Source organism: Notolepis coatsorum (genome assembly GCF_963971535.1).
Source record: "Notolepis coatsorum genome assembly, chromosome: 10".
In the NCBI taxonomy this organism is placed as follows: Eukaryota; Metazoa; Chordata; class Actinopteri; order Aulopiformes; family Paralepididae; genus Notolepis; species Notolepis coatsorum.
In genome coordinates, this window is record NC_140174.1 from 58,645,591 (window position 1) to 58,717,679 (window position 72,089).

The 72,089-nt window shown below is 43.6% G+C and overlaps 2 protein-coding genes across 3 annotated transcripts in view; one reads left to right on the forward strand and one right to left on the reverse strand.

Moving 5' to 3' along the window:
* The window catches only part of LOC311235388 (transmembrane protein 150A-like), a 123,415-nt gene extending 122,068 nt beyond the window's left edge, over nt 1–1,347 (forward strand). Inside the window, exon 8 of the mRNA XM_084322842.1 lies at nt 273–1,347. Within this exon, the coding sequence (XP_084178968.1) occupies nt 273–526 (254 nt within the window). The 3' untranslated portion in view covers nt 527–1,347. The remainder of the gene's footprint in view (nt 1–272) is intronic.
* A 17,012-nt stretch (nt 1,348–18,359) lies between these two features.
* Nucleotides 18,360–38,000, reverse strand: LOC311235236 (S-adenosylmethionine synthase-like; the record flags this gene model as incomplete). Of its 2 annotated transcripts, XM_084322646.1 has the most annotated exons (9): nt 37,632–38,000; nt 35,558–35,635; nt 32,780–32,902; nt 32,469–32,581; nt 29,306–29,449; nt 28,749–28,967; nt 27,871–28,053; nt 19,457–19,590; nt 18,360–19,191 (listed from the first exon to the last, which is right to left on the reverse strand). In XM_084322646.1, the coding sequence occupies exons 1-9, from the start codon at nt 37,720–37,722 to the stop codon at nt 19,089–19,091; spliced, it is 1,188 nt and encodes a 395-aa protein (XP_084178772.1). In that variant the 5' UTR covers nt 37,723–38,000. The 2 variants fall into 2 exon arrangements, with proteins under 2 accessions (XP_084178772.1, XP_084178773.1); XM_084322647.1 differs by lacking the exon at nt 18,360–19,191 and having other exon boundaries at nt 19,453–19,590.
* Nucleotides 38,001–72,089: the final 34,089 nt, after the last annotated feature.

A 72,089-nucleotide genomic window follows, 5' to 3' on the forward strand; every position in this document is an offset into this window, starting at 1 on the left:
CTCACCATTGACTACCAGCCGTACATATTCTTTCAGAAAGGTCTCATGGTGGTTAGTGGAAGGGGAGGGACCTCGTCTGTCTGTCTGTCTGTCTGTCTGTCTGTCTGTCTGTCTGTCTGTCTGTCTGTCTGTCTGTCTGTCTGTCTGTCTGTCTGTCTGTCTGTCTGTCTGTCTGTCTGTCTGTCTGTCTGTCTGTCTGTCTGTCTGCTTACTTATCTTGCTCCACATTCCCGTCGTGCAGCTCCCGTTCTCCTTAACCTCTCGACCTCCAGGCGGCGTCTTCTTCGCCCAGGAGAGCTTTGTCCTGCAGCATGCCTCAGCCATATTCGAGTGGATCTTCTGCATGATCATCATGACCTTCTACGGGACATTTGCCTTCGAGTTCGGAGGGATGTCCGGAGACACCCTGATGGTCCTGGCCAGGGGAGGAGGAGGAGGCATCAAAAGCTTCCCTAGCACCGACCACAAGGCGGAGGCAGCAGGAGGACCCAACCACCACAGGCCAGAGAGTCTGTCTATGCTGTAACCCAACTATGGCACGCTGTCGTGCCCCGGACCAATCGCATATAGGCTTTAGGGTGATTGACAAGACTATAGGACCAATCACGGACAAGCTGGAGAGTTGAAGGGCACCTCAGCCACGCCGCCAAAGCTGGCCTGTCCAGCAATGACCAAAGACTTCTATTGACTCTATATTTATACTGTTCTGTACAGTAGACATGCCAGCAAAGATTCACATTGCACAGTATTGCACACTTTATGTTACAAGTGCCTTTTAGTAGGGATGCATCAATACCAATGCTGTTACTGGAAAACCAGTAGACACCAGGCTAATAGATGGTATTGTGCCAGGAGGAGAATTCTCCCAATACTAAAGTCCAACAGCAAGAAAATCAAATCAAAGCAAAGCAAAGCAACTTGGCTTTCTGCATATTTTAGCACACATCGTGTTAGATCTCTCTAATGGTGAAACATGGAATCTATCTCAATGATTGTGTGCGGTGACCCCAAACTAACGGTGCGAGTCTATATTGTTGTGTAAAAGTACTGGGTCACATCTGTAACTGTATTGGCTGATAGTCGAGTAGCCAGAATCGCTATCAGCATTAAAAACAATTGACCTGTCTCAAACCCGCCCTCTTTTCTTCCTCTCTTTTTTTCTTCTTCTGAGGAAAAGAACAGTTGTGATTGGAGGATTAAGAAAAGAGGGCAGGGTTTGAGATAGGCCCATTGGTATCTGCCTTTTTTTTTTAACCCAATCACACACAACTTTAATGCTCCCATCATAGTCCAAGTCACGTCCCAGCCTGATCTGCATGCTGTTGTTGCACCGCCTCCAAGACCAATTGTTCCCATGTTTTTTTTTCTTTTTTCAGTCAGAAGTTACAGGGACTCATTTAGCAACATTTTTGAAAAAAAAATTGTGTTACAATCCACTGATTTTGTTCCATTTCATGGCATTCAAAAAAGAATAATCTACAGAGCCGCGCTCCAGTGCAAAGGAAATGCTGGATTCATGCAGGGTAGGGGGACTTGACTACAATGGTTACCACTGTGTACACTACACACACACTCAAACCTTTCTTTCCGTCAGTTATATTTTGTTACTGGCTGCGCATCTTGCTTCGCCATTTTGGACTAGCTCGTAGTACTTATTGTACACATTGAAAGTATTACTCATGCACCTTACATCTATCCAGCCACGCCCCCTTCCGGCTACATATATAACCCTGTGGTGTGGCTGTGTTCCCCCTCCCTCGTTCTTTCATTCGAAAGTTTTTGCTCAGAAGCATCCTGCAGTTTGAGAGTTAGAGATAGTTATTAGTGTGAATTTAGTTTAGAGATGGCAACACCACCACAAAAAAAGTCCTTTTCAGGACTCCACCAGCACTTCCAACGCTTGGCTTCCACCGCTCATTGCGGGGGTTCCCTGGACCGGCTGTCATGGCAGTCAGGTGAGCCCTCACGGCATGCAGTGGGGAGTTTGAGTCGCCCGGAGGCCGTGGCGGGTCCCTCTCGTGTGAGGAGGATCCCCGGCTCTGGTGTCCCTGCGGAGTCCGGCCTGGGTAGGCCACCAACCAGCCCAGACGTGGTTTCTCTGATGGCGGATGATCTGCGGCTCAAACTATCTGCTCACGCTTGCTCCCGTCCAACGGAGAGAGAGAGTAGCGGATGGTTGAGAGAGGAGGAAGTGGAGTACGCGGGACCGGAGGCCTTCGGTGTCGCGGAAGCACTGGACCTGGAGGAAGTCTTCATGGGGCCACCATTGGTGGAGATGGAGGACCCCTTCTCCGATTCCTCACCCGGCGTGTCGGGCCTAACAACCCTGACCCTGCGAGATGTGACCCTGGAGGAAGAAAGACATCAGAATAAGCTACGTTTTCTCTTCCCCGCTGCCGGAGCCCCTACCAATGCCTATCCCAGATGCGTGTAGCCTTTTTACAACGCATCCGCGTTTCCGGCGCTCTGATTGGCCAGGTCATGTGACATGTGCGCCCAATAGCGTGTTTGCCCATTTCCACGTCGAACAGCCTACTACCTGGCGTTCTATCGCCATGCTCTAAGAACTCTAACCTTAACCAACTTCGAAAGAGTGCCTAAGCTTAACCGGCGAAAGAACTTGCCGTCACGCTCTAAGACAAACTCTAACCTTAACCAACTTCGAAGAGTGCCTAAGCTTAACCAGTGTAGAAACTTGCCGTCCCATGATTGGCGCTCATGTCACATGACCTGGCCAATCAGAGCGCAAAACGGGAACCCGGAAACGCGGATGCGTTGTAAAAAGGCTTCAAGCATCCCAGATGGCATGGTCGGGCACTTTTTCAGGGAGGACCCGCGTGGCAAGCCTGACATGCTGTACCCGGGCTTCCCACCCATGGATGCCTACGTCGTCAGGGGCCAGGTGGTGTCCCGCATCAAGGGCCTGACGCTTCTCCCACCTGCCTTTTACGCAGGTGGAGGGTCGGGTCCAGGGTTTGAGGACTGGCATGCCACGGCTGGATAAGCCGCTGGCAGCAGTCCTCTGCCGACAAGGCGTTCATCGCCGCCACACAGAACCTGGCCGCCGCGACCAATATCGCCCAGCTGTCGTCATTTCAGTCGAAGCTGGTGACGAGTGGGGAGACGCTGGGTCCGGATCACTGTGAGCTCCTCGCCCAGGCCTTGGGGGCTAGCCTGCACCTCACGCAGCTGCAGAGCATAGCCTTGGGGAAGCTCATGGCATTAACCACCCTGATCCACAGACACCTGGGGTTATAGCAGTCTTCTCTGGAAGGCCCCTCTCCGAGGACGGCTTGTTCGGCTCGTCCATCGAGGAGGTGTCGGTGGCCTGCAGGGAGATGGAGGAGCAGCGGTTGCTCCTGGGTCGCCACTTTTCCAGGCCGGAGACCAGGGAGCGACCCAATGTGAGGCGTCGCAAGGCCGTGTCCCGCAGCGCTCCCCACAGCGTGTCCCACGAGGCGAGCCTAGTGCCTCTGCCTACCCTGCGCTTGGATGGGAAGGTAGGGACCTGCCAGCAGCTGCTGCACGACCCCCGACCCGTGCCACCAGGGCGCCTGCCCCTCAGGGCAAACGAGGGTGCACCGCACGAGGCGGCAGGAGGTGAAGGCTGCAGGACCGGGCTAAACACCTGTGATCCCCCCCCCCCCCCCCTGTCTGCATATGATTTGTTTAATTTTTGGTAAATTTTTGGTTAAAACAAACAAAACAAACAAAAATGCAGTCATTTCACTCAAATGTGTTTAGTGTGTGCCCGAAACAAAATGACAAGTGGGCCACGTTACCCTTTCTGATAAAGAAATGTAAGTGGATGGCAATTGTTTGTCTTGTGAAATGGAGTCGTGGTGGCTCTCGTTTGACACATTTTTAAACAACGTAGCTCAGAGCCCCCAAATGATGGTTGGTTTTCGTGTTGGGTTTCAAGCGATAAAAGGGCATATGCATTGCGTATGTTTTTCACTTATAACAACACGGAGCTAACACAGCTCCTCAAGGTTCCAGATTCACCTCGTATGTTTGTTTTCATGAGGTTGTCTGAGGGGTAAAATATAAACCCTTATTATGGGGTATATCAATTATGTCAAGACAAAGACCTGACAAGGGTGTTTGTAACAAGCGAGAGCCTTGCCAGGTGTGCTCGTCACTAAGAGGGAATCCCTGTATGCGTCGACGTGATGACTTATGTACGTGGGGTGCCGCCCTGTCAGGATAATCTGACGTCTTCTCTAGCGTCGAAGCAGATATTAACATATCTTGCTTGTCGCAAGGGGGGGGTTCCCCATATCCGCCAACTCAAAAGAGTGGGGTTATGTGTGGGTCCCGCCCAGCCCCAGGTTAGCCTATCGGGGTAGTTACGTGCGCACTCCCCTTAGTTTTTACGAGGTCCGGAACAAAGGGCAGTGGGGGTGCCCGTAATAAAGATGATCGATCGAATCAAGTCTTTTTGTTGGCAAAGCAGGTCAGTTACAGTCTTGATGAATGGGATGTAATGTGAGGGTCTATCCCCTGTTTTCTGATACCCAAGAAAACGGGGGGGGGGGGGTCAGGCCCATACTGAACATATCTTCCAATCAGCCGATTGCAAAAGAAAAACCGTTCAGAATACCATCCTCACAGGCGCCAACATAAAAATGGACCCTGCAGATGGCGTGAACCCATATCAGTGATATGAGGCCTCGGCCACTGGACTGGGGTGTCGGGCCAATACAGTAGGGAGTAGTTGGCCTGCTCTGCCTCCCTACACTTAACGCATTGGGAATTGGAAGTCGGTGCATCTGGTCCCGGGTGTTACGACACTGTCTTGGGGACCGGCACGTCCTGGTCTGGTCGAACAGCATAACAGCGTTTATGTGGTCAGACAGGAGGGAGTACGTCTCCACCAGGCGGCAGTCGAGCTCTGCTCTTGCTAATGTAACGGGTGTTCTGTGTGTTGGTCTGGCTAACACCCGTTTTGTCTGCGTTGTGTTCTGGGGACTTCAAACGCCACAGGAAAGGAGGAGACGGTTCTACTGTTGGCAGTAACGGCCATTTATTGCTGGTTCAGCTCTCAAAACCTGCACACAATGAATGGCAAAAGTACCACAAAAGAACGGCATTACATTAGTTTCCAGTCCTGACAGTCAAATCTCTTAGGTTGAGCGCTCTGGCGCGAAGTGACTAGTGACGTCACTACGTGGACCGCGTGGCCTAGCCACATTTCACACAGTTACTAGCATACTAAACCTGTTAGCATGAGCGTGAATGGCATTGAATATAAATGTATAAAGTGTGTAAAGTCTAAAGTGAATACATAAACATGAAAGAAACTATTTAGAATACACATACCTGCACACAATGAATGGCAAAAGTACCACAAAAGAACGGCATTACATTCGTTTCCAGTCCTGACAGTCAAATCTGTCGACAAAGAACCATGAATGACTAACTGTATTTGACGGCGAATTTCACAGACCAAAACATCCAATTGTGCATATAATTTACCCAAAACATTTGTAACAACAATACTGAGTCAACATTACTCAATTACTAACATTGTATCTGAATATTTACAACATATGAATCCACAAAGTGCTACATGTTAATCAATATCATTACCTCTTAGGTTGAGCGCTCTGGAGCGAAGTGACTAAAACCGGAAAAATACTCTAGACAATGAACTGGCCTAGTGAACCGGAAGCGAAGCTCTTGACCGTGAACTTTCTTAAAGTGACGGTTCATATAAAAGCATCATTATAAGTAAATCATAATAAACATTTGTAAACATAGGATTTGGTGACATTTCAATCCTTCAAAATAATAATATTAATAATGTTCATTTGACACTTGTTACACTAAGGAATCTGCCAGCCTGAGGGCCCTATACATTTCCGGGAGAAAATAACAGGGCAGATCGGACGTCACAGGGGGGTTCCCCGCCCAGAACTGTCAACCCCTCTAAATGCCCCCCGTGTGGCTCATGGTCAAAGGAGCAGTGCGTCTCCTCCAGGCAACAGTCGAGCCCTGCCCTCGCTAAGGAACCTGCCAGCCTGGATTAAAGGAGCAATCCTCCTTGAGGAGTGGATGTCTCCTCGGTATGCCAGACGCCCCCCTCCCCCGCCTGGTACACCAGTTATAAAGTGGTTCGGCTACGTCAGGGACTCAGGACTCATCCTAAACCTCCACCTATTGTTTTTCCCTATTTCCGTGCACTGATGATATGTCTTGAAACGCACGGGGGACCTCGGGGCTACCAGTCAACGGTTCGTTAGAATGTAAAGCACGGTGGCCCTGACGAAGGGGAGGTTGTGTCGTGGTCCTCGCCAGGTCCCTTGGTTGGGTTCTATCTCATGGACCTGACAGAGAGCCCTGTCTCTCGTGCAGTCCTCTGCATCCCATTGATAGGTAACGGGTGGGATGCATGGTGAGGTAGAGATTTTTCCATGGTCTACTCACCCTGTACGTTTTTTGGGAGCTGCGCCCTATTTACGCATGGTCGGAGTTCTATCCCTCCGCTCCTTGTTAGGACGAATGTGAGGGCCAGGACCCTCCCCATTTTCTGATGGTCGTAAAGGGGACCTCAGGGGGTACATTTATCGGGGCTATGCGCCTTGCTCCGCCCATTAGTCCAAAAGGGCGAAGCAAGATGCGCAGCCAGTAACGAAATATAACAAAGGTTATCCTATAACCCTAGTTATATGATTACTGGCACGTGTCTTGCTTTGCGGCCCTGAGGACCCCTGACTGTTGTTTGAATGAAACTCAGACTCGGAAGGGGGAGCACAGCCATATAGGGGGAGCACAGTGTCATATACGTAGCCGGAAGGGGGCGTGCCTGGATAGATGTAAGGTGCATGAGTAATACTTTCAATGTGTACAATAGGTACTACGAGCTAGTCCAAAAGGGCGAAGCAAGACGCTTGCCAGTAATCATATATCTAGGGTTATAGGATAACCTTCATTATGTAATCACTTTTGTAGACGTAGACATACTCTCACTTGCCTTTCATCGAACCGAGCGTCTAGAAAGTCAGACGCGCCGTTCTTTACGCAGCCAGAGGGACGACCAGACACACCGATCTCTCTATTGTTTCTTTCTTTCTTCTCAGGAAATTCTGTTACATCACCAGCTTTTGTTTTGTTTTTACCACAGCAGCTTTTACTCGGTGCCTAAAAACACAAGGGTAGGATCGTTCCTACTCAGACAATATGAGGGATTGTTTTGGTTTGTTTTTTATTTTTTTATTGTTTTTTATTTTTTTACCAAGAGATTTAATTGTCGTATTGTGTAAAAGGATATGTTTCAATACCCCCAACAATTCCATGGTTGGACATGTTTGTCCCTGTTGTTTGTCTTATACAATTCTCCAATGAAGAGTTGTTGTGTTGATGATGTTTTTACAACCAATAGGGGGCGCTGAAAGTATCTTAGTTTGTTGCAGTGCCACCAGGTTTAGGGTCACTTCACTGTTGGTTCAATCCATTCAAAATGAAAACAGTTCATCAGGGTTCCCGCTGTGTCTTAAAAATACTTAATAATCAGGATTTTATGCCTTAAATAGTCTTAAAAAGGTCTTAGACTATGATAGGTATTAAAAGTGTATTGGATTAGGAAGTTACTTCTAAGTTGCAATAACTTCTCTGTATAATGTTTAAATGTGTTTGGGGGAAATGTCGGCTACAAACTAAGTAAGCAGTACGGTGATAACGTACTAGTTCCCACCCCAAACATTTTTATGGAATTACTTCTTTCATAGTCATTTTCCTTCATACCTTTTTGCGAGTATGGCCGTGAAATATGTATTAAATCCTATTTAAAGTAGTCTTAAAAAGGTATTGTTTCTTGTTGAAACCGGCAGGAACCCTGGTTCATCCACCTTTTAGAAATGACATATTGATGATTATTAGCGTTAATGTGATCACCTGTTAATAGTTTACCCACCTGTTATATTACCAGTGCATCACTGGAAAACCACATTAAATAATTTGAATACGACAAACTTTTTGAGCTTGGAACGTTTTCCATATGTGATGTTTAAAGGATTGGTTGAATAGACCCTCTGTCATGGAATGTTTGGAATTTGTTCCATCATGTTGGAAGAGACCAGAGTGTATATATATCAACAACTAAAAATACTTTTATAATAAACAAGTCGCAGTGGAACAGTAATATGCTTTTCCAATGTTTTACCTACTCTACCACTGCAAAGTGGTTATTAATGGTTACACATTTAGTCATTTAGCTGACACTTTTATTCAAAGCGACTTACTTGTTTTGTACAACAAGACAGCAGGTAGGGTATAACTCAGCTGAGTAACAAACAATGTTCATCAAAGTGTTGAGTGCTACCAGTGTAGGTTAGTATATTAGTGTAGAAGGGTGGATTATCCCTGCTTATGGGAGTAGTTATACACAGCCACCTGGTAGCGGGATGCAGTAGATTTCAATCTATCTGAACCCCCGTCTTTGGGCCCGGAACGTTGTTCTGGAGGGCGGGCAGCAGGAGCGGATGGGGCCCAGGATTTACTAACCTGGGGGATGGTACTCTGGTCTTCCTCGCCTTCCAGGGCGGTCAGCAGTAGCTCCCCACACACTCTCACTTCCCCCAGTACCTCCGTTAGCCCTCCCACACCTGGTGACTGTTAGTTCAATAAAGATATTGGGCTCCCCTCAGAGCAGTACCCTTCCTTGACCACCTGTAGAGACCTTTAATCATATGCTGCGAATAGGGTGGAAGGGTTAAATAAATATACTACAGTCATATATATTTACCCGGTCAACAAGGTTAGAATATGGGCTCAGAAATAGACACACACACCGTGCTCCCATCTACGTCTCCTTTATATAAGCCTGGTCAATTAGCAAGTTACAGTTTATACTTGGCATATATTGCATATATTCACATTAGGCACCAGGTGCTCTCACTTGCATTATAGGGGAACGCTATTCCAAACATAGGCACCTAGTGCTCAATACATTATTTCAAAACCCGCTTGGATTAGGGGAAGACCCAGGCACATGTCAAGGAGTTCAATGGGAATTCAAGAACGTCACACAGTTATCACAATACACAAAAATAGGTTACAGGTGGGCCCACGTTACCAAATAAAAACCTACAGTAAAGCCGGCTTATAATGGTTGGGGTACCCCTAGACACTGGTCGTTAGCGTTCGCTCAAATGGATACTGTTTTGGCACACGAAGTACCGCTGTACTTAACCAAGATGGCGGATCCACTCTCACCACCCCTCGTCCGGGTGACAAGATGGCCGTCGGGCGATCCCGCGAGCACAGCCAGCGGGCTGGGGTAGGCAGCAGGGGCAGTGGCTGAACTGGAGGAGCGTGCTGTGTTGTGGCGACCTCTGCTGGAGGAAGAGGTGTCCTCTGCTGCGTGGATGAGACGTCCACTGCGGGGCTGCTGACTGGGCTGGCGCGCTCTAAACTGTTGGCTACCTTAAACACAGCTAAACTGTGGGTCTTAGTGAACCCTCCTGCTATCGTCTGTACTGCTAACGCAACGTGGCTGTATGCACCACCGGTCTTCAGTGACGCTCGCCTGGTGGTATACTTGAGTCACTATAGCCGTTAGCAGCATGCTAATACACCGCTCACACTTCTAGGATAACACGTTATCTATGGACGTTGGTTCTTCTTTCCGTATCGCTTACTCACACTTCTCTATCGCTTGTACTTCTAGGATAACCCGTGTTATAGCAGAGTACTCTTTATCTCCCGTTGCTCTTCAACAGGGCTCTTCAACGGGACTCTTCAAACGGGGCTCGTCGAGAGTTCACTGTCGAAGAGGACTTCCTTCTGTTCCGCCCTCCAGGTAATCATCTCTCACTCGCTGCTCCTTTCTCCTCCGCTCCACCTGCCACCACTGCCCCCTGCTGGCGACCGCAACTGGTCCCACTATAGGACACTCAAGGCAGGGAGAAAGATGCTTCAATGTCATGTTAATGGTACATATCGAAGCCGGCGAAAGAAGAGCACCTCGCATCATTAGTCCGGGCGAGTTATCAAAAAGGAACACTGTTTATCACATTCTTTATGCACACAGGGGAAGTAACAAGTTAGTCAGCACTTCTGAATACTTAGCAGAATATTCAGGATGCTACATTAGGACAGTAGTAAGTGCATGACAGTAAGGTTAATTAGGGTTAGAATTATTATTTAATTTTTTTCATTTCAGATAATTATTGAATAAGTGCATCTTTAGTTGACGGCGAAAGATTGGACGGGTTTCGGCTGTCCTAACTGTGGTGGGAAGTTCGTTCCACCATTGTGGGGCAAGGACCGAGAATAGACTTCTCTTTGATGACCCTCCCGGAGCTCGGATAGGAGTAGGTCTGAGGAGGCCAGAAGATGCAGAGCGTAGGGGTCTTGAGGGTGTGTAGTTAGAGACCATTGACCGGAGGTAGGCGGGAGCCGTTCCCTTTGCCGCACGATATGCCAGGTCGAGGGCCTTGAAGCGGATTCGTGCGGCAATGGGGAGCCAGTGCAGGTCCCTGAGAAGTGGGGTGACATGGGCTGACTTCAGTAGGTTTGAGATCAGGCACGTTCTGAATGAGTTGAAGAGGCTTGGTGGCAGTGGTCGGAAGGCCAGCAAGCAGTGCGTTGCAGTAGCTAAATGTGGCGAAGACCAGGGAACTGGTGGTGGAGCTGGGGAGGAGGAGGAGTGCACCTGTGACCCCCGTTTCCATCAGGGGAGTCGATGTGGACATGGTTGAGGAGTACAAATACCTCAGTGTGCACATCGACAACAAACTGAATGGGTCAAAACATGCAGAGGCACTGTACAAGAAGGGCCAGAGCCGACTACTTCCTCAGAAGGCTGAGATCCTTCAATGTCTGTACAAGGATGTTGAGGATGTTCTATGAGTCGGTGGTGGCGGGCGCCTTCTTGTACGCTGTGACCTGCTGGGGTAGCGGACTGAAAACAGGGGACACAAACAGGCTGGATAAGCTGGTCAGGAAGGCCAGTAGCGTGGTTGGGGTGGAGCTGGACTACCTGGCGAGAGTGGCGGAGAGGAGGAGCCTTACTAAGCTCCAGGCCATCAGGGAAAACCCCTCCCACCCACTAAGATAAGATAAGATATTCCTTTATTAATCCCCTTGGGGAAATTCCAGTGACACACACATACAGCTCATCGTCTCATTAATAACAACATATCACAATCATAAAATTTTTACAGTAACAACGGCACAACATAAATTCACACAGACATGTACATTTGTTGACACATGTCATCTACAGAATGCCTGAGACGCCATATGCGATAGTCGGCTGCAACAACAACAAAGTGTCTGAAACAAAGTGTCGTCGCGCCAGGCACTATACACAGACTTGGCTGACAGGAAGAGCATGTTCAGTGCTAGGCTCACACTACCTAAATGCAGCACTGAACGGCACAGGAAGTCCTTCATTCCAACAGCCATCAGACTATACAATGCATCACTGTGCCTCACTGCATCACAGAGTGATAGTCACCATCTTCCTGGACTCTTACTTTTGAAACAGCACTGTGCAATATTACACCTACTGTAGACCTCAGTATATTATTACTGTATTTATTTACTGTATATTTTATTCCATTTTATTCTATTTTATTCTACTCTTATCTTAGGCAATTTGATTTGTTTTGTTATTCTTATTCGTGACCTGTTCTGTCTAAATGTTTAATGTTGAGCAATTTGCAGTGTCAAATTTCTTGGCGGTCGGGGACGCGGTCACAGTTGCATTCTCGACTGTGATGGAAGGGTCGTCAGGGGGGAGGATTTGGCCGGCAATTCTGTTGTGCTTAGGTTCAGTTTGAGGTGGTTGGTCGTCATCCAGGCGGAGATGTCAGACAGACAGGCCGAGATCCGCTCAGAGACGTGGATATCTGAGGGAGGGAAGGAGAGGAAGAGTTGAGTATCATCGGCATAGCAATGATACGAGAAGGCATGAGACGTGATCTTAGGCGTGTTCGAGATTGGCGAGGCGGATGCAGATCTGCGCAGGATTTACTACGGCCTCGCCAAGCGCGTTGCATGCCGGTTAGAATGTTGTCCGACTTGCTCTGAAAATCTGACGAGAAGAGGCGCGGAAATCTCGCGGGAGCGAGCCACGCACAGCCTTCAGAGCGAGGCTCCACAGTACCTCTCACCTGACTGCTCCACACAAATACATGATGGGAAACGACTTGCTATCTCTGCGCAAAGCGCCTATTGGCTCAGAAAAGTTGTCACCTGGTTGTCACCACCAGCCACGCCCACAAGAGGAAGTTATGAGACGTTTGATTGATTGGTTGATTGAAAACTTTATTAACCGATTGCAGAATGGGTACAATAATACAGTACGGGTCCCGTCTATCAGATATATTTATTATTATTATTGGATACAGGAGTTTGGGTACCAAGAGCTTCCTCAAATAAAGTTATCATCATATCATCATGATGAACTTCAACCTGTCAGACACCAAATTATTTTTATCAGAGTAATGAATGCTGTCGGAGTATATCAAAATAACATATCAACCCCCCTGAACAAATGGTGATTGCTTCTTCAAGTCGATTCTACAGACAGACTGTTTCTATCATCGGAATTAAATAATTATAATGATAATAAATACGACAATTACGTTTTGCATTTATAGTCATGACTCAATGAGCAATCTGAGCATTACTGCTCTATGTACAGTACTCCTCTAAGCAATCTGGCTCTCAGTTAACCCAATCGCTAGATAGAATAACGAATTCCATACAAATCTATAGTTCATTAACGATGCAGCAGCTGAGCTGATACTGTATCCCACACACATACACACGTGTCGTCTGTTTTGCCTCAATATATACTGTATATATAATTCTGTTTTGCATATATATATATTGATGCAAAACAGAATTATTCAGCAGTGTGTGTGTGTTGTGTGTGCGTGCGCGCTGCGGTGGCCAGGAGCGCGCAACAAGATGGTATACATTATGGTATATATGAATAGTATATTCCACTATAGCAGTATATGGTGTGCTGTACATTTGAATTTAATCTAATTTTGCACACGGCCATCGCATTATAATGAGCTGGACAGGTGTGTAATGTGTTCTGACTCCTCCCCCGGCTGCACTCGTCTACTCTCGTCTATTTTCGAGGCGAGCCGAAATCAATCTCGAACACGCCTAATGTTACCCAGAGATTTAGTGATTTAGTGTAGAGGGAGAAGAGAAGGGGTCCAAGGACTGAGCCCTGGGGGACACCCGTCCGCAGGGGGCGGGTGGTAGACAGGGTCCCTCTCCATGACACTTGGTAGGAGCGGTCATTGAGGTATGACGTCAGCCATGTCAGCGCAGAGTCAGCCACTCCCATTCCTGCGAGGGACGCGAGGAGGATCTGATGGTTGAATGTGTCGAAGGCTGCATATAGGTCTAGGAGAATCAGGACAGAGGAGAGGCCTTTTGCTAAGTGAAGTGCCTCTGTGACCACAATGAGGGCTGTTTCTGTGGAGTGACCAGTCCTGAATCCTGACTGATTAGGGTCTACTCTAGGAGGTCATTCTGTAAGAGATAATCAGTGAGTTGTTTGGATACAGCACGTTAGACAGGACGATAGTTGCCTATGACGGTCGGGTTCATGGTTTTTTTTTTATGAGCGGTGTGACTCTTGTTTTAGGGAGGTGGGGACCACCCCCGAGTTGAGGGAGGAGTTGATGGTTGCAGTTAGGAATGGGAGGATGTCTTGTGCTATGGTCTGGAGGAGTGGGGAGGGTAACTGATCCAGCTCATCAGTGTATTTAGACCACTATCAGTAGGGCACGTGCCCTACTGATGATCATCTGTGCCCCACTGATTACAAATGTTTTTTATTTCCCCTTTTTTAACATGATCAAATGATCATTTAACATGATCAAATAATTATTATAATATTTTTTACTTCACTTTGAAATATTATAGTGAAATATTTTGCAATGTTGTCGCATTTATCTTGTTGAAATCCTCCAACAGGCTCTTTTTTGTAAGTTGACTGGTTTGCACACCAATAATACAGTGCAATAATAGAATAGTAGAATAGATAGTAAAATTATGCAATAGAATGGCCAGAGTAAAATAGTGCTACAGTACAATCAACAGCGGGGTGTATTAGAAGGCTATGGTGAAGAGGTACGTTTTTAGCTTATTTCTGAAAATATTAAGAGATCTAGCTTCCCTAATGTCCATAGGTAGTGTGTTCCATAACTTTGGTGCATAGTTAGCAAAGGCTGCATCCCCGATTTTCTTTAGACTGTGGCTTGGAACCTTCAATAGTAGATGATCGCAATGTTTATACTTTGTTTGTATATAAGGAGGAGGACCTTGAAATCAATTCTAAATGTTACCGGAAGCCAGTGTAGGTTATTTACTTGTAACTTTGGGTTTGATCCAAGGAGTAAGTTGCCCCATATTGCTCTGTAACATTTCTCTTTTTGTTATAGGACAGACTAGTAGGATTTCAGTTTTGCCCTCATTTAATTTTAGGAAGTTGTTCGTCATCCATTTGTTTATTGCTAAGAGACAGGCGGAAATGGAGTTTATAGCTGTGTGATCATTTGGTTCAGCGGATATGTACAATTGTGTGTAATCTGCGTAACTATGGAAACATACATTGTGCTTTCTAATGATGTCTCCTCAATGTTCAATGTTCAATGCAATGTTCAATGCAAGTTAAGCACTTTAAACTTTAAGTATGACTAAATGCTTTCTTGACTATATATATAGTAACTGTTCCAAAATGCATAGATTTCTATGTATTTTAGGGGTTTGGGGGGCTAGCTCTTTTTAATATTATGTCAGATTGTTTTATTTATTTCATAGATTTCTATGCATTTCAGGAGTTTGGGGGGCTGGCTCCCCAAAATAATTAAATAACATAACCCTAACCTAACCCTATAACCGAAATAAAGTTAAAAAAAAATAGTTACAAAATCCACCCATTTTCGCCCACAAACCCGTCAAAATCGGCCAAATTTTTTTCATAGTTTTTGGTGCCCTTCTGTGCCCTACTGGAGTGCTGGGTCTAGATACGCCCCTGATCCAGCTGGCATGTAGTCGGACGGTTCAACGTTACCAGTTTCAGGGTCTCTGCGTCTGTAATGGGAGAGAAAGATGACGTGAGTGAAGGATGAGGTTCTCTTTTTTTTAATCCACTTTTTTCTCCTCTTTCTATTTTTCTCCCATCCCAATTCCACTGTGCCAATTCTTCCCTCCCATGTCTTGAACGTTGCTTGCATATTCCCCCCACTGGCCGGTTGTAGGGAGGATAGAAGCCTTGCATCACGTGTCCCCTCCGATACACGAGGAGGCAGCCTGTCACATCTTTTCACCTGCCAGCGCGGACTCTCATTGGCGAGGTGTAACATGTGGGAGGCTCACACTACCCCCGCCATTTCCTGTCTCTGCTGTGCAGGCGTCCCCAACCGACCTGTAGGAGTCGCTGTCCACAACGTCCAGATTACCACCCATCGACTTCCACCCGCTAACTCTGCCAATTGAGTTAGTATGACGGCTGGCCCAAGCCGGAGGCAACGCCGACAGCCGTAGTCGAACCCGGTGCCTCTTGCGTTGGTGAAGAGCGCAATGTCCGCTGCGCCACCCAGCCGCCCTGAAGGATGAGGTTCTCGATTCAGTATTTGGAATGGGTGGGGGTTGGGAGAATAAGCTGCGGATGTTCTCCACTTTTTCCTCAAAGAAGATCACAAAGTCTTCGGCAGAGAGAGATGAGGGGGGAGTTAGGAGGGAGGACATGGTAGCATGCAGTTTGCGAAGGTTCTTGGCAGAGGCCTCGTTCCTATGGTGAAAGAAAGAAGCTTTGGCAGTAGTAATGGTTTTGGAGAATATTAACAAGGTTGTGATATGTGGCGATGTCAGCAGTGAGGCGTGACTTTCTATACTTCCTCTCAGCCGCTCTCAGGACCTGTCTTTGTTCTCTCACTGCATCCGTCAGCCATGGACTGGGTGGTGAACGGCGGGCAGGTTTCTCAACGAGGGGACAGAGCTTGTCGAAGGAGGTTGCGAGGGCTGAGAGGAGGGTGGAGGTTGCCATTTCTGGGGCAGTTATAGGTAGCCATGTTGGAAGAGAGACAACTACACAAACATTCCGTGAACAGGCCTGTAGTGAGAAGATGGAAGACTTCTCACTGCTTGAGATGGGACCATGCTGGGAGAACTGCCGGGGACCTTCTGGATGAAAGGACCAACATTAGAACTCTATTCATGTAATTTCACCCCCTGGGGGTGATGGTTGTTAATAAACCTATTTTTTACTGTAAAGAGCGCGTTACATGGGTCGCCACTTGGGTCCCCGTAAAGAGACATTTTGCAGATTTCTTTACCTTAATTCTATCCTTCTGTTGTGAGGAGGACATGTGATAATTGGACACAAAACATACTAACGTCAGAGCAGACATCTCACTGTTAGTACCTACTACAGTTGAAAATAGTTTTAGTAAATTGCGTCTGCAGTTCACTAGAGGTCCTCTGGGAGACGTCATCTGGCATAGTTTCTCAGGAGAGTGGATGCGGCTTAGCTCTCGAGACACGGAACACATTGGTAGCTTTATGTCCGATTATCACATGTCCTCATCCGACCTTAACCTTACTGGAGACTTCATGACCCCACCATAACCTCAACTAGAGAGATAGAAATGTAATCCAGAATGTCACTGGCAACTCTCCCAGGCCAAACTTGAACACCATTGCTGTATTCATTTATCGTGTACAGGACATGTAAGCAGCATTATGTTCCCAAGAGAGAGAGTTAATTCAACAAAGTGTGCTATCTGATATATAAACAAACATATATTTCATTGTATGTGTCATACACCCAAACTGGACCATGGAAAACACAAATGATGACATAATGGAAAAACACAAATGACAAAATATATATTATAAATACAGTATATTTGGTCATTTTTGTTTTCCGTGATCCAGCTTTGTTGAGCGAGTGAGTCCGTATATCATAGGATTTGATAAGATAAAGACACGTATCTATATTTTTTTCAACTATTTTATTGTTCAAAAAGCATATTTACATTTTGCAGCTCTATTGACAAATAGCATGTAAAATGATATGAGCTGTTTTTTTTAATGACTTGTAGTAAGATGTCTGAATGGTGTGAGTAGTTCACACGACTGCAGTCATATTTTGTTCTCTACTGGCACCTGGAAAGACAGTTGAAACGAGTTTCTGGCCTCATTACCCTCCTACTAATGTTCAACATCTCTTTTTTTTCTTTGGAAATCAATCGTATATCAGCTACACACTAAATGCAACAAACTTAAATGTATACATGCACACATGATAGAAAGCAACATACTGTAGATTCACGTGGCCTCCGTTCCCTGAATTATATATATAAAAGTTTGTATAGACACTTAATTTGATTGGATAAGCCGATAACAACACGTCAACTACAGCTATATGTTGTTTTCATATCAATTATTACTAAGACATCATAGCGGCTCTGTGAGGACTGCGTATAAATGTGTAGGCATTCTATGCTTAGATTTGGTCATTTGCTTTGTATTGTAAGGCAGTTTTAGCAGTGGCCATCGACCTACAACCCTCTTAACCAGCTAAATCTCTTTAACCCTTGTGTGGTGTTCACATTTTTGTTACTCACCCGATATCCCCGGGTCTGGTGGACCCACAACATTATTGGGATTTGAAAACAATAAAGCCACAACAATTCATGTTAACACTACTCAACAGATGTTAACTTGATCTCAATTAAGCAATATAGACAGCATATATGGTCAATAGCCATTTACCTCTGCTAGATCACAATAAAATGTGCTAAAAAGAAAAGATAATCCATTATAATCAAGACATGAATGGAATAAATCATGTTTATATTATATTAATGAAACAAGGTGGACAGTGAAGGTACACAGTGAACCTTTTTGTAAAGTTTTTTTTACCATGTTTACTTGTTTCTACCTACAATTTGCACACTTTCGGGTCCAGTGGACCCAAACACCACATATGTAATATAAATGTGTAGGGGGTGTTATCTTATGTTATTCACATAAAATTAACCAAGGCCAATGAGTCTCAAAAAAAATATGCATTGTATCATTTCTCTTTTAGTAAACATTGAAAACGGGTCCCACAGACCTGAACACCACGCAAGGGTTAAACGTTACTAAAGCTTTTTAAAACCACTTCGTAAAGCTGCGCGAAGGAGTAAAACAGGTGTGTGTCTCGAGCTGCATGTACGAGTGTGTGCGTGTGTTTGTATGTGTATAATGTATCAGTGTGTTAACCCTTTCACTACCACACTACCAAAGGGTTAATCCTTTCACTGCGACAATACAGAAGGTTAACCCTTTCACTGCCACACGACAAAGGGTTAACCCTTTCACAACCACACTACAGAAGGTTAACCCTTTCACTACCACACTACAGACGGTTAACCGTCTGTAGTGTGGTAGTGAAAGGTTAACCTTCTGTAGTGTGGTAGTGAAAGGGTTAAATATACCAAATGGCTCTCGCTCACTCGTAGCTCTGCTTTGACCACTGAGCGGGCGACTGGGGTGATAAATCACAGCCACACCCCCTTTCCCATCCGCAACCCAACACGTCAGTCTCATCTGCAGTAGTGGTCTAGATGTACCAGGGGGCGGCGCCCTTCCCTCCTCTCCTAGTGGGTCACAACGACACATGGACAGGCTATCCGTGGAGCTACGCTAGAGTGGGTCGCTCACCGCACACACACACACACACGCATGCACGCATATACACGCATAATAAGGATATACACTATAGACTATAGACAGCTATACATTTACAGTAGTTGTAGTCTGATACTCACAAATACACACACTCTCACATGTACACTGTGCATGTGTGTATTACTATACTTGTGAAGACATGTATTGAGTACATTCATATCCCAAACTGTTACGTCTGATGATCCTATTCCTAACCTTAACCACTCTGCATAAAAGCAGTGATGCGAGGACTGGTCAAAATGTCCTCACAAGCAAGGTAGGCTGTCAAGAGTCTGTCCTCAGAAGTATAGCTATACAGGTACACACATGCACACACATGCATACACACACACATACATACAGTACACTGAACAGTACATGAACACACACTAGTAGTTGAGGTTCTTTGGAACCTCCCAGGTGAATTCCTTCCTGCCAAAGTGTCCATAGCAGGCTGTCCTCTGATAGATGGGTCTCTTCAGGTCCAGGTCTCTGGAAAGCAATCCGACAAAGAACAGTTTAATTAAGATCCACTGCAGCTTTATTTGATAGAGACGGAAACATGTGTAGATTTTCTAACCTAGATCCAGCCCCCTGAATTAATTCATTCCAATTTTCTTTTTTACAGAAATTGACGTTTACTTGAGAGAACATTCTCATGTATTTGTCAGTAGGGTCACGCCAAAAGAATTCAAATTGTAAAGGAAAATCCCCCTCCTGAACATATCGCCCTGTTATCTGAACGTATAGTGCTCACCTGACAACGACGCCGGGCCTGAGGTCAAAGTTCTTGTTGACGACCTGTAGCAGCTCCTTCTCGGTCTTCTGGGAGGAGCCGTAGGTGAACAGGGAGATGGAGAGAGGCTGGGCCACTCCGATGGCATAAGCCACCTGATGCACAAACACAGGGATACAACTTAAGAACAGAGACACCGCTTTGTAGGCCTTTTCACAATGTAAAGGGTTAACTGTGCTGTTAGCCATGGTATGAACTGGGCCATGGTATTCTTGTAATTCGTAAGCTTAGCATTGTATTGTATTTTATCTTAATACTTTTTATCATGTCTATTTTATTATCTATTCTATTTTATTCTATTATTATTTGTATTTTTTGCACAATCACGGCGGGCATGGCCACCTTCATTTCACTATATGTCTTGTGTATGTATGTGACGAATAAACCTCTTGAATCTTGAATCTAATGCCAAATTAGTAGGGTCATCTGTCGCACTTCCGTGACCGTGGAGAGCGAAGGTCCGTTTCTCAATGGATCTGTCATCTAGGAGGGTTAATAAACAAATTTAGCCGGGGTGTATTTTTTAAAAAGGCGGGGGACATTTGTGAGAGACCAAAATCCAAAATGGCTGCCGTGGAAATGAACTTTTTAATGGTTTGACCTACAATGATGCACAATACATGGTTTCAGAGCTTATTTTGATCAAGGAATACATATTTGGTGTTTATATGATGATTTTACCTATTGTTGACCTTCAAATGCAAGATGGCTGCCAATTTTGAGCTCCAAAATGGATTTTTTTCTAAATCGTCACAGAGCCTTTATATTAGGCTCTAATGAAAGCTCTGCTCATGATGAGTTGAATAATATACAGTATAAGTACACAGAAGTAATCTCTGAGGTCAATAAAGTCAATGTTTGTGTGTAAACAACAGTTACTGATTTGCGGTTTTCCATTAAATAGGGTAGGCTACTGAGAATATGGTGTCCAGTTCATACCATCACATTTTCATAATGAACCAAAAATTATTTTGTACTATAGCCTAACATAAAATAGTATTCTGTATGCAAAGCTAGCAAGGTTAGCTGCTTGAGCTGAATTTAACCCTTGTGCGCTACTTATTTATTTATCTTACTTTGGTGTTAACAAAAACTCTGGGTCCGAATGTACCACCTCACTGGACAGCGCACTACCACTGCTATCAACCTGGGCGTCCATGGCATGACAAGGAGTAAAGATCTGGTAGACACTCTGCACAAGAGTGGTGTCTGCATCAGCTATGCAGATACACTGCTCCTCTATGACCACTGGGCTCTGATGGATGTGGAGCAGAAGTGTGCAGAACTGACAAAGGTTTGCCAGTACAGATGCCCCCCTGGTAGCAAGAGTGAGCCACCTGCTCGTCCCAGGGTAGATCCACCAGTGGAGGGGTCAGCTCCGCAGCGTGCTGTCATCCACCACTCAACAAGAGCAAGCCTTACTACCACACAACATACAATGAACCTCCAAGCAAGTCAGTGGTGAATGACATCATGGTGAAACATGTGGAGGCCATGCGGCTGAAGAATATTCCATTCTCCTTTCTTGTTGGTGACCTGCCCACCTACAAGACGATCACTCAGCTCAAGGCGGAGAATCCAGAAATGTTCAAGGACATCATCCCAATCCTCTGAGCTTTCCACCAGCTGATGTCCTACATGCCATCTACAAGAGATTCAAGGGCTCTGGAATGGCAGACACTCTGGTTACAGCAGGTGTAGTAGTGGAGGGGTCGGTAGACCAAGCACTACGAGGAAAGCACTACAGACGGGGCGTGCAGTGCATCCTGCTCTTGAGAGAGGTTCTTATCCCAAATCAACTGTCAAAGATTCTTGAGCACAAAGAACTATCGGAAGACATCAATGAGAACCTCAACATTCTGCGGAATGCACTGACTGAAACAAAAGAGGCTCTACAGACAGCTTACTGTGATCTTGAGAATGATGGCGACATGAAGGAGCTGATCAACAGAGTTTATGAGATGCCTGGCACAGACATGGTGGACTTTTGGGTCTCGTTCTTGGAGATGTCTGACCCACTTGTACAATGTCTTGATGCATGTCATGCAAGAAATGGCTCTGAGTACCTATCGTCAACCTACAACATGCTGCCAGGACTGATGGCATACGACAACCATGACTATGGGAGGTGGTTGCCAGACTACTGGGCAATGCTCTCTTGACTGTCAGATGAACAAATGGAGTTCTTCAACGATCACTTTACCCAGTCGATGACAGGGCTACCCTACTCCTGCCAGCCCCAACTGTTCTCAACAACAAAGAATGCAAACAACGTTGCAAGGGTGAAGTGTGAAGCGGGGCCTCCAGTGCCAGCGTCGTCACAGGAAGCATGTCGAATGCCAGCCAGCGAGGATGCAGAAGGATGAGCAAGCAGTTCAGGACCTGCAGGCATGCATGAGGGATTTTGAAGCTGATCCATTTGACATCTCCTCACCTACACTGAGGTCACTACAGTCTGGCCTCGTCGCCTCACCAGAGTTACTGCATGACCTTAAGACTGCAATTCCAGATGGCCAAGCTCAGGTTGAGACTTTTCTGCAAGAGCGGGTGTTCACCAAGATCAAGCCTCCACAGGAATAAGAGATGGAATTTTGCAAGTGAAAAGAGCTGCGCACCTTCTGGTGCTCATATGCAGGTGGCCCATATGGAGAGATCAGGACTAGCGGCCCTGGTCGACCTAGCAGAGGGATCTGGTATGATACAACTTGAATCATCCCTTGAGAGAAGAGTGACAGAGGAGTGCCTTTCACTCTTCAATGTGGATGGGTCAATGCGCAAGACTGTGAAGAGCAAGTTGTTAGAGCTTTTCACCCTAGAACCAGTTCCTGAGGAACCGCAGAACTACGTGAGCCTTGTAGACATGGGTCTGATATGGCGCCTTCCACCCCCACACCTGAGGACCGAGAGGCTAGGAAGCGGGATGGTTCTACCTGCATAAAATCTGCGCAATCATCTTCTCACGCCATGCCAATGCTTACCTCATCATTCTCATCAACGACAAGTATGACCTTCCCTTCAGCATCAAGGATGATGAGCATGATGATGAGCAAAACATCCACACGTCCCAAATGTTTTCCTGAAACCCGAAGTGCTGCTGAATTCAGTGGTCAACTCAGGAAACAAGGTCAGATTGCAAAAACTTGTGAAAGAACAGCTGAAAACACAAGTTGGTCATGTGCAGGGTGATATCATATACTGTGAGGGAGAAGTGTCAACTAACCTCAGCACTGGCATCGCTAATGGAGAGTATGTCTTCAAACATCCAGAGGCAGATACAATGCTGCTCTCCGCCTATGCAAAGGTGAGGACCACCAACTACACTGGACCTGTTGTTCTAGACTGCGGAGACACAGACGTGTTTGTCCAGATGTTACGTGTGGCCAGGCCAGAGCTTCCAAGTGGCACAAATTGAAGAAGAAGTGTACGATTAGTCTCCCACCTGATGAGGACTCCTTGGATCTTCATGTGGAAAGGACAAACTATACATTACATATTGCCAGCTCCATTACAACCTTCAAGAACATCCTTCCCCCATTGGTCACGGCTGGGAACTAGTGAATGGGAAGTGCCGGCCAGTGCGTCATACCCTTCCCCCCTTGCCCCAGCAGCTCACATCTCATGCCTGCTCAGATGAGAGTAGTAGCAATGATGATGAATGGAGTCAGTGTGGAGAATCAACCGATTCTGATGAAGAATAGTGATTCTGTCTCCCGTTCTCATCATCCATCAACAACAAGTTGTTACATTATATCATCTGCTTAGCTTATTTTATATCCGATTCTACTCTGTATTTTGTGTTTTCTACCAGCCTTTTCTCTCCACCCTTATTTCCTTTCTTTTTTAATATTGTGATGTGAACATTAGTGTGTTTTATTCTAACAATTATATTTTCAGTTTGACATTACATGGTTCAGTTGCTGTGTCAGCCAGAGGGAGATGCTGTTGCCTCCAAATGTGCCCTTAATTAGGCTACTAGTTGATCAATTATTATTTTGGAGTGTTATTTTTTTGAAGCACCATAGTTATACAAAAGTTACAAAACATATATTAAAAAAAAGAAGAAAAAAAAACACCTCCCTTTTGACTGTTCACCTTGTCGTGGTAAGGGAGCTTGAGTACCTCAGTGAACCCTGAGAGCTATACCTAGCAGGTTTTACCAAACCGGACAGGTCTAGGGTGAGAGGTCAGACAAAGCAGTCAGACAACCTTGTGCAAACAGCATCTGGGGCCAATAACCCACCCTGCTGAAGCAAACAGGGGTGATCATGTCTCCAACTTTCACAGATGGATGGAGTATGGTGGAAGATAGCCACCTATCCCCTTTGTCCATAACTCAACTCATCATGAGCAGAGCTTTCATTAGAGCTCCCTAAGAAAACCACAGAGAGGCTTCAGCTAATCCAAAACTCTGCAGCCCGACTGCTAACTAGAACCAAAAGGAGAGATTACATTAGTCCAGTCTTAGCTGCTTTACACTGGCTTCCTGTAACATTTAGAATTGACTTTAAGGTCCTTCTCCTTACATACAAAAGCTCTAAATGGACAGGGACCTAGCTACATCGCCTACACTCTAATAAATTACACACCAGCAAGAACACTGCGATCATCAGCTGCTGGACTACTAGAGGCTCCCAGAAACAGTCAAAAGAGGATCGGTAATGCAGCCTTTATCAACTATGCCCCAAAACTGTGGAACAAACTACCCCAAAACTCGCTAGACATCTTTAAAAGACAGCTTAAAACCTCTTAAAATCTCTTTGCTCAGGCATGTCACTGTGGGGTAATGCAGGCAAATATCTGAAGATAGATATCTGCTACCACCTAGTGGCAAGGGGAAATATTATTATAGAAACATCAGGGATATCCTGACACAAATTGTACTTACCTGCACTATTCTTACCCTGCCTACTTTTATACACTGCCTATCAAATTCATGTGTCGGTTATCACACTTTTTACTTCTACTGATGACTATTTTTAAACTGAATAATTTTAAACTATTTTTATTATTTGTATTACTGAATCAAACTGTAAACAGAGCTATATTCTTACCCTACCTACTTTCATACACGTCCAATGAAATTCATATGTATGTTAGAGTGATGCTCTGTTGTGAGGAGAAGATGACTTTTGACCTAAATCTAGCAAAGTTGTTTACCATTCCAGTTAGGTACATCGTGCCAAGGTTGATTCTCCTAACTGGGCCATTTTCATCTGCTTGAACAATCTTATCACACTTTTCACTGTAACCTTGCTATTTACATTTTTTATTTTTATGCTCGCTTATGCCTCAAGTTTCAAGTTTCAAGTTTCTTTAATAGTTGTCATACAGAAGTACAGAATACTTTCATACAAAATGCTTCTTACTGTTACGCTCCAGAGACTGTGCTAGACAAGATAGTATCAAATAACATAGTATAGCATGTAATTTAGACGAAGAAAATGAGGTCACAGTGTTCGGTATAGACATATGTACAATGTTCTGAGTTACCATATAATATACAATACTATGCAGTGTACTAATGTACAGTACTATCTAGTGCAAAGCAGAAATGGGATGAGGTACAATTTAGGTACAATTTACAGTAAGGTGTACGAGTTGTAGTGCAATCCTTCATCAATAAATATAAAGTGTGGGGAGTGGGTGCTACAGTGTGTTTGTTTAAAGTGGGTGTGTGCTATAAAGTGTGTGGAGTGGGTGCTACAGTGTGTTTGTTTAAAGTGAGTGTGGGCGTGTGGATGTGTGTGCTATGTGCGTTTGGTGGTTGTTGTTGTGTAGTGTTCATTCATTGTTCGTTTAGCAGCCTGATGGCCTGGGGATAGAAGCTTCTTCTGAGTCTTTCTGTGCTCGCCTTGAGACTCCGGTATCGCTTGCCTGACCGCAGCAGTTCAAAGAGGCAGTTGTTCGGGTGACTGGAGTCTTTAATGATTCTCTTAGCCTTGCCCTTGCAACGCTTGTTGTAAATGTTCTGGAGGGTGGGGAGCCCCCCTCCAATTGTGCGTTCGGCTGAACGTGTCACTCTTTGTAGTCTGCCTGTATTTTTTACTGTTGTATGTCCGTTCTATTTTATAATTGTTTGACTATTTTTAAACTTAATCATTTTAAACTATTTTATTATTTGTATTTCTGAATAGAGAGCCTATTAGGATGTTAGATCCTAATGTGAAACACTGTGATTTACCATACCTTGCTATGCTCGCTCATGCCTGTATTTTTTACTGTTGTGAAGCACTTTGAACTGCAACCTCTGTATGAAAAGTGCTATACAAATAAAGTTATTATTATTATTATTAATATGAAGGCTCTGTGACGATTTTGAAAAAAAATCATTTTGGAGCTCAAAATTGGCAGCCATCTTGCATTTAAAGGTCAACAATAGGTCAAATCATTATATAAACACCAAATATGTATTCCTTGATCAAAATAAGCTCTGAAACCATGTATTGTGCATCATTATAGGTCAAACCATTAAAAAGTTAATTTCCACGGCAGCCATTTTGGATTTTGGTCTCTCACGAATTTCCCCCGCCTTTTAAAAAAATACACCCCGGCTAAATTTGTTTATTAACCCTCCTAGATGACAAATCCATTGAGAAACAGACCTTCGCTCTCCACGGTCACGGAAGTGCCACAGATGACCCTACTAAATAGGGATGACTCCTGATTTTGGCCCATCTCCAGAGCAGGATTAGCCCTGGTGTTCACCCCTTTCCCAAAATATAATTTGCGCAAAGGGCCGGATGTTGTTCGTTCAGCCCACGCACACCACTGAGAGATAGTACCTATCATTTAGCATAGGTAGCCTCATATAGTATGGCGAACGCAAATGAGAAACACACACACACATACACACGCACCCTCTCTCTCTCAGTGCGTGAGGAGGAATTGGTGTAGATTGAGCAGGGGCTGTCTCTCAGAGATCAAATTAATGAAAGTTTACGGCATATAGAATGGACATTCATACACAGTAACGTGCCCCAGAACAAGGTGTGATAAACATGGAACGATATATTTTATGCGTTAGCATAAAGAAGGTAGGCCAGCTGTAGTTTATATAGCTTGCATACAACTTTGTCTCGAAGTTCCACAAATGAATCAAAATCCGAAGTATTTCCAACCGGGGCTTGAGATTGCTCAGAGTGCTGAGGTCTGCCATCACGCCATGCGGTTGTTGTTGTTGTTGTTGTTGTTGTTGTTGTTGTTGTTGTTGTTGTTACTACTGGCAGGTTCTTTAGCTCATTGAAAGTGACGTTGGGAGTCTCGTATCCGTCATACCCACGCCCACCAGGGGCTGTTTTTTTTCACAATCTCATTCATTTTCACAAGTCGATTATTAATTTTAATATAGAATATTCGTTGACAGCCCTACTTAACAGTAACTGCACAGTGCACACTACATCACCCCCAAGTGGAACATGGGAAAGCCACGTTCTGCACGGTTTCCCCCACTGTACTGAAAATGTACCATACCGAACCATGACTTCAAAACCGAGGTACGTACGTTTTTGGGTACCGTTACAGCCCTAATATATATGGCCTCAGTTTTTGGCACCCCCCTCTGGGTGGCACTCTCTAGGCAACCGCCTATAGGAAGCTCCGCCCCTCCATAGACTTGTATTAATCCTCTTCATTAATCCTAATAGATTCTTTTTTTTTATCCACTTTTTCTCCTCTTTTTCTATTTTTCTCCCATCCCAATTCCACTGTGCCAATTCTTCCCTCCCCTGTCTTGAACGTTGCTCGCATATGCCCCCCACTGGCCGGTTGTAGGGAGGATAGAAGCCTTGCATCACGTGTCCCCTCCGATACACGAGGAGGCAGCCTGTTACATCTTTTCACCTGCCAGCGCGGACTCTCATTGGCGAGGTGTAACGTGTGGGAGGCTCACACTACCCCCGCCATTTCCTGTCTCTGCTGTGCAGGCGTCCCCAACCGACCTGTAGGAGTCGCTGTCCACAACGTCCAGATTACCACCCATCGACTTCCACCCGCTAACTCTGCCAATTGAGTTAGTATGACGGCTGGCCCAAGCCAGAGGCAACGCCGACAGCCGGAGTCGAACCCGGTGTCTCTTGCGTGGGTGACGAGCGCAATGTCTGCTGCGCCACCCAGCCGCCTTCTAATCCTAATAGATTCATGTCAAAAAGCAAATCATGAATAGAGAAGGAAAACAGCTTCTAGTATAATTGATAGATTCCTGGTGGATTTGGTGTAGAGCAGGGTCAGGACCCACAATGGCTCGCAGGCTTGTCTGTGGCGGGTCACCCACCTCATTCGAGTACCAGTATGTTTTAACGCGACTGGGCCCCAGCGTGCCAGTTCGTATCCTCAATGCTGGATCAGGTTTGTGGTATGGTGATGTAGAGACAACTCACCTGGACCAGGACCCTCCTGCAGAGATTGGCTTTGACCAGGGACTTGGCCACCCAGCGGGCAGCGTAGGCAGCCGAGCGGTCCACCTTGGTGTAGTCTTTCCCGGAGAAAGCCCCACCACCGTGGGCACCCCAACCTCCGTATGTGTCTACAATGATCTTCCTGCCTGTTACACCAGCATCACCCTGTCGGAAGAACAACATAAAGAAAAGATTCAGACTTTCATACAGGAATTGTTGTTGTTTGTTAAATGTCAGATGAAGAGGTTTGCAGGAAGACACGCACCAAAACCGCGCTAGACCCACAGCTCTACCTGTGCTACCAGCACATGCGTCGGACAAAGCGTCCCTGTCAGATCGTCCCTTGAGTGAGTGAGTAGGTGGATCGTGAGTGTGAGTCATCCCAATTTGCGTGGGAAAAAGGCTTTGAGTATTAAGCAATAGCTGGCTTCTTAGAGCAGATATTTTAATTAGATTAAATACGTCTATGGCAAATGTGTCAGCACGTTTGTTGGAATTCTCATTTAGCACAAAGAACTGACTCACTCAACTCCAAAAAGTTTGATTCATACTGGGAGCTAACTCAGCAGACATTTTTTCAAATATGTTATGTTTAAGTGGTGGATTTGACCTTTTTTTATTTAATTCTCATTTTCCATTTCCATAGAAAAAAACTATAAATGTTTTGAACTCTACCTGGGGTCCACCGATCACAAAGAACAAGGATAAATATTTTGAACTCTACCGATCACAAAGAACTAGGATAAATATTTTGAACTCTACCTGGGGTCCACCGATCACAAAGAACAAGGATAAATATTTTGAACTCTACCTGGGGTCCACCGATCACAAAGAACTAGGATAAATATTTTGAACTCTACCTGGGGTCCACCGATCACAAAGCGCCCACTGGGCTGCAGGTGGTAGATGGTGTTCTTGTCCAGGTACTTGGAAGGAACCACCTCCTTGATCACCTTCTCCAACAGGATCTCCTTCTGCTCTTCTAGGCTCACTAGGTCATCGTGCTGCACGGAGACCACGACCGTGTGCACCCTCCTGGGGATCACCGCGCCGTTCTCCTGGGTGTAGTTGACCGTCACCTGGATGGAGAAGGGGGTAGAGAGAGAGAGAGAGAGAAAGAGAAAAAAGGAAAGATAGACAGATAAAGAGAAGAAGACATATATACCTTTACCTTATATAGACAGAAGAATCTGAATCAGAACTTGTGAAATACATACATCACTCTACTCGCAAAGTACATTCACACAAACAATGACAAAGCCACAACATGGATAAAAGCTGTGTGTGTGCATGAGTGTATGCGTGTGTTTGTGTGTGTGTCTGACACGTTTAGTTATTATATACTAACTCAATTACATTCAGCGTATTGTATCACATAGTTGAGTCAGAGCCAGAACAGGTGTATTCTTGATCATACCTGGGTCTTGGAGTCAGGACGGAGCCAGGGGACAACTCCGTTCCGCCTCAGTTCAGCCATCTTGGCGTTGAGTTTGTGGGCGAGGACGATGGTGAGTGGCATGCACTCTTCTGTTTCATCAGTGGCATAGCCGAACATCAGACCCTGTTAAGTTAAGTTAAATTATACTTTATTCATATCTTCCGTTTCATCAGTGGCATAGCCGAACATCAGACCCTGTTAAGTTAAGTTAAGTTATACTTTATTAATATCTTCTGTTTCATCAGTGGCATAGCCGAACATTAGACCCTGTTAAGTTAAATTAAGTTATACTTTATTAATATCTTCTGTTTCATCAGTGGCATAGCCGAACATCAGACCCTGTTAAGTTAAGTTAAGTTATAATTGATTCATCTCCTCTGTTTCATCAGTGGCATAGTCAAACACCAGACCATGTTAAGTTAAGTTAAATTAAATTAAATTAAGGCGTAATGTATTAATCTCCTCTGTTTCATCAGTGGCCAAACATCAGACCCTGTTAAATTATGTTATACTTTATTAATCCCTGTAGAAAACTATTCCTCTGCATTTGACCCATCCAAACCACGTAGGAGCAGTGGGCAGCCACAGATAGAAGCCTGGGCACCAACTCTAGTTGTAATGCCAGTGCCTTGGTCAAGGGCAATGGCAGGAGTGCATGTCTTTTGGTTTGGGAGGAAACCAGAGTCCCTGGGGGAGAACATGCTGCACAGAAAGGACCTAAAACCATCCTGCTGTGAGGCAACAGTGCTAACCACAAAATACAATGATGATACAGGAGCACAGCCAACAGCCTCTATACATAGATCTATTTGTGTCATACCTGATCTCTGAGATTACCTGGTCTATAAAATACCTGGTCTCTGAGATTACTTGGTCTCTAAAGTACCCGGTCTCTGAGATTACCTGGTCTATAAAGTACCTAGTCTCTGAGATTAGGTCTATAAAATACCCAGTCTCTGAGATTACCTGGTCTCTAAAGTACCTGGTCTCTGAGATTACCTGGTCTCTAAAGTACCTGGTCTCTGAGATTACCCGGTCTCTGAGATTACCTGGTCTATAAAATACCTAGTCTCTGAGATTACTTGGTCTCTAAGGGGCCTTTCTCACTCACTCATTCTGTCCGTACCGGTCCGTACCGTCCTCATTCCGGGTCAGAGTGCGAACTCCCCCCCCCCCCCCTCTCCCCCCTCTAGTTTGTGTACACACTGCGGTCTTGGTTGGCTTCGGGTTCTGTTTACGGTTTGCCTTTTGAGCGTTTACGCTTGCCGTAGGCGATGATGTCACGTTCTAAAATGTAAACAGGAAGTGTCTTAACACTACTGCGGAGACTGGATGCTGATATAAAATGAACAAATTACCAATAAATATGAAGTTATATTTGAACCTCTGTTGTCAAGCCTTGTCAATATAACCCACCCCATTTTATCACGAATGGATGGTGTTGTAGAGTCCGCTTTTGAGCGTTTTGCAGGGTTAACGATAGCGCTAAGCTAACGGCTAACGCTAGTTAGCTTAGCCTTTTACTAGTAACATTGCTGCATCGATTATATTGAATGTCATTGATCTACTGGTCGACCACGGCGACTGGTTGGGCACCACTGGTCTAATAGAAATAAATGCATTCGAACAGGAAAGTATAGTATACAGCAATGGCTAACGCTAAGCTAACGGCTAACGCTAGTTAGCTTAGCCTGTCCAGCAGCTAACATCCCATCGCTCGTGGCAATTATATTACATGTCATTGATCTACTGGTCGACCACGGCCAACTGGTTGGGCACCACTGGTCTAATAGAAATAAATGCATTCAAACAAGAAACTAATGTATAGAAATAGCATGGCAAACAAAAATTGCCAGGCCTAATGCGAGCCAGAAGTGCTGTGCTTTGTAATGTGGCTTCATGTTTTCATCCACTGAGCTGTGAGGTTCCACATGCTTGTTTTTGGTTGAGGTCTGAACTCTCAAATTGCCCATAAATATCGTTTTTGTGGGTATTGTCCAGTGTGGTTTTATCTGCCCAAAATTCAAGCAAGCATGACAGTAACGACGTTGTGTGTGTCACGCGCCCCGCTCCCACGGCCCGATTCCGAGACCACCTAATCCAACTGGCCCCGACCAGCGGGGGGTAAAACGAATCAGCGCCGTTTCGCATCCCAAAAGGGGTGAGTGAGAACACTCCCCCCCCCCCCGTGCCCCGGGGCGGTGATTCGATCCCAATACCTGAGTGAGAAAGGCCCCTAAAGTACCTGGTCTCTGAGATTACCTGGTCTATAAAGTACCTGGTCTCTGAGATTACCTGGTCTCTAAAATACCTAGTCTCTGAGATTACCTGGTCTCTAAAGTACCCGGTCTCTGAGATTACCCGGTCTCTGAGATTACCAGGTCTCTGAGATTACCAGGTCTCTGAGATTACCTGGTCTATAAAGTACCTGGTCTCTGAGATTACCTGGGCTCTAAAATACCTGGTCTCTGAGATTACCTGGTCTCTGAGATTACCTGGTCTCTGAGCTTACCTGGTCTATAAAGTACCCGGTCTCTGAGATTACCCGGTCTCTGAGATTACCTGGTCTATAAAATACCTAGTCTCTGAGATTACCTGGTCTCTAAAGTACCCGGTCTCTGAGATTATCTGGTCTCTAAAGTACCTGGTCTCTGAGATTACCTGGTCTCTAAAGTACCTAGTCTCTGAGATTACCTGGTCTCTAAAGTACCTGGTCTCTGAGATTACCTGGTCTCTGAGATTACCTGGTCTCTGAGATTACCTGGTCTCTGAGATTACCTGGTCTCTAAAGTACCTGGTCTCTGAGATTACCTGGTCTATAAAGTACCTGGTCTATAAATACCTGGTCTCTGAGATTACCCGGTCTATAAAGTACCCGGTCTCTGAGATTACCCGGTCTCTGAGATTACCTGGTCTCTAAAGTACCTGGTCTCTGAGATTACCTGGTCTCTAAAGTACCTGGTCTCTGAGATTACCTGGTCTATAAAATACCTGGTCTCTGAGATTACCTGGTCTATAAAATACCTGGTCTCTGAGATTACCTGGTCTCTAAAGTACCCGGTCTCTGAGATTACCCGGTCTCTGAGATTACCCGGTCTCTGAGATTACCCGGTCTCTGAGATTATCCGGTCTCTGAGATTACCTGGTCTCCAGCTCCTATGTCATTCTCCAGGCGGTCAATGTGAACTCCCTGAGCGATGTCAGGGGACTGCTGCTCCAGAGCCACCAACACATTACAGGTCTTGTAATCAAAACCTGGACAGACAGTGAAACATCAACATGTTCATTTCATCATCATCATCTTCATTATTCATCATCACGAATTAAAGTATTTTAATTGCCAAAGAATTTCACAAAATGCCCCAGGAAATGGGTTGCCGAATTCTTCCGAATTCTTACATTGTCAGGGAATACCAGCTAGTTTAATTTGCTAAATTTTGGACTCCAACCCACCTTTATCCGAGTTGTCGTAGCCGATGTCTCTGATGGTGTCCCTCACTACCTTCTGATAGTCCACGTTGGCGCGCGACGTGATCTCACCACACAGCAGGACCATACCGGTTTTACACACTGTCTCTGTTTAAACACGGCATCAAGATGTTAATATACAAAACACATTTCACATGACCAAATATCACAGTTTCTCTCTTTACATTATAGGGTTGACATATAGTACTATTTCATGTCCAGGGCCCAGGAGTTCAAAACTTTTAATCCCTATCTTTGATCAGGAAATCAAATCCAAGCTTTAATCTGGATCAAATCTTCAAAACGGGTAGTTCAAACCGACAACACAGGATTGGGATCAGTTTGAAAAAAGTCCATCATCTGTCATCACCTTCAGCAAACTGAAACCTCACTTAGAATTCAGCTCCTCAAAGCACGCCTGGATGATCAGCTGCCTTTGAATTAATGTTTTTTGTATTCTTTTTAATTACAATTCCATTATGATTTTATGTTCTTTATGTATTTATCAATACAATTAGACATTATAGATGTCTCTGCAATGTGGTCTCTTGTCTTCCTTGTATTCTTTTTCATATCCACTAGATGGAGATCGGTAGGATTAAAGCACTGATATTCAGGATCTAGTAATCTTGAAAAGTCTGAATCTGGGGAGAAAAATACAGAAAAAATAGGAGGAGAAAAAAAAGTAGATACAAAAAATTTCTGAATCTGGATCAGGGTGATCCTATCCTGGATTGCTTTGAAATACCGGGACAAAATCTGGCCGAGTTGTCTGATCCTGGATCACAAAAAATGGGATTTAAAAATGGGATCGGATCAGATAGGGATTAAAACTTTTGAACTCCTGGGCCCAGGTGATTGACATTACAACTATCGTACTTTATAGTATCATGGTTTGAGGGGGGGAAACTTTGTAGGCACTACCACCACTATAATTAGCCTTGTTTGTGCTCTGCTGACCTCCATTGGGGATATTCACAGGAAATGGACCTACAGTAGGAACAGTTTCAGTTGAATGGGGATTTGCCATAGATGTACTGTATTAAAAAATAAACGTGTTTGTTTGAAATTACCACCATTTGAATCCCAAAATATAAAATACATCAAAAATAAATAAATATGTCTACGGCATAACCGCATTCAATTGAGACTGTTGCTGGGTCCAGTTCCTGGGCCCTCATTTATCAATGTTGCGTACGCACAGATATGTGCTTAACCCGTGCGTACGATAATTTCTAAGCAAAGTGTGGGACTTATCAATTTGAACTTGTGCTTGACTTTGTGCTTATATCTACGCACAGCTCGGAGCATGCGTAGCTGGCGCCCGGTGGTAGAATATGTTTACAACGTGGAAATAAGCACTGACTGCGCTCCGCGTATAACTCAACTCGTTATTATTTTGCGCATAGATTGCAGAAATATGGGAACGTTTTGATTATATTTAAAAGGCTTTGCCATTGTTAAACGTAATAAGTGGAACCCCGAAGCTGTAAGCAGAATACAAGTCATATGAACACCCACGAATCGTGGGCCACGATATAGTGTTCTTCCCCCTTCCTACTGTACTATAAGAAAGAAGAAAAAACGCATTGCAACGAGAACAGAGGTTATTTGTTGAGTGTATGTGTATTACAAAACCCTTGCAATAAATGTGTCTTAAATGAATGCAAATACATGCTCTGGATACAGAGCATATATCGTGTGGGTGATATCATGACTTGTATTCTGCTTACAGAATTTCACTTATTTAGTTTTACAATGTCAAAGCCTAAATCAAAACGTTCCTGTATTTCTGCAATCTATGCGCAAAATAATAACGAGTTGAGTTCTAACAAAGAACGTATTACATGCTGGGTGGGCTGATAGAGTAAACTATGATATGAATATGAATATGATATGATATAAGGTATACTGGTCCGTCCGCGAGGATAGCGAGGAGTGGGATAGCCATTAAATGCCATTTGAGAATTAATGCAAAGCGACGGCCTATATACATATTATTTAATGTTTTCATAAGCATAAAGATACAACAGCTAGATTAATGATCAAGTTAGTTTATTGTGCAGGGTTCGCAGGGCTGTGTCATGTGCTATTATATAATGCGCAAGTTACTGTTGCATAATGTAGGCTATGGGCTGGCTGCTATTATATGTAATTCATATAGCCTGCCTACCTAATACCGACAACAAAATAGATTGTATCATATGCCTCTACACACATCATATTATACCCGGTAGCCAATCCATATTCCAGCATGGTTATAATAATGACACACCAACGCGCCAAACAGACAGTGGTTAACGAACGGTCTTTATTAGTATTTTAAGCTGTCCAGGCAGAATTGCAGCAATGGTCTTTTAGGGAGTCGTTGATATCTGACATCACCATGTACAGCATTTTATTTATTATCCCATAACACGGGTTGTCCGGTTGTGTCTTCTTGGTTCGGCAGCGCCTCTGTGAACAATCTCTCAGAGTTCGCTCGGGTCAGTCCATTATTTCACATCCCATGGGGGTGTACCATTACCATATATGGATAATCGGGGCGGTTCTGGTATGCAAATACGTAAAACCGTGCACGAGCTGCAGCGTAGGATCAAAGTGATATTTATCAAGACAGGTGTGCGTACAACCTGTGTACGCACGTGTGATAAATCCTGTTTTTTTTGTGCGTACACACATTCTAAATTATGTGCTTAAGAACAAAGATAGAACACTTTCTAAGAATTGTTGATACATGAGGGCCCTGGTCTGTAAACTCACCACAGGCCACCTTAGCATCTGGGTCTTGCTTCAGGTGAGCGTCCAGGACAGCATCACTGATCTGATCACAGATCTTATCTGTAAAACAACAGGTCGGCTATTACACAATGTACAGTCATTGGTGGAGCGACAAACAAAATGGTGGACCAACAAACAAAAATGTACAGTAGCATACTGTAGTAATTTAAAGGTGTGTCATTTGATAATTAACCAAGTGTGTTTCCTTGCCTGACCTTTTGCCGTGTGTGGCCTGGACGGAGTTGCTGAAGATCAGATATCAGCTCTTTCCGTCAGGGTACTACTTAGGAGTTCATATTAGGAGCTAAAGCCCTAAGAATAGCCTTTGGTTTGGAGGATGCGTGCCAATGTAGCAAGCCACACTTTATAGTGCGCCAGGTTCACGGAAGCAATCAAAACACAAGTGCACTACAGCCAGCGACCACACTGTAGTGCATTTAAGGTGCCTTCATTTCATTCAAGTATTATGTAAATGAACACACTCTCCGTTCCATTTAAGCAAGAATAGATTGCACTACGGAATTTGAATTTCTCAATTTCCCCAAGGGGATTAATAAAGGAACACTTTATTAACACATCATTAATGACTAATTAAACACGTTGCTTTGCTTTCCCTTTGTTTTATATTAATTCTCACATAAATCAGTCTAAACATGATTACCCTATTGTGAATTTCATCTCAACGTGTGATGCGACGGAGATATGGAGTCAAGCAAAGAACCCATCCTGTCGTGTCTTCATTGCGGCCCTGTGAGCCCTGTGTGTTTGACTGTGTCTGCATGACTGAATATGTTGGGGGAAGTGCACTAAAGCAGCAACACGTGGCCTCAGATCAGCTTGCAACGCAAGACATAGTTGCAACTAATATAGTTGGGGCTACTTGAGGCTTTGAAAATGACATAAAACCAATATAGCCTGAGAACTACAAGACTGCATACACACAAAAAGACACCAGGATTCTATATACATATATGCTTATTAGTCATCATCATCATATTTGTGAAAATGTTGTTTTACTTTGTAGTGTAAAGAAAACACATCTCAAATCAACCTGTGATGTTACTTTGTAGTGTAAAAAAAACAAACATCTGAAATCATCCTGTGATGTCACAATGTTTTCTATGAAACGTGAAACTTGAAAGAGTCGTTAAATGCGCAGCAGTTACTGGGTCACCCCGAGCAGGTGTGAGCGTCTATGGTTTCATCCCACGAACTGCGCAGACGCGGATGATACGTTTTCCTCTCTGCGCATGTTAGGGCTATTATAAAATGGTCAGTGTGTTATCACGTCTATACTGTAGTAGGGCCGGGCCTACACCTTCTATTCTACATCCTCTATGATAATGACCTGAACAATCATACAACAAGTCAGTCGTTAACATTTAGGTCAGTGTGGCGCTGTGTGTTCTTTCCCCCTGTGTGTGGCTGTTCCCATTCCACACAATGGCACAACTGGAATATAGAAAACTGTAAGAAAGCACAACCACTACGACGTATTAGTGTACGTTTGCCATATTGTGGCCCGTTTGTTCACTTGTAGAGCAGGGCAGCACAAGTCTCTGTGTTGTTTTACTGTGTTTTGCATCATGCCACACAGTATGGGTGAAGAAGCTTCTGAGGGGCCACAACACAACTGGGTCTGTATGCAGAGATTAGATCAGTACTGTCAGATAGATCAGTAGAACTACTGATCTCAGAACAGTGGTCAGGTCAGATGATCACACAACTTTACACGTTTTAGCTGGGCTCAAATCGGCACTCCTATCCAATCTTAAGATTCATTCAACATATATGGCTACCGGTACTGTAGGGCAGTGGTTCCCAAACGTTTTCATGTCAAGGATCCTAAACACTAATTAAACCATGAACCCCCATTTGATAGGATTTTTGCTCTTGAATTCTATGTCTGTACTGTAGATGAGGAGATAAATACAGGAGGGAGTGAAACGTATGACCAGAATTGTCATACATTCTGTCATTGTGTTCCTTATGGATGAAATCACAGTGAAATTATTATTTAGAACTACTGCTGTCGGGACCCAGGCCCCCTACTCACCAGGATGTCCCTCTCCCACAGACTCGGAGGTGAACATAAAGGCCCCATCTTCATGCAGGGGGTCGAACATCCCATCCACAGGCCCGTTCATCTTGTCTCACTGTACCGTACGCAGCAGAGAAGCTAGATGGGAGACAACACACCGTGCCGTGCGCAACAGAGAAGCTAGATGGAGACAACACAGACGGCCAGCAGGGAACCGGTAGACTGCTGTGTTGGCTTATGATGCTTGACCCGGATGAACCCTGCGTTCTTTGCCGAAGGAGATGAGGACAAGAGATGTTATAATGTGAAGGACACTTTTGGTTGTTCCTTTGCAATCCGAAATGCAGTCCAATCTCCTAGTCCCGAGGCAGTGGACCCCACAATTCTGCACTATATAAGGCAAAGACAACATACACACTCTTGCACAGACACACACTCACACTGCAGGGGGAGGGGGCCATGTGAACCGGCGGGTCAGACCATTCAGGAAGGGAGAAAAGGGGGGAGGGAGGGATTAAACCTTCCTGGAGAAACTTTTTTTTAACTCCTCGTGCGCTGAACTGTCCCACTCCAGTTACCACTGTGGCAAGGCTCCGGGGACCAATCAAAACAAAATCCCTGATGGGTAGCCCCTCAACAAGACAGCGAAAAAGAGAACCATTCATTACATCAAAGGGCTTCTTTGGGATTCTCCCAGCCACTCGGGGGCCCCTGAGTGACCTGGCGGGATGTCTATGGTTGTGTATACAGAGTTCTGCAGCGCTCCGTGCCCTCTTCAACCAATTAGTGCAGTAACTGACACTATACTCTATACAATGCATTGCATTGGCACATATACAATCCCTTGCATTCGCACGGGCAATGAGTCGATAACGAAGATATCTCTCACCACTCAATCTGTAGGTCGGCGCGTCAGACTGTCACACGAAACCAGGGATATTTTCTTTCTAAGCACACCGTGTCATTCAATGTCACAAGTAAAATTAACTCTGATGTAACATCGCCGCCCATGTGTAGCTCAATGAGTAGAGTGTTCGTTCCGAAGGCGCAGACGCCGCTGGTGTTACAGTGGCCCCGCTGGGGTCAGCCATACTGGAAGAAAATGTGTCCATAACAATATTGCGGCGACAGTGGCTCAAGAGGTAGAGCGGTCGTCTGGTAGTCGGAAGGTTCCCGGTTCGATTCCCGCTCCTCCCGGGCAGCATGTCGATGTGTCCTTGAGCAAGACACTTAACCCCTAATTGCTCCCGATGTGCAGGTTGGCACCTTGCATGGTTGCCTCTGCCGTCGGTGTGTGAGTGAATGGGTAAAATGTGAGGAACAAGATTGTAAAGCGCTTTGGATAAAAGCGCTATATAAAAGCAGCCATTTACCATTTAACAAGAAAGGTGCAATAGAAATGCAACCGTTCAAAATAAACCATTGTCTCTCTGATCACAGAGTAAAGGTCAGCTGAGTTCAGTCTCTCAGGTCAGACATGAGGTGGAAAACTCACTCTAGATGTAGCCACTGAAGCACAAATAATAGGTATAAGAATGCTGCTTACACAGGAGTCACAAAGATGCATACAAGGAGTCATAAAATAACGTCATACGGGTAGCTACAACTTTACAGGTAAACATGTATGTAAACATGTGTGAGAAGCCATAGTGTGACACTGTGTACATACTGTATGTGTCTTGTGTTTCACGGCCAGGTGTTGTGTTGGTCAGATGATATTTGGGCTGCAGAGTGGGGGCCGTCCGTATGAAGCAGAGACAAGATCCTATTTCCCCTCCAGCAGTTCTGGGGAATGTGACAGCTGCTGGGTGTGCCCTCCATCCTGCTAGATCCTAGTGCATTCTGACTCCAGTCAGGAGTGGTTCTTACTAGTGGCCTAGACCTGCTTGCTGCAATATGATTTAATTTCCATTGTGCTCACTTCTTATATGTTCATTTTGAAGGAATGTATTGAAAATGGTGTGTGTGTTGTGCTCAGATCTGAAAGATGTCCATGAATAAGCATCAAGAAACACTGCTGATGATCATCTGAAACGAATTATTGGAAGATACACTGTGACTGAGTATCAAAATGTGAAATAAGTCCTTATAGCCATTATTGTGTGGTATTGTATAAAATAGTCAGCAAAAAATGCTGTGACAAGTTGTTAGCGTGCCGTAATCGAATCATCCAAAGTATAATCTTAATTTAAAATACACTGATACACTGTTACCATGGAAACGGAAAACATATCTGGATGCTCAACGAGAGGAAAGGGTTTGTTCTTAATTCCCAGCTGGTTTTCGTGTTGATAGATAATAATAAATAAATAAAACAAATAGTAGTAACAGTAAGACCAGGATATTCCCCCAGCAATGTACAATGTAACGTTAAATAGAAATGGTGCAGAATGAAAAACTGCCGGTAGCGTTAGCCCCTTTCGTGACTGTGATGCACGCCAACAAGGTTTGGCCGAGTGAATCCACAGTCCCACCCTATTTTATCTCTGAAGAACTGGTCCGACGCGAAACGTTCGTTATACAAGTATCGCAGACTCACAGTTGCACGAGGGTCTTGGACAGAGAAACGCAATGGTTTGTGTTGAGTGTTGATCTCATTTGCATACTCACGCTGTGTGATGTCATACGCATGTTTACGTATGTTACATTCACGTTTCATATCAATGTAAGAGCGGAAAATCAATCTTTCTCTTTCCGGCAAGTGAACCGATGCGAGCAGTCATGTGTGTTCTTTATTACCAAAGACAATTAATAGCTAGCAGTTATGGCTGCACCACCGCCAACAGGTTATGGGCCCAGGCATGAAGCAGGAGGAAGCAGATGGTCTTCAATCTAGATTGTGCTTTGATGGAGACGAAAGAAATGACGAATTATGGGAAACAACGTTTTTGGGTCACCTACGTCTGATGGGACTGAAGGCGATCCTAAACAACCCTGACTCCAATCGAGAGTGGGATGAGGAGAGAGACAACGCGGATCTCGATAAAAATTAACAGGTGTACGCTGAACTGATCCAGTTTTTGGATGACAAAAGCCTATCTATAATCATGCGAGAGGCAACAGACAACGGGAGAAAGGCTTTCCAAATGCTGAGGGACTATTACGCGGGAAAGGGAAAACCCAGAGTGATCAGCCTATACACAGAGTGATGATACCACAGAGTGATGATAACAGAGTAATGATAACATGATGATACCACAGAGTGATGATACCACAGAGTGATGATAACAGAGTAATGATAACATGATGAGTCTGCCTACAGGAGGGAGGTGGAAGACCTTATAGCATGGTGTGACAGCAACAACCTGGCGCTCAACATAAAGAAAACAAGAGAGATCATAGTGGATTTTAGAAGATCAAGGCCTGACCACTCCCCTCTGCTCATCAACAATGAGGTAGTGGAGAGGGTCACTGAGTTCAAGTTCCTGGGTCTCAGTGTGAGTGAGACCCTGTCCTGGAGCACCAACACCGCCTCAGTGATCGGAAAAGCTCAGCAACGCCTATACTATCTAAGGAAGCTGAAGCAGGCTGGCCTGCCACGAAATCTCCTTGTCAACTTTTATCATTGTGCGGTTGAGAGTGTGCTGACCTACGGTGTGTCTGTGTGGTTCTCCAGCTGCACAAAGGCAGAGCAAGAGGCTCTACAGAGGGTGGTGAAGGCGGCAGGCAGGATCGTCAGGACTCCTCTACCAAACATCACCTCCGTCTTCACCTCCCGCTGCCTCCACCGCTCCAAGTGTATCATTAAGGACCAGTCTCACCCAGCACATCACCTCTTTCAGCTCCTTCCCTCAGGGAGGAGATACCGGTCCATACATGCCAAGAGTTCAAGATTTAAGAACAGCTTTTTCCCCCAAGCAGTCAGACTCAGACTGTTAAACGCTCATTGACTGTCCCCTCACGTGCACCATGCACTTACCTGGACTTGATAATCACTGTTACCACTCATCATGCACTTTATTATTTAAAATATTCTGTTATGTACAGTGTTATATGTGTTATGTGTTCATATAATATGTATATATTGTACTACGGTCTGTGGGAGCTCCCCTGAAATTTTGTTGTATACTGTGCAATGACAATTAAAAAATCTATTATATTCTCTATAACACAGTGATGATACCACAGAGTGATGATAACATGATGATACCACAGAGTGATGATACCACAGAGTGATGATAACACAGAGTGATGATAAAATGATGATACCACAGAGTGATGATACCACAGAGTGATGATAACACAGAGTGATGATACCACAGTGATGATAGCAGTGATTATACCACAGAGTGATTATAAAGTGATGATACCACAGAGTGATGATGCCACAGAGTGATTATAAAGTGATTATAACACAGTGATGATACCACAGAGTGATTATAAAGTGATTATAACACACAGTGATGATACAGTTAATGAATGGGATGGAGAACAATTGGCAATATGCACCAGTGAAAATATTTGGAGATAATCAAGGTGCAATTGCTTTATCAAAAGATCCAGTGTGCCGCCAAAGATCCAAACATATTGATATTAGATATAATTCTGTTTGTTCCACAGTAAATGATGGTAAAGTCATACTTGAGTACTGTCCTATAGAAGATATGGTGGCGGATGTTATGACTAAACCGATGATGACCAAGTTCAAGATGGAGAGATCCATGCGATTCATGTTGGGTGTGTGATCCATAAAAGTGCCTGTCAAAGTACCTTGTTCATTAAGGTATTGTACAGTCTGAGATCAAGTGGGGGTGTTGAGTGTTGATGTTTAACACAATGGCGCCCGACCACGGAGATCTCCGTGTTTCGATTCCACCCGTTGTGGACAGAAGCACGGATATATTGTTATAGTTGTTATTGCTTTTATTCCATTTTAATAACCTATTCAAGGTCGCCGAGCGGCACTGCAGATTTACCCTACTATTTGAATTCGCCAAGGTGCAATACCGGCCAGATCCTCTTAGGGGCGCTATCGCGATAATAGAGTGTTCCCTGTGGCAGAAGTTGTCTTTTTTTTTTGGATCTCTAATGTAGTTTCCCCCCCCCCCCCTTTCATGCATACATGCTTGAGGATCGTGCCGATCATATGCAGTTTGAGTTTTAACTGTAGCATCTGTATAACGGAAATGCCATTGGATATAACGTTAGTAACTATTAGCCCTTCATCTCGCCTCCCAGGAAATATACTAGACCAAATGCCGTATAACGCTTATATTCACGGCGCTATAAAATGAGAACGTATTGATGAAAAAATTATTTCTTTAATCCATTTTGAAGGGACGGTTTATGGTCCCAATTGACAATGAGAATGGACAGATAGCAATACTATAAAGTATAGATTTAGCTCTACAAACAGCCCCACGTCTGTTTACATTTGCCGGTCCTCTAGAGATTTATTAGACGCATCCCAATGGCCCTGAATGGTTAATGTTGATAAGTACCTTGTTCATTACGGTATTATGCAGTCTGAGATCAAGTGGGGGTGTTGACGAGTGTTGATCTCATTTGCATACTCACGCTGTGTGATGTCATACGCATGTTTACGTATGTTACATTCACGTTTCCTATAAATGTAAGAGCGGCAAATAAACCGTTCTCTTTCCGGCAAGTGAACCGATGCGAGCAGTCATGTGTAACTATTTTTTATTACCAAAGACAATTAATCTAGCTAGCAGTTACAGTATGGCTGCACCACCACCAACAGTTTGACATACATGACATACAGATATACAGTACTGTTACATCCAGACATTTATGACATACAAGATATACAAATATACAGTACTGTTTAAGAGACAGAGTTTCTAAAAGAGAGTATATACATTTGATACATATACACAAAGCTATTTTGTGGCCTCAAAATAGTATTTACTAGTTACCTCAAAATGTATTTAGTTACCTCCAAAATGTATTTATCAATTTGGGGCCTCAAAATTATATCTTGTGGCTTCAAAATAGAAAAATATTTTGTGGCCTCAAAATAGTTACCTTGAGTATTTTGTTCCCTCAAATATTATTTAGAACGATTATTTTGAGGCCTCAAATTGATTAATTTGAGGGAACGAAATTGTTACGACCCTGGCTCAAAGGGACGCAACCTATGTGCAAACAGACACCAAAACCTGTGTGTAAACCAAAAGACTACTCTAACAATGAATACTGGTACAAACTAAAGATCAAAGAATGGTGGAACGTGAAAAGTCTCTGTTTCCACACTCTCCTCTAGCCACAGTCAGACTGCATGTGTGACTGAGGGACTGGCTTTAACCTGCCAGCAGGTATCCAATCAGCAGCAATCAGCTAATTAGCAGCCCTCACCTGCATGCACAGTGACACAGGAGTAATCAAGCTCATGGTACATAACACCTCCCCCACCAAAATGGTTGCCCAAGAGGCAACCACTACACATCAAACCCGTAAACAAAAAATATTGCGACCCATCAGTTGTCAGGGCCACTACCACAACAGCGATAACGGGCCAGCCCCTGTCGAACACGACCATCAACCGTGTCGCATGCTCCCCACTGTGGAACATTCGCCAATGCTGTGTAAAACAAAAACCAACCCTGTCCCGACCCTCGGGCAAGCTAGACCTCACAAAAGGTTCCTCCACGGCGGTATATGGCTGGAGTGGGGCAGGCTCCTCCTCCACTGAGGCGTAAGATTTAGGACCCCATCGACAAACCAAGACCTTATCACATATGAGCTCCATTTCAACAGGCCCCTCCACCGATACGACCTGTCAAAAATAGACTGCAAACCAAAATCAATATGAGAGCTAAGCTCACTGCGCTCAACAGGACAGAACACAGAAAAACAAAAACCATAGATCTCTGATACCACCACAGCGCCCATATCCATCCCACCTGGCACTGGCAGTTCAGGATACTGCAAACCGTGAACATCCAGAGTAGGATGCACCGCCTCAGGTACAACCCCACCGTCCCTGTAACATGGCAATACATCAGTCACAAAAGCGTCTGGAATACCATCCAAAATGGTGTCACACAAAATAACCTTGTCCTGATCAAAATGGTTGCCACTCATCAGACCAGGTCGCGAAGGCGGCTCCTGCATCACAGGACACAGGTAACTAGGTTGACTAGCACAGCTAGTGCATGGCAGAGAGTCAGTGTGGACACATGAATCAATGTCAGAATCATCAACTGACATACTGGGACCATCTCTGCCCACAAGTGAAACATCAGGAACAATAGAGCTACTGTGGGAAGGCTGGCAGCCTAAGCCAGGCCTTGTAGCCTCTTCAACTAGAACGGTGTCACATGAATCAATTGCCTCTCTCATAGCATCCTTCCCACACTCATCCTCCAATTCGTTCGTGGCCTCAGCCACCGTACAGGCTGGGAAGACCTTGAGACACTGCACTGCCAGATCATCTCCTGCCACATGCATATCCGGCACGCATGTCAACTTTGGTTTCACCACCGGGCCTGACACAAAGGCACAATCAAGAGAATCATTATGCAGAGGTACATCCACAGTGTGCTTTCCAAAATTCTCAACAGGTTCACTTTTCAATTCAACAAAGAATGTGTCACTAAGTGTAATGTCACAAGTCGAAGTATCAACAACATCACTTTTGTGTTTGATATTGCCCGTGTCACAGCACACACAGGGAACACTCCTGGATGTTTCTGTGTCAGCTCATCAGGGACCTCAGAAACCACAGGAATGGGAGTTACAACTGGAGTAGCCAGCACTTTGTCACCAGCCAAATCATTCCCTAGAATGAAGGACACCCCTCTTATGGGGATGTGAGAACATACCCCCACAACAACATTGCCTGATACTAAGGGAGAGTTGAGTGTGACCTCATGCAAAGGTGCATCCACAAATCCACCTCCAAAGCCACGAACAATGACACCGGAATGCAAAGAAGACTTTTCTGAAAACGGCAAAATCCCCTCCAGAATGAGGGACTGAAAAGCTCCGGTATCTCTCCAAATTGTTATAGCCTGTTTGGACTCTAGTGCATCAGTCAGGGAAACAAATCCATCCATCATAAATCTTGAGGAACCCTCAAGCTCTTTTTCCACACGTTTGATACTTTCCCCATCACCCACTAACGTTGGCATAGATGTTCTGCATACGGTTTCTACCAGAGCCACCGTTCTGACATTTTTCTGTTCAAGCACCGGGCACCCAGCAACGATATGACCAGGCTCTTTACAGTAGAAACATATAATCCCTTCTGGGAATGCACTAGCAAAACCACCCTGCCTAGGAGGTGAAGTAAACTGACCAGCAGACACAGGTTTTGGGAAACGGCCCCCCTGAAAAGGACGCCTATCCCTGGACTCAACACGGTATTCCTCCACAAAAACGGACTTGTGTGTCAACACAAACTCATCAGCGAAGACAGCGGCGTCGCCTATCTTCAATACCCTACGCTCGTTTAGATGAGTGGAAACGGTATCAGGAACACATCTTTTAAATTCCTCTAGGAGAATCAACTGTCTAAGCTGCTCTTTTGACTCTGCTTTCTGAGAGGTGCACCACCTGTCAAACAGGTTTTCCTTCTCTTTTCCAAATTCAACATACGACTGTCCCTCCGACCTGCGATAGCCTCTAAAACGCTGACGATAGGCCTCAGGGACTAACTCATAAGCCCTCAATATGGAAGCTTTAACAAGCTCATAGTCAGCACTTTGTTCAATGGACAGAGCAGTATAGGCTTCTTGTGCCTTACAAACAAGAACACACTGCAGCAACAGCGTCCAGGCCGTATCAGGCCACTTCAATGTGGTTGCCACCCGTTCAAAAAGGGGAAAATACCTATCCACATCCTTCTAAAAAAAAGGAGGCACCATCCTAATATTTTTGCCGACATCAAAACCGAAAAGCGACTCTGAAGGCAGAGCACCAGCCCGCAAGGCAGCATGCTTATAATCAAGCTCCTTCTGCGCACGCTCGTGCTCCAGCAACATTTGTCTCTCCTTAAGCTCATGCTCACGCTCCTCTCTCCTCTCTCTCTCCTTAAGCTCACGCTCATGCTCCCGCTCCTCTCTCCTCTCTTTAAGCTCACACTCCTCTCTCCTCTCCTCACGCTCTTGTTGTAGCTGTCTTTCCTTAAACTCCAACTCTCTAAGCCTCCACTCACCCTCCGCCACACCAGATAGTAGTGGAGACGCGTCAGACAAAGGAGGCTCCTCCACCCTCGCCGCAAGCACCTGCTCCCTAACGAGCAAAGCCCTCAAAGCACCCAAGGCAGTTGGTTTCAAACGCTTCTCACTGGCAGTAAGCTCCACCTTGTAGTGCACAGCAAGCTCCAGAAGCTGTTCCTTGGAAAACCTTTCCAACACCTCATCAGAAGGGTGATCAACAAAATCCTCTATGGAAGCCATCCCTACTGCACCAGCGCCACAACCTGCTCACTTTAGAGTCACCAAAAACACCCTAGCCACTAACTGAAGAACCACGAAGAACCACTGAAGAACCATTAAAGAGCCACTAAAGAACCACTGAAGAACCACTAAAGAACCACTGAAGAACCACGAAGAACCACTGAAGAACCACTGAAGAAACACTAAAGAACCCCTGAAGAACGCTGAAGCACTGCTGAAGCACCCCTTGTTAGCGTTAGCATGCTAATGCCAATACTAATAACTATAAAGAGAGCAGTCAGCTTTTGTGCCTGTCCGCCTGTTTGCTCGGCGTGCGACGTGGTGGAAATGTGTGCTCTACTGAGCGCACCTTTCTAGTTTGCAAAAAAAAACAAAAAAAAAAACCACCCTGAAATAAATAGATGTGTCATACGCGCAGGAGGTCAGGTGCTAACAGGTAGGCTATCCAAACACTGAGTTACACTCAAAACAAAAAATCAAATACAACAAACAAATTCAAACAGGTGCCCCTTGTAACCTGACCTGACTACTTACAGCTTCTACATCTAAACTGCAGTCAAACGGCCCACCACATGTCTACCCTAAAAGAAACTACATCAGGCCACACACTACCTGTATTTCCTGGCACCCTATCCTACCTACCCTTAAGCTAACGCCCTGTAGACCTCAGTGGCGTCGCGTGGGTAAAATAACAGGGGAAGCCAAAAAAATTTATTAAAAAAAAATTATTAAATATTTTTATTAATTTTTTTTTTTTTTTTTTTTTTTTTTTAGTCAAGTAGTCACCATGTACACTACAGTATGGCTCGGCGGCCAGTCAAACTTTCTTAACAGATTGCAGAATGGGTACAATACAGTACGGCTCAATACACACAATTGTATAAGGGGATGCAGACCAGAGGTCCTATAAGGAGGTCCTTTGTCCCCACAGCCATCAGACTGTACAACAGCGTATTATAGTTACACCTGTTTTTACACCTGTTTTTACACCTGTTTTTACATCTGTTTTTACACCTGTTTTTATACACCTGCTTTTATCTAATCACGCTACTATTTTAATTTTAATTTTAATATTGATGGGTATGATTTAATTGAATTTTATCATGTACTTATTTTAATTCATGATGCAGACATAACGTGTAACTACTGTATGGGAATGGTCAATGTCTGTATACTATGTGAGCTGCGAGATACCCTGAATTTCCCCAAGGGGATTAATAAAGTATCTATCTATCTATCTATCTATCTATCTAGAGAAAGACGTTTGTCTTGTTTACATCAGGGTCCCCCATTTTCAATTAATAGTGACATTTATGACATACAAGACATCATGACATCAAATATACAGTACTGTTACCCCTAGATCCTGACAGAGTATATACATATGATGGGGAGGGGACTGTACATTAGGAGGGGGTGGGTGGGAGAGAAATATACATACGGCCGGTGTTGTTTTCGAGGAGGGAGTAGGATTCCGCAGAACACCGGGAGAGAATATGACTGTCTATTAGACAAACGTGACAAGACAAACGTATTTCTCTGGTCTGCATCCCCTTAACAATTGTGTGTATTGAGCCGTACTGTATTGTACCCATTCTGCAATCTGTTAAATAAAGTTTTCATTCATTCATTCATTCATTCATTCACGTGTCTGTTGCGCCGCGCGCCCAGCCATCAGAGCGCTCCTACTGTAAAATGCGGAAGCAGTCATTTCAGCCTCAGTTTTACTCGTTTATAAAAATGATTTAAAATGTTTATTAGCAACGCCAAGCTTTCAAACCCCGCCGCATCTGTGTGTGAAACCCTAATGGAACGCTGGGTACCTTTGACATTTATATCCGATATATTTTGGACCCACCGCTAGCTTTTAAGCAGTGCTTGATGGTGCTACTACGGAGGAATAAGTTACTGCGTATTCCAGCCCCTGGCTTGCATTGCAGTCATGAAAGGGTATACAAGCTTGCCTGATAACGTTAGTTAGTCCTTAGTCAGGCTGCTCAGTTCTTACCTGGTCAATAATGTGGTCCTCCTCTTGCCAGATAGATTTGTTAAATCATAATATCCACAGTGGTGTGCTCTGCTGGTCCTCAGTACTGTACTGGGATGTCACGTTAGGTAGTCAGGTGGAAACGTGAACTTCTGAGTGCCCCGCCTCCAGGTGGAAAATATGCTGAACGTCTTCCTCCCAGCTCCGTTTTAAACTTTTAGGGTGTGGCACAGTGGCAGTCAGCTCGAATCTGATTGGCTAGGATCGGATTTGGAGTTTGGACTCACTCTATAATGCTGGAAGCCTGGAGAAAGAGACCTACCCACTGCCTCTCTCCTATACTAGCTGCAGTAGTGAGCACAGTCTGACAGTGTTAGAGGGAGTGAGAAGGAGAAGAGGGAGACATAAAAAAAAAAAAAAAAAAAACCACAGATGCACAGATGAAAAAGAATGTAAACTATATTAAAAAAAATTATATTATTTTTTTTTTTTTTTTTTTCATATTTCATAATTTGATATGAATTTATAGGGAGGCATGGCTTCCGTTGGCTTCCACAAGGATTCGCCACTGGTAGACCTAACCCTCTTCAACCACACCTGCTACCAGCCAAAGATCATATTGACCATCCACCCGTCAAGTATATGGTATGGTACAAGACAAGTAGATGGTACTAATCACTTCTATGACTGCCCCAGGAGTAAGTGGTGCACAGGAAGCTAACAAACAGCCAGAAAATAATGTCCCTACCTACATGTGGTGTCCACTAAACTATATATTTTAACAGCATCTAAGTAGTCAAATCAAATTACAAAGAAATAAGGGCATACTCACCTGTTTGATGATCGGCTCAAGCCCCCATGTTACACAACATGTAACGATCACTACCCACATTATAGCACCACGACACCCCATGCAAAAAAAAAAAAAACACCAAACAAATTCTAGTGTGTAAACCAAAAGACTACTCTAACAATGAATACTGGTACAAACTAAAGATCAAAGAATGGTGGAACGTGAAAAGTCTCTGTTTCCACACTCTCTGACTGAATGTGTGACTGAGGGACTGGCTTTAACCTGCCAGCAGGTATCCAATCAGCAGCAATCAGCTAATTAGCAGCCCTCACCTGCATGCACAGTGACACAGGAGCGATCAAGCTCATGGTACATAACAGAAATACATTAGAAAGAGAATACAAATGCACCTTCTGTCACATTATGCAAAACACGCCCCTTTTAGTTTGATTGATTGTAACCACGCCCCCTTTGGGGCCCTCTGATTGGTCGAGAGGTTTAAGGGAGCAGGACTTAGGGGTATGGCATACCTTATAAGGGCATATAGCCAAGTTTGATTGATTGTAGCCACGCCCCCTTTTTGAGATGATTTATGACCCCTTAGGGCTTCTCTGATTGGTCGAGAGGTTCAAGGAGGCGGGACATCCGGTTTAGGAGGCGGGACATCCGGTTTTGGAAGGGGAGGGGTTGTAAGGGCGGGGACTTCCGTTTTTAGAATTTTTTTCAAAATAAACGTTTTTTAAATTTTTTTTTTTTTAAATAAAAGTTTTTCAAAATAAAAGATTCAAAAATATGTTTTTTTTTATTGTCAGAAATAAACGATTCAAAACGTTTTTTTTATTTTCAATTTTCAGAATGTGTGTATTCCAAGGTCTTAAGAAAAATACAATATCTTCACAATATGTATTTGTGTATCTTAAGAATATAGTTTCACAATAAGTATTCCAAGGTATGCAGAATAAACATTTCAAATTAAGAAATTAAGAATAAATGTGTGTTCTGTCAGTACGCTGTTTGTGAGTGTGTGTAGATTTGTTTGAGTAGAAAGAAAATGTGTGTGTGTGTAGAAAGAATTCTCCCCATGCTGTGTGTGTCTCCACTCAGGAGACTGAATAACTCTCTGTCAAACTGCAGCTTCTCTGAAGTGACAGCCCCCTTAGCTGTCATAGAAGCCGGGAGAATGACGATAGCGAATAGGGAAGCCTAAAACTAGTGTATTCAGCTTCTGTCAAGTCTAATAGATTTACGACGTGTCTTACTTCTCCTTTTCTGCAGAAAAAAACTCACAGTCCCCCAAGGTGTGGCTATGCGTGTATGTGCATGTTTGTGTCTATTCTTGGATAAAGCCAAATTACAAATGTGCCTATATTTTAGTTTCTTGGAGAATGCCCAATGCATGTTAGGGGAATATTTTTTAAGAAAATACAATGTCACAATCTTTAGACATTTGTGTTCAGAAAATTACAAATGTAATGTGCCTATATTTTTTTGTTTCATATGGAAGAGTGTGTTTAAGCAAAAGTCGAAATAAAAGAAAATACAAATGTAAGTGAATAATAGGCTGATGTTGTTTGAAAAAAGAGTGATAACTTGTAAATAGGGGTTCTAACCAGGCCACGTGAGCGGATCGGCGCGGCCGAGAAATCCGCTCTTCGCTCTTTAAAGCTTGGTCCGCTCCGCTAATCGCTCATGTTGACCCCGCCCCCAAGTCGCTCTCCGCTCGCTCCCCGCTCACCTTGAATCGAGCGCTCCCCGCTCCCCGCGGCAGATCGCTCTGCATTTTTTTTTTTTTTTTTGGAGCATGGTGTAAATTAGCTCAAACTACAACAGTCTACACCCCCTGGGCCCCTTAACAATTGTTTGTATTGAGCCGCATTGTAATTGTACCCATTCTGCAATGTTAAATAACGTTGTTTATCCATTCACTAGCTCTATTAAGCGATGATAGGCTAGCCGAGCCACAATGCTATGGTCGCTGCCATTAACGTTAGCATGTAAGCTAACGTCAACAACAATGGCGTCGATACTTTTTCTAACAGGAGTGAGTGAAGGAGGAGGAGTGAAGCTTGAACAGGATATCACAGGTTCACCCTTCTCATTGGTTGAAAATGGCCTTCATGTTTGTACATCGCCATCTGTTGCTTTGGCATTGTACTGCATGTATATTACATCAACAGTGTTAAACCACTGTGAGCGACCTGGAGTGGATTGGAGCGGAGGAGAACTCTCGCTCCGGACGTCGCGCCGACTCATTTTAAAACCCACTCCTCGCTCACGTCAAAACCGGCCGCTCCGCGCCCCGCGCCGCTCACGCTCCGATCCGCTCACATGCACTGGTTCTAACTAACCACAATAAGTATGTATGTATGTATGTATGTATGTATGTATGTATGTATGTATGTATGTATGTATGTATGTATGTATGTATGTATGTATGTATGTATGTATGTATGTATGTATGTATGTATGTATGTATGTATGTATGTATGTATGTATGTATGTATGTATGTATGTATGTTGTCTATATTTTAGTTTCTTGGATAAAGACATAATCTTTAGACATTTGTGTTTAAGCAAAAGAAAAATACAAATGTAATGTGCCTATATTTTAGTTTCTTGGATAAATACATAATCTTTAGACACTTGTGTTCGGAAAATATATGTGTAGATAAAATATATGGGTGTTACAGCATGGTGTAATGCCAACGGGGGACAGGGCTAGTGTTTAAGTTATATGCTTGGAGGCTAAGTTCTGCTAGATGGCTGCCTCTCAAGGGTGGGGGGCTGATTACAACCACCGTTGTAAAACCGGTGAAGCGTTTTATTTAAAATAGATTCTTTTAAAAAAAGGTTGCATTACAGTGTTTTGTATTATTCACATTAATTATTACACTTAAAGATATGATTAGGTATAAAAGTTATATGTGATAGCTTAAAGAGAGTTGGGCTGAAATTAAAATGTCTGTGTGGATGTGTGTGTGTATAAGGGGGTGTGAACAGGGGCCTTGCTAGGTGTCAAAACACCGCATGGGGGCGTGAAGATTAGGCGACATGCAAACTCAGAGTAAAACTGTAGAACATTATAGTCACATTTACAGTCATCATTCAAATACAAATGGTTTATATCTTTGTAACATGAAAGTTAGTGTAGAACATTATACTCATAGCATATTTTTAGTTCACACAATGGAAGGGGTCACATGAACACAATTTAAAACAGGTACTAGAATTAACAGATCAGATCCCAAATCCACTGTAACCTCACGCCTACTCACAAAGGCTATGGTTAATAAAACGTTCTATTATTCTAACCTATATGGGCACATGTACAATGGACATTCAATTCCATCCATTTAATTCACACAACATATATATCTGAGTTAGGGGGCTAGGGGTTAACGTTTATGAATGTAGCATAAAATCATTAGAATTGTTATCGTGTAGCAATAAAACACAAAGTAGGTTCATGAGAACAAGCAGATTATTTATTAATTTCAGATTATTTGACTTGTTCCAAGACCAGATGACATTTGAAGGAAATTCAAGATATTATATGAGATGTTTTTAAAAGGGGAAGGAACTAATTTACTAGATTGAGTCAGACCGGGGTCTGAAGATGTCCAGGGCTAGGGTGTCTGTCTGCTGACAGTTTGGGACACGGTGCTTACAGAGAAGTTGTAGTTATTATTTCTTATTTCGTAAAACTAATACAATGTTGACTGGAAAATGAGTCTTTGACAAGGTTAAGAGGTAACAGATCAGAGAAAGACTTTTGTCTTGTTTACATCAGAGTCCCCCATTTTCAATTAATCAGGGCCTATATGGCATACAGATAGACATTAATGCTACATCGATACATTTAGGACATACCAGATTGCAGATACACCAGTGTTTGTGATAACTTGTAAGGTTGTGTCTGTCCAAGCTGCTTTAAATGTTTCAATAGGGTATTTCATCTGTCTTTAATTAAGACTTATTTTATGGATATAGATCACCTCAAGGCCTGAATGTCCATCTACTGTATCAATGCTAGGACAAAATTTTTAGGTCAACTTCCCCTTTTTAGCACGGTTCAAACCGTACCAACACATCTAACCCCCATTTATGTCACAGCACCACTGAAAATTAGGACAGAGTTTGGGTAAAAGGCGTTCTATGCTAGCTAGACCTTCTGTGATAGCTATGTCTGTAATGGACTTTCAAAAACGTTGAAACTGTAGACCATTCACCACCCTATCTGATTTTAAAGTTCCAAATTAAGGGGATTTAAAGAATGAGAAGGGCTAATGTCCCTGCATCATTGCATAACGTGGTGTTATATTTTATATTTATGACCTGACCATCTCTCCCATACCAACCTCCTGCAGATCAATAACTTCCATCCTCTTTTTTACCCTGAAAAACCCATTCAATATAGTTTGCGATACCTCAAATGTAATGTTCAGAAAATATGTATTTTAAGGTCTTTTGTTGTTGCAGTCAATTAGAGCCACGTCTAGCTAAAAGAGGGGTCGATGGTCTCCAATGACTACTTGGTAAACAACTTTTGTGAAAGAATTGGAACTATATTGTGGTACACACGAGTAATTCAGCCATAATATTTGCATATGATAACACATAATCCTATTGAATTCTGAATTTTTTGTTTATTGGCTGAGGGTCAATGATACACATAAATTATAAACATCTAAAACCATGAAACTGACCGATTTTTACTAGATTTAATCAATAGTCAGAAGGATAATGCTATTTTAGTCAAGGGTTGACATATATCACCCCCATGACACATCCCTACTTTTTTGTAAGACAAGCAGTTTGATGTTTGTTGTATAGTGTTATTGCTCGTTACGTGATAACACATAATCCTATTGAATTCTGATTTGTTTGTTTAATGTCAATGATACACTTAAAATAGACATCTAAAATCATGAAACAGGTCGATTTTTACTAGATTGAATCAATAGTCAGAAGGATAATGCTATTTTAGTCAAGAATTGACATATATCACCCCCATGACACATCCCTACTTTTGTAAGACAAGCAGTTTGATGTTTGTTGTATAGTGTTATTGCTCGTTTTCCTGTCTTCATTTTTTATCAATCTGCTTATTGTGTATTATTAGGTGTTTGTTTATGTTTTATCAGTCATTTGTACCAGATCTAGCTCGGGGAAAAAAAGGGTCCATGATCTCAAATGACTACCTGGTAAAAAAAGTATACCAATTGTCATGCAAGAATGTAACTCTAATGTGCTACATAAGTAAAACAGACTATTTGCAAACAGCATTGTTCTAAACAGTGTATTACAAAATCTTTTTTGTATCTACTATAGACAGTGTGTATTTATATTTTTGCTAAATGTAAAAACATATTTCAGGATATTTAGCAGAAACTATGGTAAATGTAAAGAACGTTAGGTTATGACTATAACCAAGTTCTGTTAGTATAGCGACGCTCGGCATCACTAGTCTGCACTATCTCGCATATGTGCACGCGCACTGAATAAAGACCACAAATGTACCTTTAATCCCAATATTCGTCTGACCACACCCCTATCAGCTTACCCATATAAGCAGGGGTGGGGCCACCCACTCGCCTCCTTCCCAAGCTTTCGCCACAAGGCGAGGTCAAAGGCTGCAGCGGCGTCGGATGCCGAGCGTCGCTATACTAACAGAACTTGGTTATAGTCATAACCTAACGTTCTGTTTCGTATTAGCTCTCGCTCGGCATCACTAGTCTGCACAAGGGAGGCCGAGCGAGAGCCAACGGCCGACAAATACACCCCGCTGACAGCCCCCCACAACCATCAGAACAGGGAGGGCCGAGCCCCCCCGACCCACCCTAATGGAGGGCACCCCCCCTATTAGGGGCTTCATGGGAGGGCGACGGACCCGACCGTGCGAAGAGGCACTCAAGCAACTCAACGCACAGGGTGAGCAGACCGTGGCTTGACCCCACGACTACACACACGCACAACCCGCATGCCACCCGGGAACGAACGGAGGAACAACCTCGTTACTGCCCCCAGAATCACGGGTTCAAGGGCAAACCCAACCCCGTGGCAAGGCCGTAGCAGCGGAGCGCGAAGGAAGACCCAGACCCACCAAAAGGACTGGACTCCCTGGAATGGGGGCCCGGAGAAGTCCATGATGCCAGCATCAGGACCCCACCAGGTGGGCACGTAGTGCCCCGCCCCCCCCACATCGCCAGCGTATTCGGACAAAGGCCCCTCAGCCGAGCGGGCCCCGTCCCCCCAATAGTACACCGCCTGGCACACTGACCCTGCAACAGGCAGTCAGCATGGCCGTAAGCACACAAAAAAGGTTAACCAACGGAAGCAGGCAGCGCACCGGGGAAAAACCAGGCAACAGGCTATTAACCCTAGCCTGGAGACTGCGGACGAGACAGGCGCCAGAGGGGACAGCTGAACACAGCCGCCCCGGCGGAAGGAGCGTAAGCTGGCGGTGTTGCATGACCAAGCCTCCATTTAAAAACCCCCACCCAGAGGGGTCGAGGCAGAGAAGGCTGACACGATTGGCAGACGTCATGAACGCGCAGGGGCACCCTCAAACGGTGAACCCGGGAGTTGACACTGCTCCAACACACCAGGGAATCAACCACCTTGGTGTTACCCAATGCGGTGGTTGTTCCTATAACCCCTCAAGAAAAAACTCCAAAACACACCTGCGGGTATACACCGGCTATACCGCAGTACAAGTGTTTCAGTTTTCAAAAAAGGGTTAACCCAGGCCTACGGGTCGACGAAACATTACTTCGGACCGGGCCTGGCGGTACGGGAAGCACAGGGTCACCAGAGGAGGTCAAAGACCACCCCCACAGGCCCCTCTTCGCCATGCGTGAGAGAGGAGCGAAAAAGAATGGCGAACCAGCCCCTAAGCACACCGTACTTGGTATTCCCAGGCGGTCTCCCAACCAAGTACTAACCAGGACCAACCTGTGTAGCGGCCGAGATCCGACGAGATCGAGCGTGTACAGGATGGCATGGCCGTAAGCCATTACGACAGTGCTGAGTAAAAACGTACCCAACCAGGGTCTCCATAGCGCTTAACCCTGTGACACCCGGACCGACCTGGCATTTTTCCCCCTGAAAAAAGCCCAAGTCCCTCAGGGTACCAGAACAGCAGATCTGCATCCCCGGCGGACAACGGATTCAACTGATCCGGACCAGCGTGACCAGAACCAGTCCCGTGCCCTAACCACGCCGACATGCCTACTCCAGGAGAAAGGGCAGATATGCGTGTCGATCTTAACATGAAAAGAAGGCGCCACCCAGACGTTCGGGTGAACCGCGCCTGGTGGCCCACCCCAAGGGTGTGAGACCCCTCTACATATGTTCAGATCCATTCCGTCATCATCCCCCAGACATGAACGAGAATCCGTCGATAACCAACCCAGGTCGTGGGATGTGGTCGTTGGAAGAGGAAAAACCCCCATCTCAGTTGCTTTATAAAAACGATGTTTTAACCTCAAGCAACCAAGGCGTGCCAGTCAGTCGCCTGTTTACAGCGAGCTAGCACTATACATGCGTCGGGACACACCCCCATCAATGAACAGGCTATTTAAACCTGTCATTGAATCCCCAAGGCGCCCAGGGGAACGACAAGAGGGGTGTGACACTTCCTAACTCCAACACTTTTTGAATAGAAAAGAAGGAAGCACCAACAGTATGTATCCCAGTCTACACAGCCGGGGGTAAAAAAATTTCACATTTTTACATCCCACCACCCTCCCATAGGAAGGAGACGGGGATCCCCAGAGAGACTTCCCACGCGAGCTGTACAGATTGAAAAGAATATATTGCACCTTGAGCCATGTAAAAAATTGGTTTTAGGGCTCTCCGGGGAAGAGGCACTGAACCCATACACACTCAATAATCGAATTGAATCGAATACATACACAATAGAATAGGACACCTTCTAGAGGGTCCACTCACTTTGACAATCTGAGGAGGAAGGCTCTGTACTCTGATGGAGGCTCCCTCACATGGAAAGGAGGAGTCCGAACTCACAGAAGGCCCGAATAGGCGCTTGGTGAGGAGGAGCCCTGACCACCCCCCCGAAACAGATCCATCACATGGACCTAAACAGCACACGGAAGTCCTACCAACAGAGACGCGCACGGTGACGTACTCTATGGCGGGGGAATTTCTGCGGTGCACACGCCCAATATTCCAGGCCGTGGGACCAGGAAACTCCCTCCCCCCCCCCCCCCCCACCCCGTAACGTGCCGAACCGCAACGTGACAGGAACCTTGAAGGACAGGGGGTGTACCCCTGACCGACAGAAACAAGGGGGAGAGGAAAGGTTACCAGTTCACCCCTTTACGACCCCACACCCATGATACGATGTAATGACAAAAAGAGAATATGACACAGTCATAGTCAGCTCTATGAAGCGTTTGACAGCTCCACACAGTGCATGAGCCAACCTGCTATCTGATTTTTACTAAGGAAAAAACACAGAATAGAGAGGGCTCTCTAAGAGCCCCGGTCCAACATACACATGTGCTTCTGTGGCCAGTCCAACCCAGTTGTAGGTCACATGACACACACAACCCATCATCACCTACAAAAAATGGCAAAAACACTCTACAGAGGAACGCCGTTTTTCATAATGAGAGAATACATAATTCTCGATTAGTATCGGCCACAGGCCTTGCTAAGCACACACGACAGCGACCAAACAATCTTTTCTTTTAGGAAAATAAAGTTTCTCCAGCAGTTTTAGCACAACCTCAGCAATCAAGCTAAGGGTTACATCGCATCTCTACCACACAAAAAACACAATGTAGTGCACAACATGTCTGATAGGAGGATGAAAAAGTCCCCAGGGAACCGGGGGGAAACACAATCCTCTTATTTTACCCTTAATACGGCCAGTTAAAACAGGAAAACCTGTTAATATGTGAACACACTGTTCATTGTCATCACAGGCTGAGAAAAGAACATTCTTTTACTCACTTGTCACTAAGCATAGCTTCATAGGTTAGTTACCTTAGTTGTGAGTACACGGTACATATAAACACACATGATGTTTCTCACACAACAACCAGATCATTTTCACATCTGTAACAACAACCCAATTTGCACGGAGAAGCTAACTGCCAGTGACAAAAACAGTTCACACATAACTCGCGTCGTATCCTAAATGCATTGCAGCAACACACGTTTTGGGAAAACATCGTTATTCACAAAACATTTAGAAAAGTAAAACCAGAAGACGTGTTATAAGGTCTGGTCAAACCTTGTCCTACCCGGAACGTAGATCAGCGAAGTGCAGTCTCAAGACCCCGTAGACAACACAGCCGATCCTGTGTTGCTCGAACTGGGCAGCGTCGTCGCTCCAACCAGTCGCTACAGTCCTCTTTGTTGACGCAATCCCGTCCAGGCTCAGGGCAGGGTCGACGAACATCCCCTGTCAAAGATGACGTCGTAGTCAAGAGTGTAAAACATGTTATAATCAAAGCACGTTCAACAGAGTAGCATTAAGCTAACGGTCGCCCCAACCGTCGGTCGCTACCGCCCCTGCTCGCGAGACGCCGAGCGAACGGCGCACGCGACCAGAGGGAAGTCAGGGCTGTACGTTAACTTTTTTTGCACATAGCACTGGTGCTACAGAGGTTGATAGTTTTGTAGCACAGGCCAAAATCTTGTAGCACGAGTATAAAACGTCTCTAAAATCTCTAAAAACAACCACAAGTAGTGCAGTTCATTACTTAAATAGGTATGTGACTGGCAAGGGACATGAATCTTGCATACAGGGCACACAAAATCCAAACTTTAACAAGAAATGCTTTTAGACAAATTCTTTCTTTATTTGCCCATAATGTAAAACAAAAAGAACAAGGACATAACCATATAACCGATATGAAGCAGTCCGAGACCAGGCAGCGCTGGTGTGGACTCAGATTACAGGGAAAGCTAGAAACCAACCTAGAAACACCTAGAAACCAACATAACAAATAGATATAATGCATACAAACACCTGTACATATTTGTGGAACCAAATAAATAAATGTATTATTATTATTATTATTATTATTATTATTATTATTATTATTATTATTATTATTATTATTATTATTATTATTATTATTATTATTATTATTATTATAATTATTCGTGTGTGTGTGTGTGCGTGCGTGTGTGTGTGTGCACTGCACACGTGTCACAGTTCCAGCATCATGTCTGCTGGCCACTTTTTCAGATCCACACACACACACACACACACACACACACACACACACACACACACACACACACTATTGCATTAATCAGAACTAAGTACAAGGAACTCTGCATGAATGAAAAGGGCTTTATAAATAAAATGAATTATTATTATTATTACCTTATTTGCATATTGTCTCGTTATTAGATAGATAGATAGATTGATTGATAGATAATTAATACTTTATTGATCCCGGAGGGGAATTTAAGTAGCCATACGATGGAGTTCTTTTTACAGAGTAAAATTAGCGGCTTAAATTTAGTGAACAGCATTTCTTCCTTGGCGATGCAATATGCCACATTCATCTTAAACTTTACCTCACGGAGATCAGCATCATCTGCTCTGGTCGTCTGTTTACTCAGCGAGTGCAAGAGGGTGCCGGCCCGCGCTCAGGAGTTTGTTTAGCGTTGAAGGCATCCCGGGCAAGAATGTGTCGATGGGACGTATTGTGTTTATTAATGTTATCCCTTTTTAGGATATTGTTACCCGCGAGTCAAGGGATTCTCTGATCGGATCTTTTCCGGAGTCTCCCGGCACCAGTGACAGAATAATAATAGCTGTGCTTCCTCATTAAAAAATATCCACGGAAAATCATTTTCCCACTCTGCGTTATATCTGTACATCTTGTTAATCTTCTCCTTTTGTCTCGTTTCTATTAACGGTGGTCCCTCTCGGGCTCGTTTGGGGTTTTGATCTTGTACTTCTTTTGTTGGATTTAATACCTTAAAAAAGCGCTTCATCTTGTCGAAGTCACCCAGTCAGTGTACATTGAGCTCGCAACTTAGTCGCGGGGATATTGTTCGCTAGGGATTATGGGATTTGGTGTTTGATTATGGACTCTACGCGAGACGGGACATTGTTTTTAATCGCACGAGACTACAAGTACCAAGTGGATAGCGTGGCGCTGTGGTCCATTCAATTTACCGTCACACTTTATTTTTTTTTGCTTGCTCCACGGGCCATCGCACCAGTGCTACTGAAGTCAATTCATTCATCGCACAGACTGACGTCAGTGTCGCACGTGTGACATATATGTCGCAATGTACAGGCCTGGAAGTGCGCGGCGGCGCGCGAGGAGCCGGAGCTACCCCGCGCTGGCCTTGTCCGATAGCAGCAAGCTAACGTTTCCTAGTAATCACAACCGGCTAGCGCCGCAGCTAACAGCTGACTGGCTAACAGTAGGCCCAACCTCTGTAGGCCACGCAGTGATCCCAGCAGGCTAACGCCGCAGCTAACAGCTGACTGGCTAACCGTAAGCTAAGCAGCTATCACCTGAACTTTGTACACAATGATATAACACTCACCCAGACAGGCCGCCGTTCTGAAACCCTCCTCACTTTTTAAGAGAAAAGAGAAACAAGATGTCAACACAGCTTTACAACGGTGATTTTACCAACACCCGACGGAATCAGCACAATACCAAACTGGCTTGTGTAGCTGACTTGAACATGGATCTTCCGCTATCGAACATCCATGCACATATCTCCTCGTGAAGGAATACTCTCATTTGGATATGAAAGAAGGGGCTTAACACGGGACAGAGAGATATCCACTCGTCCAGAAAACACAGGGATCACCAGTGTTAATGGTCGCGGCCCACTAGTTAAACTAAAATGGCTTCAGACCAAGGTCTTCTGTCGTCTAGGAGACTGAACAAAGGACCCTAGCCTGGGGCCGGTTTTCATAAACATTGTCAAGTAGCCCCCATAGCACTAACAGACAAGTGGAGCCTGCCAGCAAACATAACTCACCAGAACCAGGAACCCACCGCGTCTCACAACAGCGGCGCGTCCTACAGCCCAGCTGTGCCTTTACCGCAACCAGCACACAGCAAGGACTGCAGTTGGAAAAGCATGTAGCGGCACGAACTCCCAATACGAAAACCGGTGTAGAATTTTTAGAATGATCATCATCTTCCAGACACTCCAGTACGAAGACAATATCGCCGTATTTTCTCGAAAATAGTGAGAGAGAAAATAAAGATATGATGTCAACGTATCCTTGTTTCCCAAAGCTGCTCCTAATTCTTTCTTCCAGCATGGTGTCAAGTGTGGGGATCTACCGAGGCACTTCTTCCTTGTGGTGAAAGCGAGAAGGAGGCGAGTGGGTGGCCCCACCCCTGCTTATATGGGTAAGCTGATAGGGGTGTGGTCAGACGAATATTGGGATTAAAGGTACATTTGTGGTCTTTATTCAGTGCGCGTGCACATATGCGAGATAGTGCAGACTAGTGATGTCGAGCGAGAGCTAATACGAAACAGAACATGATATCACATAATCTTATTGAATTCTGAATTTGTTGTTTATTGGTTGAGGGTCATTGATACACATAAATTATAAACATATCAAACCATGAAACTGACCGATACACTTAAAAACAGACATATCAACCTAGTTTTTTTTTACCTGTTTACACACTGATGAGGTAAAAAAAAAAAAGGGTTTCAATACAGATGTATTTTTTAGAAGTTTAGTACACTCAAGCCCCAAATATATTTTCTTTAACCTGTTCTAAGGTATACAAATAGCACATTTATGAAGGACTTTGCAGAACAGCATCTAGTTTTTTTTAGCCCCCCTGAGTTTTATGCTCTCAATATTTCGATATGCATTCAATCCTACACACGATAGGAGATATTCAAACAGCTCAAAGATGATAATTCTAAGGCAAACAAAAATGTAACTCACTCACCATAGTTAGTGTATAGTAGGGCTAACATGTATGAAAGTTGTTGATACAATATTATAATTCATAATAATTTTGCAGAAAAAAAAGCTAAATGCACTGTATTACCGGCGGAGGTTGTGTGCTCCTTGTCCCGATGATTGAAGGAAATTCATTTTAAGAACTATTTAGCATGAAACATCTTTATACAAAGATGTATTTTATACATTATAACCATGAAAATAATGCAATGTTAGGTTTTACCGTGATTATAGTGTTCACAGATAGGAATGTATCCAGGACAGGGTCATTTATCAGTAACCCTGGACAGACTTGTGAAGTCAGAGATAGGAATGTATTATTCACATTCAATTATCCAAATGTACTCTGTTTGAGTCAAATTTACTCTGTGAAATGTATTGTGTAGCAAAAACAATTCATATTGTTTCAGTGATGGCCTGGCTGATAGGTCTATTGTCGACATGTCTTATTTCTACATGAAAGATTTGCTTCATTCACACAATAAATATGCTGTTTGTGAAAAAATTATGTATAATATCTGGACTGATTCACTGTATAGTGAATCCAGGGGTATAGTGGATCGATTATATTTTGTATGAAGCACCTTAAAACAATGAGGCATTTCATTTATAATATCAAAACATGTCTTATGTTCTATAAGATGTTCTTATGTATCTACAAGTCTTATGAAGAATGATGTAAAAAGAGTTCTACTAATATATTTTACGTTAAAAACGTGTACAGAAAGATAAATATCCGACCCCCGGAGCCCTGTCGGAGTATATACAGGTTCTGTACAGTATACCATATGCAAATCCCATATGGTCTAGCGGTAAGGATGCCCTGGTTTCAACAGGGAGGCGCTGGTTCGACTCCTGCTATGGGAATTACACCTTTTCTATACAAAGCAAATGTGTTGGTATGCTTTATTGTAACTGTTTGGTTGTTTTAGTGCAACACTACTGTCACCAACATCTAAGAAGGATCTGAGGTGCATTTAAGTCCTATTGATAGGTTTTTCCATACCTTTGCAAGGATATGTATGACTGTGCTGCATTCATTTATTTTAAATTTGGTGGACTTTTTATGGTATTTATAGCTTATTCATGATTTAATGTGATACTTCTTATTGAATTGTTTAAAGAATATGTGTTTAACCCGAGGGGTCATTAATGTATGTATTGTAGGACCTTACAAATATGATTTGATCATGATCCCATCAAATGGTAAAATGTTTTCAAGCATTACATTTAAGTAATTTAACAGACAGTGTTGACATTTCGAAGTTTTAAAGGGTTCCAATTCACATAGCTGAAGATAGTAGTAACCATTCCGCAAGTCCGAAGACATTCTAATCAGGATCGTAGCATAGGAAATGGGGAATTTCTTCAGCAGGACTACCAGCTGTATTATGAGCTCTATAAACTATGATATCGCATTGCTTTTAAAACATGCTATAGCTAATAAAGTCACCGATGCCCAGTTGTACACTGTAAATGGGAATGTCAGTAACCTGCGCTTAAGGCTTTTTGAAAATATGTTGAAGCTGGTGAGAGAGAAAGGCTTGCTAAATAATTGGCAATATATGATAGAGACACTCTCAGGGGATGAAAGTCTTCTATCTGAAAACGGCTTAGTTACTATTTTAGATCATATGAATGGTTATTTTAACCCCCTGAGGTCTAAAGTTTCTAGCTCCACCTTCTCAGAATATTCTCTTTTTTTTTGTTACATAATGTAAAATTACAGATTCATACCTTCAAAATAAGCCATCAATTGTCAAATTTGAGACGATAGTTTTCAATCAATGTCCTATCAAACATTCTGGTAAAATCCTAACTACTTTTCAGGATAGGACTTGAACTTGATCCAAGTTCATTCAGCTATCTGATGAGAGAACTACACTCCCAGAATTCAATGTGATCATTGTCACTAGAACCATTTCACACCTGGAGCAAAGGCCCAGTCATTCCTTTGTTATTCCAGTGAATGGACCCAGCAGGAGGCCTAGCCTAGCGACAAGCGGCCACTACATAGTTGGGTATTGAAAAAATGCTCATATCCAAAAGTAGTAGATAGATATAGGTCATACATGTAGGTATGCACTTGTCCTAATATACTAACCTACACTGTAGCACTCAACACTTTGATGAACATTGTTACTCAGCTGATAGAGGTGTGCCCTTCCTCAATAAAGCCAGAGAGAGAGAGAGAGAGAGAGAGAGAGAGAGAGAGAGAGAGAGAGAGAGAGAGAGAGAGATGGTATTTACAGTACTGTACCATATCAAAAAAAAGAAGCAAACCAATAACAATTTGTGGTTGTATTTCTCTAGAATGACTAGAAGACCTTCTGGGGTGGACGCCAAGCCTGTTCACACAACAGCAGGAACTTGCTGCACAGCCGCATGAATTTATTTTCATTGATGAGGCTGGATTCAACCTAAGCCAAACAACACACATTCAAATCCAACCCTAACTAACCTTACTGTCATGCACTTGTCCTAATATACTAACCTACACTGTAGCACTCAACACTTTGATGAACATTGTTAGTTACTCAGCTGATAGAGTTGTGCCCTTCCTGATGACTTGTCGTACAGAACTTGTAAGTCGCTTTGGATAAAAGCGTCAGCTAAATGACTAGATGTAAATGTAAATGTGTAAATGAGTAAATGTAAATGTGTGTGTGTGTGTGTGTGTGTGTGTGTGTGTGTGTGTGTGTGTGTGTGTGTGTGTGTGTGTGTGTGTGTGTGTGTGTGTGTCAGTGGCGTCGCGTGGGTAAAATAACAGGGGAAGCCAAAAAAAATTATTAAAAAAAAATTATTAAATATTTTTATTGATTTTTTTTTTTTTTTTTTTAGTCAAGTAGTCACCATGTACACTACAGTATGGCTCGGCGGCCAGTCAAACTTTCTTAACAGATTGCAGAATGGGTACAATACAGTACGGCTCAATACACACAATTGTATAAGGGGATGCAGACCAGAGGTCCTATAAGGAGGTCCTTTGTCCCCACAGCCATCAGACTGTACAACAGCGTATTATAGTTACACCTGTTTTTACACCTGTTTTTACACCTGTTTTTACATCTGTTTTTACACCTGTTTTTATACACCTGCTTTTATCTAATCACGCTACTATTTTAATTTTAATTTTAATATTGATGGGTATGATTTAATTGAATTTTATCATGTACTTATTTTTATTCATGATGCAGACATAACATGTAACTACTGTATGGGAATGGTCAATGTCTGTATACTATGTGAGCTGCGAGATACCCTGAATTTCCCCAAGGGGATTAATAAAGTATCTATCTATCTATCTATCTATCTATCTAGAGAAAGACGTTTGTCTTGTTTACATCAGGGTCCCCCATTTTCAATTCATAGTGACATTTATGACATACAAGACATCATGACATCAAATATACAGTACTGTTACCCCTAGATCCTGACAGAGTATATACATATGATGGGGAGGGGACTGTACATTAGGAGGGGGTGGGTGGGTGGGAGAGAAATATACATACGGCCGGTGTTGTTTTCGAGGAGGGAGTAGGATTCCGCAGAACACCGGGAGAGAATATGACTGTCTATTAGACAAACGTGACAAGACAAACGTATTTCTCTGGTCTGCATCCCCTTAACAATTGTGTGTATTGAGCCGTACTGTATTGTACCCATTCTGCAATCTGTTAAATAAAGTTTTCATTCATTCATTCATTCATTCATTCACGTGTCTGTTGCGCCGCGCGCCCAGCCATCAGAGCACTCCTACTGTAAAATGCGGAAGCAGTCATTTCAGCCTCAGTTTTACTCGTTTATAAAAATGATTTAAAATGTTTATTAGCAACGCCAAGCTTTCAAACCCCGCCGCATCTGTGTGTGAAACCCTAATGGAACGCTGGGTACCTTTGACATTTATATCCGATATATTTTGGACCCACCGCTAGCTTTTAAGCAGTGCTTGATGGTGCACATTAACCTGGCTACTACGGAGGAATAAGTTACTGCGTATTCCAGCCCCTGGCTTGCATTGCAGTCATGAAAGGGTATACAAGCTTGCCTGATAACGTTAGTTAGTCCTTAGTCAGGCTGCTCAGTTCTTACCTGGTCAATAATGTGGTCCTCCTCTTGCCAGATAGATTTGTTAAATCATAATATCCACAGTGGTGTGCTCTGCTGGTCCTCAGTACTGTACTGGGATGTCACGTTAGGTAGTCAGGTGGAAACGTGAACTTCTGAGTGCCCCGCCTCCAGGTGGAAAATATGCTGAACGTCTTCCTCCCAGCTCCGTTTTAAACTTTTAGGGTGTGGCACAGTGGCAGTCAGCTCGAATCTGATTGGCTAGGATCGGATTTGGAGTTTGGACTCACTCTATAATGCTGGAAGCCTGGAGAAAGAGACCTACCCACTGCCTCTCTCCTATACTAGCTGCAGTAGTGAGCACAGTCTGACAGTGTTAGAGGGAGTGAGAAGGAGAAGAGGGAGACATAAATAAAAAAAAAAAAAAAAAACACAGATGCACAGATGAAAAAGAATGTAAACTATATTAAATTTTTTTTTTTTTTTTTTTTTTTTTTTTTTCATATTTCATAATTTGATATGAATTTATAGGGAGGCATGGCTTCCGTTGGCTTCCACAAGGATTCGCCACTGGTAGACCTAACCCTCTTCAACCACACCTGCTACCAGCCAAAGATCATATTGACCATCCACCCGTCAAGTATATGGTATGGTACAAGACAAGTAGATAGTACTAATCACTTCTATGACTGCCCCAGGAGTAAGTGGTGCACAGGAAGCTAACAAACAGCCAGAAAATAATGTCCCTACCTACATGTGGTGTCCACTAAACTATATATTTTAACAGCATCTAAGTAGTCAAATCAAATTACAAAGAAATAAGGGCATACTCACCTGTTTGATGATCGGCTCAAGCCCCCATGTTACACAACATGTAACGATCACTACCCACATTATAGCACCACGACACCCCATGCAAAAAAAAAAAAAACACCAAACAAATTCTAGTGTGTAAACCAAAAGACTACTCTAACAATGAATACTGGTACAAACTAAAGATCAAAGAATGGTGGAACGTGAAAAGTCTCTGTTTCCACACTCTCTGACTGAATGTGTGACTGAGGGACTGGCTTTAACCTGCCAGCAGGTATCCAATCAGCAGCAATCAGCTAATTAGCAGCCCTCACCTGCATGCACAGTGACACAGGAGCGATCAAGCTCATGGTACATAACAGAAATATATTAGAAAGAGAATACAAATGCACCTTCTGTCACATTATGCAAAACACGCCCCTTTTAGTTTGATTGATTGTAACCACGCCCCTTTTTTAACTTTGGGGCCCTCTGATTGGTCGAGAGGTTTAAGGGAGCAGGACTTAGGGGTATGACATACCTTATAAGGGCATATAGCCAAGTTTGATTGATTGTAGCCACGCCCCCTTTTTGAGATGATTTATGACCCCTTAGGGCTTCTCTGATTGGTCGAGAGGTTCAAGGAGGCGGGACATCCGGTTTAGGAGGCGGGACATCCGGTTTTGGAAGGGGAGGGGTTGTAAGGGCGGGGACTTCCGTTTTTAGATTTTTTTTCAAAATAAACGTTTTTTAAATTTTTTTTTTTTTTTTTAATAAAAGTTTTTCAAAATAAAAGATTCAAAAATATGTTTTTTTTTATTGTCAGAAATAAACGATTCAAAACGTTTTTTTTATTTTCAATTTTCAGAATGTGTGTATTCCAAGGTCTTAAGAAAAATACAATATCTTCACAATATGTATTTGTGTATCTTAAGAATATAGTTTCACAATAAGTATTCCAAGGTATGCAGAATAAACATTTCAAATTAAGAAATTAAGAATAAATGTGTGTTCTGTCAGTACGCTGTTTGTGAGTGTGTGTAGATTTGTTTGAGTAGAAAGAAAATGTGTGTGTGTGTAGAAAGAATTCTCCCCATGCTGTGTGTGTCTCCACTCAGGAGACTGAATAACTCTCTGTCAAACTGCAGCTTCTCTGAAGTGACAGCCCCCTTAGCTGTCATAGAAGACGGGAGAATGACGATAGCGAATAGGGAAGCCTAAAACTAGTGTATTCAGCTTCTGTCAAGTCTAATAGATTTACGACGTGTCTTACTTCTCCTTTTCTGCAGAAAAAAACTCACAGTCCCCCAAGGTGTGGCTATGCGTGTATGTGCATGTTTGTGTCTATTCTTGGATAAAGCCAAATTACAAATGTGCCTATATTTTAGTTTCTTGGAGAATGCCCAATGCATGTTAGGGGAATATTTTTTAAGAAAATACAATGTCACAATCTTTAGACATTTGTGTTCAGAAAATTACAAATGTAATGTGCCTATATTTTTTTGTTTCATATGGAAGAGTGTGTTTAAGCAAAAGTCGAAATAAAAGAAAATACAAATGTAAGTGAATAATAGGCTGATGTTGTTTGAAAAAAGAGTGATAACTTGTAAATAGGGGTTCTAACCAGGCCACGTGAGCGGATCGGCGCGGCCGAGAAATCCGCTCTTCGCTCTTTAAAGCTTGGTCCGCTCCGCTAATTGCTCATGTTGACCCCGCCCCCAAGTCGCTCTCCGCTCGCTCCCCGCTCACCTTGAATCGAGCGCTCCCCGCTCCCCGCGGCAGATCGCTCTGCATTTTTTTTTTTTTTTTTGGAGCATGGTGTAAATTAGCTCAAACTACAACAGTCTACACCCCCTGGGCCCCTTAACAATTGTTTGTATTGAGCCGCATTGTAATTGTACCCATTCTGCAATGTTAAATAACGTTGTTTATCCATTCACTAGCTCTATTAAGCGATGATAGGCTAGCCGAGCCACAATGCTATGGTCGCTGCCATTAACGTTAGCATGTAAGCTAACGTCAACAACAATGGCGTCGATACTTTTTCTAACAGGAGTGAGTGAAGGAGGAGGAGTGAAGCTTGAACAGGATATCACAGGTTCACCCTTCTCATTGGTTGAAAATGGCCTTCATGTTTGTACATCGCCATCTGTTGCTTTGGCATTGTACTGCATGTATATTACATCAACAGTGTTAAACCACTGTGAGCGACCTGGAGTGGATTGGAGCGGAGGAGAACTCTCGCTCCGGACGTCGCGCCGACTCATTTTAAAACCCACTCCTTGCTCACGTCAAAACCGGCCGCTCCGCGCCCCGCGCCGCTCACGCTCCGATCCGCTCACATGCACTGGTTCTAACTAACCACAATAAGTATCTATGTATGTATGTATGTATGTATGTATGTATGTATGTATGTATGTATGTATGTATGTATGTATGTATGTATGTATGTATGTATGTATGTGTGTCTATATTTTAGTTTCTTGGATAAAGACATAATCTTTAGACATTTGTGTTTAAGCAAAAGAAAAATACAAATGTAATGTGCCTATATTTTAGTTTCTTGGATAAATACATAATCTTTAGACACTTGTGTTCGGAAAATATATGTGTAGATAAAATATATGGGTGTTACAGCATGGTGTAATGCCAACGGGGGACAGGGCTAGTGTTTAAGTTATATGCTTGGAGGCTAAGTTCTGCTAGATGGCTGCCTCTCAAGGGTGGGGGGCTGATTACAACCACCGTTGTAAAACCGGTGAAGCGTTTTATTTAAAATAGATTCTTTTAAAAAAAGGTTGCATTACAGTGTTTTGTATTATTCACATTAATTATTACACTTAAAGATATGATTAGGTATAAACGTTATATGTGATAGCTTAAAGAGAGTTGGGCTGAAATTAAAATGTCTGTGTGGATGTGTGTGTGTATGAGGGGGTGTGAACAGGGGCCTTGCTAGGTGTCAAAACACCGCATGGGGGCGTGAAGATTAGGCGACATGCAAACTCAGAGTAAAACTGTAGAACATTATAGTCACATTTACAGTCATCATTCAAATACAAATGGTTTATATCTTTGTAACATGAAAGTTAGTGTAGAACATTATACTCATAGCATATTTTTAGTTCACACAATGGAAGGGGTCACATGAACACAATTTAAAACAGGTACTAGAATTAACAGATCAGATCCCAAATCCACTGTAACCTCACGCCTACTCACAAAGGCTATGGTTAATAAAACGTTCTATTATTCTAACCTATATGGGCACATGTACAATGGACATTCAATTCCATCCATTTAATTCACACAACATATATATCTGAGTTAGGGGGCTAGGGGTTAACGTTTATGAATGTAGCATAAAATCATTAGAATTGTTATCGTGTAGCAATAAAACACAAAGTAGGTTCATGAGAACATGCAGATTATTTATTAATTTCAGATTATTTGACTTGTTCCAAGACCAGATGACATTTGAAGGAAATTCAAGATATTATATGAGATGTTTTTAAAAGGGGAAGGAACTAATTTACTAGATTGAGTCAGACCGGGGTCTGAAGATGTCCAGGGCTAGGGTGTCTGTCTGCTGACAGTTTGGGACACGGTGCTTACAGAGAAGTTGTAGTTATTATTTCTTATTTCGTAAAACTAATACAATGTTGACTGGAAAATGAGTCTTTGACAAGGTTAAGAGGTAACAGATCAGAGAAAGACTTTTGTCTTGTTTACATCAGAGTCCCCCATTTTCAATTAATCAGGGCCTATATGGCATACAGATAGACATTAATGCTACATCGATACATTTAGGACATACCAGATTGCAGATACACCAGTGTTTATGATAACTTGTAAGGGTGTGTCTGTCCAAGCTGCTTTAAATGTTTCAATAGGGTATTTCATCTGTCTTTAATTAAGACTTATTTTATGGATATAGATCACCTCAAGGCCTGAATGTCCATCTACTGTATCAATGCTAGGACAAAATTTTTAGGTCAACTTCCCCTTTTTAGCACGGTTCAAACCGTACCAACACATCTAACCCCCATTTATGTCACAGCACCACTGAAAATTAGGACAGAGTTTGGGTAAAAGGCGTTCTATGCTAGCTAGACCTTCTGTGATAGCTATGTCTGTAATGGACTTTCAAAAACGTTGAAACTGTAGACCATTCACCACCCTATCTGATTTTAAAGTTCCAAATTAAGGGGATTTAAAGAATGAGAAGGGCTAATGTCCCTGCATCATTGCATAACGTGGTGTTATATTTTATATTTATGACCTGACCATCTCTCCCATACCAACCTCCTGCAGATCAATAACTTCCATCCTCTTTTTTACCCTGAAAAACCCATTCAATATAGTTTGCGATACCTCAAATGTAATGTTCAGAAAATATGTATTTTAAGGTCTTTTGTTGTTGCAGTCAATTAGAGCCACGTCTAGCTAAAAGAGGGGTCGATGATCTCCAATGACTACTTGGTAAACAACTTTTGTGAAAGAATTGGAACTATAT